Source organism: Pan troglodytes, chromosome 8, assembly GCF_028858775.2.
Source record: "Pan troglodytes isolate AG18354 chromosome 8, NHGRI_mPanTro3-v2.0_pri, whole genome shotgun sequence".
NCBI lineage: Eukaryota > Metazoa > Chordata > Mammalia > Primates > Hominidae > Pan > Pan troglodytes.
In genome coordinates this window covers 112151898-112206952 of record NC_072406.2, presented here as the reverse complement: position 1 = coordinate 112206952, position 55055 = coordinate 112151898, and the positions used below count along the sequence as shown (strand labels likewise).

The 55055-nt window shown below is 43.8% G+C and overlaps 1 protein-coding gene across 2 annotated transcripts; it reads left to right on the top strand.

Moving 5' to 3' along the window:
* The first annotated feature begins 14597 nt into the window (after positions 1-14597).
* Positions 14598-54121, top strand: CPN1 (carboxypeptidase N subunit 1). Of its 2 annotated transcripts, none has more exons than XM_016919112.4 (9): positions 14598-15064; positions 20339-20535; positions 26589-26744; positions 31209-31391; positions 32857-32968; positions 39408-39547; positions 42095-42194; positions 47572-47690; positions 53858-54121. In XM_016919112.4, exons 1-9 carry the CDS (start codon positions 14842-14844, stop codon positions 54002-54004), a joined length of 1377 nt encoding a protein of 458 aa, XP_016774601.1. In that variant the 5' UTR covers positions 14598-14841; the 3' UTR covers positions 54005-54121. The 2 variants fall into 2 exon arrangements, with proteins under 2 accessions (XP_016774601.1, XP_016774600.1); XM_016919111.4 differs by having other exon boundaries at positions 14734-15064; positions 31209-31451.
* Positions 54122-55055: the final 934 nt, after the last annotated feature.

Below are 55055 nucleotides of genomic sequence, written 5' to 3'. Positions count from 1 at the left end.
TCCAACAGGTGTGTGAGGATGGGAATTTTGATTTTAAAGATCCTGGCTCCTTTTCTTTTTAAAATCAAAATTCCCATCCTCACACACCCATTGGAAGGAACGGCACTTTGGGAAGCTGAGGTGGGAGAATCACTTGAGCCCAGGTATTTTAGGCCAGCCTGGGCAATGTAGTGAGACCCCCGTCTCTACAAAAAGTTTTATAAAATTGGCAGGTGCACCTGTAATGTTGGTATGCACCTGTATCTCCAGCTACTTGGGAGGCTGAGGCAGGAGGATCACTTAAGCCTAGGAGTTAAAGGATGCAGTGAGCTATGATTGTGCCTTTGTGCTTCAGCCTGGGTGACAGAGCAAGACCTTGTCTCAAAAATAAAAGGAGAGAAGGTGAGCTCCTTGCTGGTGGCTGAAATGTGAACATGCTGACAAGGCTGGAACCATCTTGGATAGTTGGTGAATATATGTTGAGCCTGGCAGAGCAACAAGCTAAAAGGAGCCTGCACAGCAATGGCCTTGAACTGCCTGCTTCCAAACTTCATTTACGTGTGACTAAAGAAATAAAGCTACAATTATATGGGGCTTTCTCTCACTTAAAGCTGAATTCTAATCTTAACTGATATAGGTTGTTGGGGGATAGGGAACACCCCTGGAGAATTAGAGACCATAGGGAAAGACACTCAAGAAGGCAGAACCAAGAGGGAGGTGGCTAAAGGAAGAGCCAGACTGACAATACCATTTTATATCTTCCCAAACTGTCTGTCTTAGTGAGGGGGGATGAAGGAGGAGGGACCAGAATCATCAGATTACAACACAGAGCACCTGAGTAAAGCGGGTTGTTTTGAGCCACACCAATGTCCTGAACTCTAGTATCTGAGAAAAGACATAATAGCATAGAGCCCAAGAAGCATGGTGACAGGTGTTTGAGAAAACAACCCGAAATGGCATTGGGGATGACTCCTGCTCACATTCCTCACTCTGCTCTACCCTATTTTTCTTTTTCTTCCTTTTTATTTTTTTGAGACGGAGTCTTGCTCTGTCACCCAGGCTGGAGTGCAGTGGCGCAATCTCAGCTCACTGCAACCTCCACCTCCCGGGTTCAAGTGATACTCCTGCCTCAGTCTCCTGAGTAGTGGGGACTACAGACACACACCACCACGCCCAGCTAATTTTTTTTTAGTAGAGATGGGGTTTCACCATGTTGACCAGGATGGTTTCAATCTCCTGACCTTGTGATCCACTCACTTCAGCCTCCCAAAGTGCTGGAATTACAGGTGTGAGCCACCGCGCCTGGCCTCTACCCTATTTTTCAACACATCATGATCCAGACAGAAACTCCCCGTTCAAAGATGAGGGATAACCAGAAAGGGAGACACATGGAGATGCTTAGGAGAAAAGAAGATACATCACAAGAGAAATTATTCCAGACAACAGAAGAAGAGTTCAGACAAAGAATCCTACTAACTCCCAAGCTACAGATATTATGATCAACTTGGGGAAACATTTTAAAAGAGGAGTAAGAGATGAGAGAGGAGATGGTGAGACATCAAAAGGAGGCCAGGCTTAGTTGGATGAGCTCAGGAAGAAAAATAAAAGAGGAAAAACAAAATCATGACAAAGAGCCCAGCATGGCATACATTGCAGAATGATTATATCAAACTAATGAACATATCCATCACTTCACTCACTTATCATTTTTGTGTGGTGAGGACGTTTAAAATAGACTAAGCAATTTTGAAATACACAAAACATTGTTATTAACTATAGTCATCATGCTGTGCAATAGATGGCTAAAATCTATTTCTCCTTTCTAACTGAAACTTTGTGCCCCTTGGCCATCACCCTTTTCCCCTTCCCCCACCCTTAGCCCTGGTAACCACCATTCTATTCTCTACTTCTATGAGTTCAATTTTTTTAGATTTTATATATAAGTGAGATCATGCAGTATTTATGTTTCTGTGCTTGGCTTATTTCACTTAACAGCGTGTCCTCCAGGTTCATCCATGTTGTCACAAATGACAGGATTTTCTTCTCTTTTAAGGCTATATAGTATTCCTTTGTGTATATACACCACATTTTCTTTCTTTTATCTATTGATAGACACTTGGATTGATTCCATATCTTGGCTATTGTGAATAATGCCACAATGAACATGGGAGTGCAGATGACTCTTTGACATACTGATTTCAACGGCTTTTCTCAAGGACCTTAAAGGTTCTGTGAAAACCAATAGGCCTGGCGCAGTGGCTCACATTTGTACTCTTAGCACTCTGGGAGGCCAAGGCAGGGGGACTGCTTGATCCCAGGAGTTTGAGACGAGCGAGACCCTGTCTCTATTAAAAAAAAAAAAAAAAAGACCAGCAGAACAGACAAAGACACTGGCAACCTTAATTTTTATGGCAGGCTTGATCAGTGAAAAAAACTTACTCTGAAGGCCAGACAAATGCAAAGGTCTCACAAGATGAGGATTTTTTCATATTTGAATTATATTCTATGGAGCTCTTTTTCCTTCTCTATAGATTTTCTGTTTCATATTTAATGATGGGAAACAATAAAATTAGCTTCTCCTCTGAAAGAAAACACAGAAGGGAAGGAAGGAAGAAAGGAAGGGAAAAAAGAAGAAAAAAGAAAGCCCAGTTTAAAAAAAATGATGATAATCTGTCATTTCAAAAAATAAAAGCTAAACAACAGTGAGATTTATGGACACAGAAATGTTATAATACTGGAAATGTACAAATGATGTGACTAACATAATCTGGAGACATTAGATTGCAAAGGAGGTTTTAGGAGAAGAGAGAGCCTATTTCACGCCATTGCCCCATTTAAAGCCATCCAATGGCTTCCCATTACTCTAGGGTTAAAATCTGAACTCCTTATCAAGACCATCCTGGCTAACACGGTGAAACCCCGTCTCTACTAAAAAATACAAAAAATTAGCCGGGCGTGGTGGTGGGCTCCTGTCGTCCTAGCTACTCGGGAGGCTGAGGCAGGAGAATGGCGTGAACCTGGGAGGCGGAACTTGCAGTGAGCTGAGATCGCGCCACTGCGCTCCAGCCTGGGAGATAGAGCCAGACTCCGTCTCAAAAAAAAAAAAAAAAAAAAAAAAAAAAAAAAAATCTGAACTCCTTGTCAAGAGAATGAGTTATGCACTCACCTCTTCGTCTTCCTCTCACACACGGCCTCCCTGGTCTCTGAGCTCCCACACTGGCCAGCCCTCCAGTCCTGAGCCAGGCCTGCCCTGCTCTGAGCACGTGTGCTCTCTCTTCCTTCTGCCTGGACGGCTCTGTCCCCAGAATGCTTTGATCATTCAGGTCTCAAGTCAAATATCACTTGCTCAGTTAGGCCCTCTCTGACCTGTAACCTGAACCAGCCACCCAGCTTTCCCTAGCCACACACTGTTTTATTTTCTTCATAAATACAATATGAAAAGATCTTATTCATTATGTATTTACTGGATTGTGTGTGTGTGTGTGTGTTTACTGGGTTTCTTCCTGCCCCTGTCACACACACACACACATACACCCTATGAGAGCAGGGATCTTGCCTGTTTTATTATCTGGCACATACATCAGAGATTGATGTAAACTATTCAGTATATTTTTGTTTTATGAATGAATGAATGAATGAACAAAAAATCTATTACAGCATGGATTGAATAGACACCATCTAAAGATGAAATGTCTGCCTGAGAAAACATAAAAGCATGACACCCACCATCCTTTAATGATTTCTATGCTTTTTCTTTTCTTTTCTTTTCTTTTTTTTTGAGATGGAGTCTTGCTCTCTCGCCCATGCTGGAGTGCAGTGGCACGGTCTTGGCTCACTGCAACCTCCAGCTCCCGGGTTCAAGTGATTCTCCTACCTCAGCCTCCCAAGTAGCTGGGATTACAGGCGCACACCACCATGCCCAGCTAATTTTTTGTATTTTTAGTACAGACAGGGTTTCACCATGATAGCCAAGCTGGTTTCGAACTCCTGACCTCAATCGATCTGCCCGCCTGGGCCTCCCAAAGTGCTAGGATTACAGGTGTGAGCCACCACGCCCGGCCGCCTTTTTTTCTTTCTTTTTTTTTTTTTTTTTGAGACGGAGTCTCGCTCTGTCGCCCAGGCTGGAGTGCAGTGGCGCGATCTCGGCTCACTGCAAGCTCCGCCTCCCGGGTTCACGCCATTCTCCTGCCTCAGCCTCCCGAGTAGCTGGGACTACAGGCGCCCGCTACCACGCCCGGCTAATTTTTTGTATTTTTAGTAGAGACGGGGTTTCACCGTGTTAGCCAGGATGGTCTCGATCTCCTGGCCTCGTGATCCGCCCGCCTCGGCCTCCCAAAGTGCTGGGATTACAGGCGTGAGCCACCGCGCCCGGCCCTTTTTTTCTTTAGAGTCATTAATTGGCAACTATTATTTCACCGTGTGGAGACTTTCTTTTTTTTTTTTTTTTTTTGTAAATCTTTTTTTGGAGATAGGGTCTTGTTTTGTTGCCCAGTCTGGTCTCAAACTCTTGGCCTCGAGTAATCCTGCTACCTCGGCCTCCCAAAGTTCTAGGGATTAAAGATGTGAGCCGCTGCACCTGGACCCAGTATGAAGCCATTTTTCTAAAGATAAGCAACTCTTTCAGCTTTGTTTCAACTTATTTTTCTTGTTAAATATTCAATACCATTTTTATTTTTAAAGGCATAAACACTGTGATCTCATTTTTGTAAAAAGTATTTCTCTACCCTTCTATCTGCAAATTTATTTATTCAACAAATGTTTATTGAGCATCTACTATGGGCCAGGCATTGTTCTAACCATCGGGGCAGAGCAGTGGGAAAAACAGACAGTAATCCTTGCCTTCATGCAACTTACATTTTAGTGGGGGATACAGACAAAAAGTTAAAAAGAAGCGAATAATTACAGAGAATGCTTTCAGGTAATGGTAAGTATTACGAAGAAGAATTGAGTCAAGGGGTAGAGAATGATAAGGGGTAGCAGCTGGGACCGAGTTTAGGTGGAGGGGTCAGAGCCAGCTACTGCAAGATGTATTTGAGCGTGGACTTAAAGGGTGGGAAGAGGAAAGCTGTGAAAAAATTTAGAAGAGCATTCCTGGCAGGGAAAGGAGAACATGTAAAGGCCTTGGGCAGAAATAAGCTTGATATGTTCAAGAGTAGAAAGAAGGACATTGTGACTGTTGTTTACTGGACCTTTATGTAACTGCAAGAATTTTTTATTCTATTTTATTTTTTGAGACAGGGTCTCATTTTATCACCCATGCTGGAATGCAGTGGCATGAACTCAGCTCACTGCAGCCTCAAACTCCTGGGCTGAAGGGAGCCCCCTACCTCAACCTCCTAAGGAGCTGGTACTACAGGTGCAAGCCACCAGACCTGCCTAACTTATTTTTATTTTTACTTTATTATTATTATTATCTTAGAGACAGAATCTTGCTCTGTTGTCCAGGCTGGAGTGCAGTGGTGCAATCATAGCTCACTGCAGCCTCGACCTCCTGGGCTCAAACAATCCTCCCACCTCAGCCTCCTGAGTAGCTGGGACTACACATGGACACCACCACACCTGGCTAACTTTTTTATGTTTTGTAGAGGTGAGATCACACTATGTTGCCCAGGCTGGTCTTAAACTGCTGGGCTCAAGCAATCCTCCCACCTCAGCTTCCCAAAGTACTGGGATTACAGGTGTGAGCCACTGCACCTGGCCAAGAATTTTTAATTCTAAATATGGTGGGAAGTCACTGAAATAGTTTTGATGGGAAAGGAGATTATGTTTTTTAAAACACTCTGGCTACTGTGTAGAGAATACAACTGATGAGGCAAAAATGGAAGTGGAGAGAATATTCAGAAGGCTAATCTAAGCAAGAAATAGATGATAACCTGGACTATAATGACAGTAGTCAAGGTAAGATTCCAATGTATTTCCAAGCAGAGTCAGTATAACTGGCTGATGCAGGGAGTGAGATAAAGAGAAAGATTGTGGATGAGTCCCAGGTTTTGGCCCAAGCAATTGAATCAATTGTGGTAATATTTGCCAATTTGGGAAAGCAGAGGAGAGAAGAAGCAAATTTTAAGAGTAACCTCTGTAAGACTGACGTTCACCGGTTGATAACGATGGTTATGTCTGGATGACAAAGTGTGGGGGTAGCAGGTTTTTTTTTCTTTGTACTTTTCTATGTTTGCATTTTTATAAGAAAGGTATTTCATTTTTACATAAGCTTATTAAGTCATTTAAAAAATGAACTTTTTAAAAGGTAGCCTGAAGAATGGTAACCAGATTAAAGGCAGTTTTCACAATGTATGAAGGCTGAAGTGAGGGCAGCATTACGATACTGTAGAAAGCTTCCCAGACTTTGGGGAAAGCCAATTTAGGCTGGGCGTGGTGGCTCATGCCTGTAATCCCAACACTTTGGGAGGGCAAAGTGGGTGGATCACGAGGTTAGGAGTTTGAGACCAGCCTGGCCATCATAGTGAAACCCTGACTCTACTAAAAATACAAAAACAATTAGCTGGGCTTGGTGGTGGGCACCTATAGTCCCAGCTACTTGGGAGGCTGAGGCAGGAGAATCGCTTGAACCTGGGAGGCAGAGGTTGCAGTGAGCCGAGATCACACCACTGCACTTCACCCTGGGCAACAGAGTGAGACTCTGTCTCAAAAAAAAGAAAAAGAAGAAGAAAAAGAAAGCCAATTCAATCTCCAGTTATGCTAAATATAGGATTTTTTTTTCTTTTTTTTTTTTGGTGCCTTGACTCAGATATAAACAAATATAAGTTATATGATCTGGGTAGATCATTTAAATTTTAGTGGTTCCCACATATGTAAATGGGATGTACTGGTCTCTCAAGAAAAATGGACAGAGTCAGGTGCAGTGGCTCATGCCTGTATCCCAGCAATTTGGGAGGCTGAGGCGGAAGAATCGCTTGAGCCCAGGAGTTTGAGAACAGCCACCAGCCTGGGCATAGTGAGACCCCGTCTCTACAAAAAATTAAAAGTTAGCTGGGCATGGCGGTGGCTGCCTGTAGTCCCATCTACTCAGGAGATTGAGGTGGGAGGATCACTTGAGCTCGGGAGGTGGATGTTGCAGTGAGCTGAGATCACGCTACTGCACTGCAGCCTGGGTGACAGAGTGAGATTCTGTCTCAAAAGAAAAAAGAAAAGAAAAATGGACACAATTTGTATCTGTCAGTCTCCACTCACCCCGGGGACTGGAGGCAGATGGGCAGCATTAGGCATGGATGCCTGTTAGAAATCCCAGTGGTGATGGGAGATAAGCAGTAGAAATGAAATTCTAGAGTTCAGAGAAGCAGAAGCAAGAGAAATACATTTGAAAGTTACCAGCTTATAGTGGGATTTGTAAATGAGATCATCTGGGAGTAGGTGCATGGAAAGAGAAAGAGAAGAAATTCAAGGACAGATCTTGGGTGATTCCAATAGGTCAGGGTGATTAGGAGGGACCACCATGCTCTTCCCTCTCAAAAACTCTCCCCATTCCACCCCAAGCTTCTCTACCCCCTTCATCTGGTTAACATTTCCTCATTAGGATCTCAGATCTCAGTTCAGACATAACTTCATTTGGTTTTTCATTTATTCAGCACATTGTACTGGGATTAAGTGGTGAACAGTAGGATAAAATAGTCTTGGCCTTCATTGAGCTTAGCTTCTACTGGGAGAGGCAGTCCATAAACAAGAAAGCGAATAAACAAGGTAATTACAGATTGGCAGCCCAATACTGACTGAAATAAGCAGGATGATCAGACAGCATGACCAGGGAAAGTTCCAGAAGAGATGATTGGGAAAGTTCTCTCAGTGTTGTTGACCATGGTGCTAAGACCAGAAGTATGAGATGGATGGGAAAGAGAATTGGAAAGGGCTTGGTCTGGCTTGAGGACTGACTTTCCTTGCCTTCCAGACTTTGCTGGGTTCCCTTTGCTCCACCCCCTCTCATAACACTTAAAATCCAAATATCTCTCAAAGAGTGATTGGTGATTTGAACTAAGCTGAACTCTTTTTTTTTTTTTTTTTTTAAGACGGAGTCTCACTCTGTCACCCAGACTGGAGTGCAGTGGTGCAATCTCACTAACTGCATCCTCCATCTCCCAGGGTTAAGCGATTCTCCTGCCTCAGCCTCCCGAGTAGCTGGGATTACAGGCACACGCCACCACACCTGCCTAGTTTTTGTATTTTTAGTAGAGACAGGGTCTCACCATGTTGGCCAGCCTGGTCTTGAACTCCTGACCTCAAATGATCCACCTGCCTTGACCTCCCAAAGTGCTGGGATTACAGGTGTGAGCCACCGCACCCAGCCTGAACTCTTGATTCATTTATAGGTGCAGTCAACTAACATTTATTGAGCAGGGTTAAATTATATCAAGACTTCTCTGCAGAGTTACTGCTGGGGATATAAAGAAAGAAATCTTAAAACTATGATAACTAGAGTTCTGGTTTGAGAAGGTTGGTTCATTTGCCTACACAGGGCTGGCATTCTCTCTCTCTCTCTCTCGCTCGCTCGCTCTCTGTCTCTCTCTCTCTCTCTTGCTTGCTCTTTTGCTCTTGCTCTCACCCTCTCCCTTCCCCTTTCTCCTCTCTCCTTTGTCTAGGGTCTAGGGAAGGAAGACAAAGGAAAGAGGACAATTGCCCCCATGTCCCTACTTAAGGGTAAGTATCCTTCTGTCTCCTTCCAACCCTTTCCAGATTTGAACGTACTCTCTTTGCTAATCCGTCTCTGGTGGCTTCCTACCCTTGTTCCATATCTGAATTCACTGAAATGCATTGAGCAGGATGTTAGGCTTAACTGTGCCAGAGTCCAGGCCCTCCTCCACCACTTACTAGTTATGTGACTCTGGGAAAATTTCTCTTCTAAAATGGAATTACGGTACCCTCCTCCTTGGGAGGAATAAATAAAGAAGTAGTTGGTACTCTGTAAGGCAACATAGAATTGTAAAGTGTTATTAATATTTGCCTAAGGCAGAATGGAGATGCATCTGTCCAGGCGGGGACAACATTGAGGACACTGAGAACCCAGAAAGAAGGAAATGCCTAAAATTAGGGTGAGGAGGAGAAGAAACAGAAAGAACTCTGATGATACCATTTGGTCCAGATCTATACAGCCATTTGCAGGGCTAGCTGCCCAAGATTTGAATCAAGACCTTGGGAGGATGTCAGACAATGAAGCTTTCTGTTCCAGCCTCTCCCCAGGAGCCCCAGTTGTGTGGGTATTTGGGGGTGTATTTTTTTCCTATTGCTGTGGTTAAAAAAATGAGCACAAATTTTGAAACAACACAAATGTATTATCTTACAGGTCTAGAGATCAGAAGTCTGCAATGGGTCTCATTGTACTAATATCAGGGTGCCGGCAGAGCTGTGTTCCTTGCTGGATGTCCCAGGGAGCATGCGTTTCCTTGCCTTTTGCAGTTTTTAGAGGGTGTTCACATTCTGTAGCTCATGGTACTCTTCCACCATCTTTGAGGCCAGTGAGACAGGTCTCACTCTGTCACCAAGGCTGGAGTGCAGTGGCATGACCGTGGCTCACTGCAGCCTTGACCTCCTGGGCTCAAGCGATCCTCCCACCTCAGCCTCCTGAGTAGCTGAGACCACAGGCATGCACCACCATGCCTGGCTAACCTTTGATTTTTTGTAGAGATGGGGTCTTGCCATGTTGCCCAGGCTGGTCTCAAACTCCTGGGCTCAAACAATGCTCATGCCTTGGCCTCCCAAAGTGCTTGGATTACAGGTGTGAGCCACCACGTTGGGCTGCAACCTTCATTTTTTCTGCAAACTTCATTCTCCTTTGCCATGTAACATAACATTTCAGTTTCCAAGGATTAGGGTGTGGACACTTTTGGGAGGGTCACTATTGTGCATACCACAGTGGGAGACAGGACTCTAAAAATAATCTTGTTAGTTTCACTCCCGCAGATCCTCCAGCCAGCCGTCTCTGACCTCCCAAAACTAGGCGAGGTGAACCTGCTTGGTGGTCCTATGTGGTTATATTCATCACTCATCCCTCTGTGTTGTGCTTGTTTCCTTTTCTGTGTCTTTGAGGAGAGAGACTGCTTTTTCACTCTTAATTGTGTCTGTGTCTTCACTGGAATATAAGCACCACATGGGCAGGATCTTTGTTGGTTTTGTTGTAGATTGAAAAAGGACATTATATGTAAAGCCTTTGGCTTTTAGTAGTAAAGACTTTACTATATTTGTTGAATGAATGACTTTTATCCCCATCACCTGGCATGGTCTCTAGCACAAAGTAGATGCTTAATGATGTTGTTGCTGCTATTTCTACTACTACTAATATTTATTGAGCCCTTGCTATGTGCTAGGCACTGTGAAAAAGGCCTTACATACAACATCTTATTTAATCCACACAACAACCCATAGGGAGGAGCTATATTTCCCTATCCTATACAGAAAGAAACTGAGGTTTAGGGAAGTTAAGTCATTTGCCCAAGGTCAAATGGCCTAAGAAAGGGTTGCACTTGGATTTGAAATCATACCCCTCTGACACTGAAGGCCATGAACCTTTTACTTTTTGTTGCTTTGAGAGGCGACGTATGCCCTCTGGCTTGCAGGCATCACTCTGGTACTCTGTGGAATTCCAGGGAAGGCATAGCTACCTCATCCCTGATACTTCTCATTGACAGAGGATATTCCCTGTTTACAAGAATCCACTGTGCAAACAGGTAGAGAGGGTGCATTCCTCTCCCAGAGAATGGGATTCATCTGTTTGGCATGAGTGAGGCCCCATAAAGAACCATAGGCACATTGGGGAGTTACTAAGCCAAGCCCTCAGTAATGACAGTAGATACTGTCCTAGATCAAGAGCTTAATGTGTGACAGCCTTAGTGATGCCTTGATTCCTACCTTTACCACCTGGGGGGACAGGCTCTCCTCAGAAAATTATGGGATTTGAGCTGTGGGTATAGGCAGCAGATGTTTGGTACTGCCAATTTAGTTCTTATCAGGGCCAACCCTCTGTGACTATCTGGGCCACCTCTCTGTGAGCCGGACTGGCCTGGCCACATAGTGTTTACCCAGTATATACAAGATGGAATCGCTGTCTTTACTGACTGGTTATAAAAACATAGGATTTTCTTGGGAAAGTTTGCTAAAGACGGAGCAGCAGGATGCAAGGGGGAAAGTCAATAATGGATTTGTGTGTTCATTCATTCACTCACTCATTCATTCAGCAAATGTTGAGCACCTGTGCCCAGCTCTATGCTAGGGGGCTGCAGATCACCCTGGAGAGCAAGAGCAGTGTGCCAGCAGGGCTGCACTCTACCCTGACACCCAACACCTAACATGGTGAGTAGTGCATAACAGAGAAAGTGATAAGAATTGGAGGTACAAAGACTGATTGTAGCAGCAACTACAAGGGGAGGTAAGGAAGACCCAGAATTTGAGCTGGATTGAGCTACCTAGGGAAATAGCATGAGTGAAAGCAGGAAGGCAGGGGCATGCTCCAAAGATAGTAGGTGGAGCAACAGTGCTGCACTAGAGTGAGGGACAGGATGACAAGTTACAACTGGACTTGGTAGCAAGGACAAAAAGGCTATCTGAGGCATTTGAATTTTACACGACAGTGCATGAAGGTTCATTGAAACTTTGCTTTTTAAAAACAACAATTTTAGGCCAGGCGCAATAGCTCATGCCTGTAATCCCAGCACTTTGGGAGACCGAGGCGGGCAGATGATCTGAGGTCAGGAGTTCGAGACTAGCCTGGCCAAAATGGTGAAACCCCATCTCTACTAAAAATACAAAAATTAGCTGGGCGTGGTGGCGGGTGCCTGTAATCCCAGCTATTCTGGAGGCTGAGGCAGGAGAATCACTTGAACCCAGGAGGCGGAGGTTGCAGTGAGTGGAGATTGCACCGTTGCACTCCAGCCTAGGTGAAAAGAGTGAGACTCTCTCTCAATAAATAAACAAATAAATAAAAAAACAACAATTTTTTAAGGTCTGATTTACATACCACAACTTTCACCCTTTTTAAGTTTACAATTAAATGATTTTTTTTTTTTTTTTGAGATGAAGTCTCTCCCTGTCGCCCAGGCTGGAGTGCAGTGGCATGATCTCAGCTCACGGCAACCTCCGCCTCCCGGGTTCAAGAAATTCTTCTGCCTCAACCTCCTGAGTACCTGGGGTTATAGGCGGGTGCCACCACACCCAGCTAATTTTTATATTTTTAGTAGAGATGGAGTTTCACCATGTTGGCTAGGCTGGTCTAGAACTCCTGATCTCAAGTGAGCCACCTGCCTCAGCCTCCCAAAGTGCTGGGATTACAGGCGTGAGCCACCGCACCTGGTAAGTTTACAATTAAATGATGTTTAGTAAAGTTATCAAGCTGACCAACTATTACCATCACCCAGTTTTAGAACATCTCCATCACTCCAATAAGATCTTCCTTGGATCCAGTTTGAGTGGCTGATTCATCCGTTAGAAAATAAATCCCTCATGCCCATTTACAGTTAATTTCCATTCCCATCCCCAACCTCAGGGGAACATTATTTTACCTTCTGTCTCTATAGGTTTACCTTTGCAGGAGATTTCATATAAATGGAATTATACATTATGTGTTTTTTTCATGTCTGGCTTCTTTCACTTTGCATAGTGTTTTTGAAGTTCATCCACATTGTAGCATGTAGTCGTATTTTATTCTTTTTTTTGCTGAATAGTGTTCAATTGTATGGTTATATCATATTTTATTTATTCACTAGTTGATAGACATTTAGGTAGTTTCTACTTTTTGCCTATTATGAATAATGCTGCTGTGAACATTCTGTGGGCAAGTTTGTTCTATTGGGTACATACCCAGGAATGGAACTGTTGAGTTGTATGGTAAATTTATATTTAATTCTTTCACAGGGCTGTACTTATTTTTTATTCCCTTTTAAAAACAGCTTTATTGAGATACAATTTGCATATCATAGAATTCATCTGTTTTAAGTATGCAATTCAATGAATTTTAGTATATTTATCGAGTTGTATAGACATCACCATCACCACAATCTAATTTTAGAACATTTCTATCACTCTAAAAAGAAATTTTGTGTCCACATATGGTATTTTGGGTCTGGCTTCTTTTACCAGGCATGTGTAAGATTCATTCACATCGTACAATATATTAGCACTCCACTCCTTTTTATTGTCAAATACTATTTCATTGTATGGATATGCCATATTTTGTTTATCCGCTCAGTGGTTAATGGACATTTGGGTTGTTTCCGCTTTTTGTATCTTGTGAACAATACTGCTATGGACATTTATGTACAAGTTTTTGTGTGGATGTGTGTTTTCATTTCTCTTGCATTAGGTACCTAGGAGCGAAACTGTTGTATTATATAGTAAGTACATATTTAACCTTGTAAGAAACTGCTAAACTGTTTTCCAAACTGGCTGTACTATTTATTTGTTTATCTTTATTTTTTATTTTTTTTGAGATGGAGTCTCGCTCTGTCACCAAGCTGGAGTGCAGTGGCGTGATCTCAGCTCACTGCAACCTCCTCCTCTCAGGTTCAAGCAATTCTCCTGCCTCAGACTCCTGAGTAGCTGGGACTACAGGTGTGTGCCACCATGCCCAGCTAATTTTTGTATTTTTAGTAGAGAGGGGGTTTTGCCATGTTTGCGAGGATGATCTCGATCTCTTGACCTCATGATCCACCCGCCTCGGCCTCTCAAAGTCCTGGGCTACAGGCATGAGCCACTGCACCTGGTCTGGCTGCACTATTTATGAGGGTTCCAGTTTCTCCCTATTCTCACCAACATTTGTTATTGTCTGTCTTTTTTATTGTAGCCATTCTAGTGGAGGTAAAGTATATTTCATGTGTGATTTTTGTTTGTTTGTTTTTTGAGATGAGGTCTCACTCTGTTGCCCAGGCTGGAGTGTAGTGGCATGATCATGGCTCACTTCAGGCCCCACCACCCAGGTTCAAGTGATCCTCTGCCTCAGCCTTCCTAGTAGCTGGAACTACAGGCATGCCATCACACCCAGCTAATTTTTAAAATATTTGTAGAGATGGGGTCTTGCTATGTTGCCCAGGCTGATCTCAAACTCCTGGGCTCAAGTGATCCTCCCAATTTGGCCTCCCAAAGTGCTGAGATTACAGGCCTGAGCCACCATGCCTGGATCTCATGTGGTTTTAATTTGTATTTCCTTAATGACTAACGACACTGAACATCTTTAAATGTGCTTATTAGCCATTTGTATATCTATTTTGGTCAAATGTTTTGCCCATGTTTTAATTGGGTTGTTTGTTTTCTTATTGTATTGTAAGGATTCTTTACGTATTATGGGGGTATTATCGGATACATGATTTACAATTGTTTTCTCCCAGTCCGAGGCTAATCTTTTCCTTTTCTTAATGGCATCTGTTGAAAGATTTTTGAGGAAAAAAAGGACAAAATACAGCCATGCTTCAGAAAGATAGGCAGGCAGCAGTACGTGGGATGGATCAAAAGGGACAGAGAACTCTTTTTGAAAGTTGTAATAAAAGGAACAGGCACAGGCCAAGTTTTAAAAAATTATCCGGGAATCAAAGGGTTATAAGCAGCTATTTATTGAAGCCTGTTTACAGTCCAGTTAACCAGTAAACCAGAATCAGTGAAACTACCCATCTGGGGAAGTACAAAAAACCTTTCAAAAGGCTTTCCTGGATTAGAGAAAGAAAGGGAGTGAGGGAGGAGAGATGAGTGGCTATTCCAGAACGACATAAAGAATTTCCAGCCTTGGACGGACAGCTGGGAACGTCTTCCAACTTGGACTGGTGTTTACAAGCGGGAAGCTAGGCGGACCTTGGATTTTGGCGGGTGAAGAGGCTAGGTTGTTTAAGGAGGTGGGGCGCGTTTCAGTGGCTCTCTTTGAAAAAGCCCAGCAAGATGTCAGACCTGCTCTCAGTCTTCCTCCACCTCCTCCTTCTCTTCAAGTTGGTTGCCCCGGTGACCTTCCGCCACCACCGCTATGATGATCTTGTGCGGACGCTGTACAAGGTGCAAAACGAATGCCCCGGCATCACGCGGGTCTACAGCATTGGGCGCAGCGTGGAGGGGAGACACCTCTACGTGCTGGAGTTCAGCGACCACCCTGGAATCCACGAGCCCTGTAAGTCCTGAACAGCTCTTGAGGGTGTGTGGGGCAGGGCCTTTCCCTTGCAAATCCAGTAATTGGGGTGGTTTCTGGGGTGGTCCGTGGACGCCTCCGCCTACAAGGTATTATCTCTTTCTCAGCCTGTGCTATTTCCCTCTTAGCCCTCAAACTGCCACTGCCTCTGGGGAGCTATAACCCTCCTTCAGGCTTCAGACTTTTCCTCCTTTTTGGGTTCTGTTTGCTCAAAACCTTAATGGTAAAAGATGAGTCTTCTTCCCTGCTCCTGTCCCATATCCCTTCATTTCCCCCATTTCCTTTCTTTTCCCCTTGCTATTGTTCTGTCTTTCCCCACCCAATGGCTCAGGAGACATAGGCAAAAACAATGAGCCCTTCTAGTTCTGCCAGGAAACTTAGAAGGGTATAGGGGAATCTCTTCGGGGAGTGACAGTGTGGTATTCTAGAGAGAGTTTGGGGACTGGGGTGTTAGTTTTATTTACTGGATTCTTTTTTCTTTTTTATTTTTTTGAGACGGGGTCTGGCTCTGTTGCCCAGGCTGGAATGCAGTGGCACGATCTCAGCTCACTGCAGCCTCCACCTCCTGGGCTCAGGTGATCCTTTCCCCTCAGCCTCCTAGGTAGCTGGGACCACAGGCATGCACCACCACGCCCGGCTAATTTTTGTATTTTTAGTAGAGACAGGGTTTCATCATGTTAACCAGGCTAATCTCAAACTCCTGGGCTCAGGCGATCCACCCACCTTGGCTTCCCAGTGTTGGGATTACAGGCGTGAGCCACCGCACTTAGCCTGGATTCCTTTTTTTAGTTTGTTTCTACTGTAAAAGCAATCCATGTTTGGATTAAAATTTAGAAATTAGATAAGGAAAAAAATAATAAAACTCACCCCAAATCCCACCACTGTTAATGTATTGATGTATATCCTTCCAGACTTTTTTCTATGCATATTTAAACCCTGACTCAAACACATGTAATTGTTTCTATAAAAATGAAATTGTATTATAACTGCCCTTCTCATTTCACAATCTGTTATGGATAGCATCCATGTCTATAAGTGCAGATCTACATCACTGTGGTTTTGGCTGTGTAATAGCTCATTGCATGACTGTGTTTAACTGTCCATATGTTGATGGACATTTACGTTGTTTCTAATTTCTCACTTCTTTCCTTACCAGTTCCTCCTTCAAACTCAACTTCAAATCTCCCTTTACCTCTTCGCTTCCACATCCCCTGCCCAAGTCCAGACTCCATCACAAGCTGCCTACATGATTGCACTGAACTACCAACTGGTTTCTAACTTCATGTTTTTTTTTTTTTTTGAGATGGAGTCTCACTCTGTTGCCCAGGCTGGAATGCAGTGGCGCAATCTCAGCTCACTGAAACCTCCACCTCCCGGGTTCAAGCAATTCTCCTGCCTCAGCCTCCCAAGTAGCTGGGATTACAGGCGTGCACTACCATGCCTGGCTAATTTTTTTTATTTTTAGTAGAGACGGGGTTTCGCCGTGTTGGCCAGGCTGGTCTCAAACTCCTGACCTCAAGTGATCCACCCGCCTTGGCCTCCCAAAGTGTTGGGATTACAGGCATGAGCCACCGTGCCCAGCCAGGTCTCTAACTTCGAACTGCTGCACTCTGAATCTTCCATTTGGTACACAGATGCCAGACAAATTTTCCTAAATCTTGACATAATCCCACTTTCCTACTTTAAAAGCCTCACACTCAATGGACTGGCCATGGGATTCAGAATATTGCATGGAGGAGGCTCATAGAAGGCCATGGGGTTACCTGGGATAATTGCCTCGCTTTGAAACTGCACTTCCATAGCAAGCAGCCTGCTGTCAATCAGATCATATGTTCACTGTGGAAGCTCGTGAGTGTTCATGGACATCATGGGGTTAGCCCCCCAACACTCCAAGCCCCCTTCTTGGTGCTCCTGTACTTTCTAGCTTTCAAGGCCTTCTTTGAAGCTTTTTCACAGGACTCTAGCCCTCACTGTTCCCTCCTTTCTCTGAAGCACTATAACTGCTATTCACCCATTCATTCCTTTAATTCATTCATTCCACAAATATTTACCAATCACCTACAATATGCAGGCACTTTTGTAGACTCTGGAAGTACAGCAGAGAATAAAACAAAGACCCTGCCCTCATGGGCCCGAATTCTAGTGGGGTAAGACTGACAATAAATGGGTAACTAAGTAAATACATATTACATCAGATGGAAATAAGTGCCGTAGAGAAAACTAAATCAGGAAAAAGAGATAAGGATGGCATGGAGGAAGACAAGGAGGAGCAGGGGAGGCACTCAGGAGAGGCATCTCCACTGAGGTGGCTTTGAACAGAGAGCTGAAGGATGGGTGTGATGGCACATGCCGTGCTGATATTGAGGAGGAAAAGATGACGGGCAGAGGGAAGAGCAAAGGCAATGCTCTGGAGCATGCTTGGCACATGTGAGGAACAGCAAGGGGGCCAGTGCGGCTCCAGCCGAGTGAATGAGGGGAGAGCAAGAGAGGAGGTCACAGCCATGTGATGGGGACACCAGGCAATAGGAGATCACGCAGGGCCTCATAGGCCCTGGTAAAGATCTGGGCTTTTACTGTGAGTCAAGTGAGAAGCCACTGGAGGGTTTTTTTAAGCAGAAGCGGGAGACGATCTGTCTTAAATTTTCTAAAGATCACTCAGAACAGGGGTCAGCAAACTACAGCCCAAGGACCAGCCACCTGTTTTGGTAAATGAAGTTTTATGGGAACATAATCACGCCCATTCACTTTTATCTTGTCCATGGCTGCTTTTGCTGGAAGAGTTGAGTAGCTGTGACAGAGACATCACGGCCCACAAAGCCTAAAGGATTTACTCTCTAGTCCTTTATAAAAAAGTTTTGCCAACCCCTGACTCTGGAGAATAGACTTTAAAGGGGCTAGGCAGCTGCAGGGAGACCAAGTGGGAGATTTATTGCAATAACCTAGTATTGCCAATAGTACCAAGCTTGAAGGTGCAGGGGCTTGAACCAAAATGGTAGCAGTGATTGTTATGAGAAGTGGTTGTGTTCCAGATATATTGAAAGTAGAGGCCAGCTGTGGTGGCTTATGCCTGTAATCCCAGTACTTTGGGAGGACTGCCTGAGGCCAAAAGTTTCAGACCAGTCTGGACAACATAGTGAGACTTGTCTCTGTAACAAATTTTTTTTTAGAAAATTAGCCTGGTGTGGTAGTGTGCACTTGTGGTCCCAGCTACTCAGGAGGCTGAGGCGGGAGGATGGCTTGAACCGAGAAATTCGAGAGGCTATCCTGAGCTATGATTGTGCCACTGCACTCCAGCATGAATGACTGAGCAAGACCCTGTCTCTAAATTAAAAAAAAAGAAAAAGGAGAGCCAAAAGAATCTGCCATTAAGCATCTGCTAAGTGCATGGCACTCTCCAAAGTTCTACAGGGCAGTGGTTCCCAGACTTACAGATTTCATAAAGAAGTTAAAAAAAGGTGTTGTTGTTGTTTTTTTTAAATAAATAGGAGACTGGAGGGAACTAAAACAGATCTTCCAAATTTTATTTTACTGAATAAGGATGTGAAGAAAACTACCTGTCATCTACTATATCCATCCTTTTCTAACAGAAAAGACATTTTAACACCAAGAAAAGTAAGAAAGACATAATCTATGATTTAAAAAAATACACTAAGATTAAAGAATACTCGCTATGGAAAATCCACCACATGATCCTTACGGATTATAAGCATTCCTTTGAGAAAAACTGCTGTAGGTATACTAAGATAAATAATAATGGATGGTGTCACAAGTTAAAAATTATGTACACTGCTAAGGCCAGGTCCGGAAAAGGAAATAGAACATGTATAAAAATAGGTAAAACCCAGCCGGGTGCAATGGCTCACACCTGTAATCCCAGCACTTTGGGAGGCCAAGGCGGGTAGATCACCTGAGGTCAGGAGTTTGAGACCAGCCTGGCCAACATGGTGAAACCCTGTCTCTACTAAAAATATAAAAATCAGCCAAGTGTGGTGGCAGGCACCTGTAGTCCCAGCTATTGGGAGGCCAAGGCAGGAGAATTGCTTGAACCTGGGAGGTGGAGGTTGCAGTGAACTGGGATTTTGCCACTGCACTCCAGACTGGGTGACAGAGTGAGACTCCATCGCAAAAAAAAAAAAAGGTAAAACCGGGGAAGTCAACAGAGAGCTCTCTCTCATCAAGGAGAACCCAAGATGACTTCACAGAGTATCATGTGAACTGGGCCTAGAAGGGTGGTGAGAGGGATTTGGAAATGAGAAGATGAAGAGGTGCAGAACCAGAAAAGTCATGGACGCAGGAAAGTATTGGGTGTAAGAAAAATCATTTGGCAAGAGCTTTTCTCCTTCCTCTTAAAAGAGGGCAAGAATGATTTTCTTTAGGTGACCCCAGAAACTTTCAGATCCTCAATTCTTACCTCAAGTTGAACAGTTAACATGGCCCAAGAGAAGACTGAGGAATGAGACATAGCAGGTGCCTTCCTGTTCTGTGCCTTCAGATTGGCCTGCTTGGATTTGAAGGAGTGATTTTAGTTTTCCTGTACTGCAGTGGGGACAATGGAGAATGAGCTCAGTCCTGCCCCCTGTCCTATTCTTCGTGGTAGGTGGGGTGGGAGGGAGTGGGGAAAACCCCTGCCAGCCCACTGAATCTTAGATCCATCTCTGCAGAGCTGGTCACCTCTGCTCACCTGCTGTGTTCTTGTTCAGATGGAGCAAGAAACTTTTCAAGTGCCAAGAAAATTAAGTTTTCAACTGGGATCATTAGCGGCTGTTACGCTAAAACCTAGAGTACTTCATGAAAGCAGGTTCTGGGGAACATTCTTATCCTGAAAGGTTTGTCTCTGAGAAGCAGCGTGCTACTGTAAATGGCACTGTAAGTGCCACCTGGGCTTGGGCCTCTATAGAGCCATTAGCTAGGCAACCTCAGACAAGTTACTTAACCTCTCCCATCCTTATTACCCTCACCCTGAGGCTATTAATGCCCACTTTACAAGTTTTCTGTGAATTTTAGCAGTATTGAACATAACTGTCTAGTACACTGTGGGGTTTCAATACATGGCACTCATTATCATCCCTGGCATGAATTTTTGTAGGTTTTGTAACTGTAATTGGTTAGGAAGGGGCTCAGGGATTATTGCAAAAGACCCAATGAAAGCATGAGATTTTCTTTCATTCGTTACTGAAAAAGAGAAAAAAGGTCCTTCTGCAAGGTTAGGCATCAATGACACTTCCAAGCTTCCCCCATCTTTTCTCTTCCTTGCAGTGGAACCAGAGGTCAAGTATGTGGGGAACATGCACGGCAACGAAGCGTTGGGCCGCGAGCTGATGCTGCAGCTGTCGGAGTTTCTGTGCGAGGAGTTCCGGAACAGGAACCAGCGCATCGTCCAGCTCATCCAGGACACGCGCATTCACATCCTGCCATCCATGAACCCCGACGGCTACGAGGTGGCTGCTGCCCAGGTACGAGGTCCAAGGGAGATGCCGGGGAGAGATCAAGGCCTTCTTAGGAAATAAAGTCCAGTGGACAAGATTCCCTCTCTGTCCCACTGTAAATGTCACAAATGTTAAAAGTAAAAGATGAAATGGCCAAGAGAAAAAATCCATCAGAAATATAAGAAAGGATGAAGAGGTGGGTTCAGTCCTACAGCACCTCAGGCAATAAACGTGGGCTCTCTCTGAGCCTGCATTCCCTCAACACCTTTCCAGATGACCTCAGGGTTTTATTGTGAGGATTAATGTGGCAATATCTGTGATAACACTTTGTAACCTGGAAAATACTCAACAGATGTGGAGGGATATTGCAAAATAAAGCTCCTTTCCTGAACTTTTAGCATCAAACCCTAAATACCTTTCTTTCTTCCACACTACATTTCCATTTGCATTTGTGGAGAAAATAACAAGGACAACAGGCTTTCCCCAGAATTGGGGGTAGGGAGCTAATTCTACATTCTTCATACTTTATTATATTTCCATAGAGTTGTTTCCTCTACTAGTATAGTACTTAGTCTATTGATTCTATATTTTAGAGTTATATTTGCAGTGGGACCGATAAGAAAAAATGTCTAAGGGCTTTCTTTTTTTGGGATAGAGTCTTACTTTGTTGCCCAGGCTGGAGTGCAGTGGTGCGATCTCGGCTCACTGCAATTTCTGCCTCCCGGGTTCAAGCAATTCTCCTGCCTCAGCCCTCGAGTAGCTGGGTCTACAGGCGTGCGCCACCATGCCCAGCTAATTTTTTGTAGTTTTAGTAGAGACGGGATTTCGCCAGGTTGGCCAGGCTGGTCTCGAACTCCTGGCCTCAGGTGATCCACCCACCTCAGCCTCCCAAAGTGCTGGGATTACAGGCGTGAGCCACCGTGCCTGGCAGGACTTTTTACTTTATTTTCTAACATAAATTCAAAATGTCAGCATGCCTAACATTTGTCTTACTATTATTAGTAACATCTTAAGTGTTTCAGATCGATATGCCTAACTTTAAATCAATGGTTCTCTTTTGTGGCTGTGCATCAGAATCACAGATGAAGATTTTGAAGTACAGATTCCCAGGTCCCACCCCAGACCTACTGAGTAGTATTGTCAAGGGTGAGGCCAGGCATCGATCTGCCTTATGCAATGGAGATGTTCCTTTAAAAGCTGTGTTTAAAAGGCAGGGTTTTCGGCCGGGCGTGGTGGCTCACGCCTGTAATCCCAGCACTTTGGGAGGCCGACGTGGGTGAATCACCTGAGGTCGGGAGTTCAAGATCAGCCTGACCAACATGGAGAAACCCTGTCTCTACTAAATATACAAAAAATTAGCCAGGCATGATGGCATATGCCTGTAATTCCACCTACTCGGGAGGCTGAGGCAGGGGAGTTTTTTGAACCCAGGAGGCGGAGGTTGTGGTGAGCCGAGATCATGCCATTGCACAGTCCTGCCCACATCCTTTGCAGTAGGTGGGGTGGGAGGGAGTGGGGAAAATCCCTGCCAGTCCACTGAATCTTAGAGCCATCTCTGGGAAGCTGGTCACCTCTGCTCACCTGCTGTGTTCTTGTTCAGAGGGAGCAGATCTTGAACCTCAACCCGAGAGGACCCATCAGGTTCTCAGACTCTCAGAGATACCTGCCATGCCCAGAGGAAAGCTGTCTGCGTGGCTACACAGAGAAGAACTTCCTGGCCACCAGACTTTGAAGCCACTTGTAGGTGGCCAGAATAATGCCCCCCCACCAAAGATGTCCATGTCCTAATCCTCAGAACCTATGAATATGTTATGTTACTGGGCAAGGAGGAATTAAGGTTGCAGATGGAACTAAGGTTGCTAATCAGTTGACCTTAAAATAACCTGGAGTATTGTGGGGGGGATGGGGCCCGGTGTAATCAATTACGAGGGTCCTTTAAATGTAGAAGAGGGAGGCCAAAGGTCACAGTCAGAGAGAGATCTGAAGATGTTACACGGCTGGCTTTAAAGATGGAAGAGCCTTGGCTGGGCGCCGTGGCTCAGGCCTGTAATCCCAGCACTTTGGGAGGCTGAAGTAGGAGGATCACCTGAGGTCAGGAGTTCAAGACCAGCCTGACCAACATGGAGAAACCCTGTCTCTACTGAAAATACAAAATTAGCCAGGCGTGGTAACACATGCCTGTAATCCCAGCTACTCGGGAGGCTGAGGCAGGAGAATCACTTGAACCTGGGAGATGAAGGTTGCGGTGAGCTGAGATCACGCCATTGCACTCCAGCCTGGGCAACAAGAGCAAAACTCTGTCTCAAAAAAAAAAAAAAAAAAAAAAAAAGATGGAAGAGCCAAGGAATGTGAATGGTCTCTAGAAACTGGAGAGACACCTTGCTTTTAGGCCTGTGAGACCCGTTTTAGTCTTCTGACCTCCAAAACTATGAGACAATACACTCGTGCTGTTTTAAACCACTAAATTTGGGGTAATTTGTTACAGCAGTAATAGGAAACACAACACTAGCCCTGTTTATGAAACCTTCTGTTAGGGGAAGCCCCTTCCTGCCAACTTAACTATTGACCAGTGTGCAGGGAAATCAGTGGATAATGCCCATAGCTGTTTATGCTGACAGTCAAGAGTTGCCTTGATATAAATAAGCAAGCAGTGACAAGCCCCTGGAAGCATAAAGAAAATCATTATGTCACAGAAGTGTACACCAAAATGAAAGATCCAATAAATGTTTTCCACTGGAACACAACTGATGTAGGAAACTTAAAGGAACTTCAAAACAATTATGTTTTCAATAGGATCTAAAAATGAAATACAAGCAGGGTGCCATGAAAAGAGGAGAAATCTGAGAATAATACTGAATTCTTAGAAAAAAATGTAATCTGCCGCATTTTATTGGTTAGAAAAGGGAAAATATGAGAACGGCGATTCATCTGTGAGATTCTAGCTTCCCGGCATCCATTCATTCACTTCCAGGAACAGCCAACAATTTGGGCTCCACCTTCTCAGTCTACAGGGACCCAGTTGGCACTATTTCCCTTCTCCAATGCCACACAAAACATTAAATGGAATTTCAATTTTGAATGAGCCTTTTAACATATCTCTATTCTATCACTCTATGTATTTAATTATTTATGTGTTTGTCCATCTCCCCATGTGTACTATGAATTCCTAGAAGGCTAGACTACAATGTCTCACTTATCTCTTTCCCCAGTGTCTATCTGAGAGCTCTGAATAGAGAAGGACTTAAGTAAATGTTGGTTGACTAAATAGATGACCTAATGAGTGAGTGAATACTTGAGCAAATAAATGATAAAATCTGAAATATGGACAGAGAAATTAAGGGATCCAGAAAGTTGATATTGCTCAAAAGAAAGATAAGAAAGGATCCTAAATTTTTTGAAAGGGGGAGGAGTGAGTTTCCATAGTGTAACCACTTTGAAAAACAGTTTAACAGTTTCTCAAAAAGTTAAACATAAGGCCGTAGTGGCTCATGTCTGTAATCCCAGCACTTTGGGAGGTGGGTGGATCACTTGAGCCTAGACGTTTGAGACCAGCGTAGGCAACATGGCAAAACCCCATCTTTACAAATAATTTAAAATTAGCCAGGTGTTGTGGCGCAAGCCTGTAAACACCAGCTACCAGGAGGCTGAGGTGGGAGGATCACCTGAGCCCAGGAGGTTGAGGCTGCAGTGAGCCATGATCATGCTGTTATACTCCAGCCTAGGCAACAGAGTGAGACCCTGTCTCAAAACAAAAACAAAAACAAACAAACAAAAACCAGTTAAACATGGACTTAGCTTATGACTCGGCAGTTCTACTTATAGATATCTACCCAGAGGAAATGAAAACATACATCCACACAAAGACTTGTACGTGGATGTTCAAAGCAGCATTACTAACAATAGCCAAGAGGTGAAAACAACCCAAATGTCCATGAATCTCCCCCTACCACCCTTCGCCAAAATTCGCATTCACCTGAAATCTGTGACTATGATCTTATTTGGAAATACATAGTCATCCTTCAGTATCCGTAGGTGATTGATTCCAGGGCCCCCCACCAATACCAAAATCCTTGGATGCTCATGTCCCTTATATAAAATGGCATAGTATTTGCACATAACTTATGCACATCCTCCTGTATACTTTAAATCATCCCTAGGTTACTTATGTTACCCAGTACAATGTAAATGCTATGTAAACAGTTGTTATAATGTACTGTTTAAGGAATAATGACAAGAAAAAAGTATGTACATATTCAGTACAGATGCAACCATCATAGGCCTAACTACATTTTCAATCAGAGGTTGGTTGAATCCACACATGTGGAACCCATGGATATGGAGGGCCTACTGAGGGTCTTTACGGATACAATTAAGTTAAGATGAGGTCACCTAGAATCAGGATGGACTCTAAATCCAGCATAACTGGTGTCCTTGTAAGAAGAAAGAAATTTACGAATAGAGATGCAGACAGACTGGGGAGGAGGCCATATGAAGATGAAAGCAGAAATTAGAGTGATGGGTCTAAGAGCCAAAGAATGCCAAGGACTTCCTCTGGCCACCAGAAGCTGGAAGAAACAAAGAAGGGGACCAGAGAGTGTGCCGCCTATCCAGTTGACTTGATTACAACTTCTAGCCTCCAGAGAATAAATTGGAGAATAAATTGCTGTTGTTATAAACCACCTAGTTTGTGGTGATTGTTATGGCAGCCCTAGGAAACTAATACAGTTTCCTAATACTAATAGTATTAAACTAATACTAATACTGGTGAATGGATAAACAAAATGTGATAAATCCACATAATGGAACTATTCAGCAATAGAAAGAAATGAAGTACTGATACATGCTACAACATACATGAACCTCACAAACATTATGCCCAGTGTGGGGGAAAAACCCACAAAAGAACGGATAATGTATGACCCACTTATGTGATCTGTCTGGAAGAGGCAAGTCTAAGGAGAGAGAAAGTTATTACCTACGCTAGGATGAAAATGAGAAGTGACTGTAAATGGGAATGAGGTGTCTATTTGGTGTGACAGAGATGTTCTAAAATTAGATTGCAATGATGATTATACAACTCCGTAAACATACTAAAATTCATTGAATTGTACATTTAAAATGAGCAAATTTTATAGTATATGAATTTTATCTCAATAAAGCTGTTCATAAAACATTGGGGTTCCCATGATCCCGAAACACCCTACTCTTATTAGAACTTCTCTTGAGATATGTACCTCTTACACGTGATCTACAGGGAACTTGAAGTCCACCACTGTGACTTTGGATAAGTCAAAGTAGAAAATGATTCATCTTCTTGTGACGGGGACTAAAGGAAAAAAAATGCTACATCATTTGATTAAGCTAATATCTAAGAACTATACAATGTGCTTCAAATATAGGATTCATGGCTGCATGTAGTAGCTCTTGCCTGTAATCTCAGCACTTTGTTTGTTTGGTTTGTTTTTTTTTAGACAGAGCCTTGCTCTGTCACCCAGGCTGTAGTGCAATGGCACGTTCTTGGCCCATTGCAACCTCACTTCCTGAGTTTAAGTGATTCTCGTGCCTCAGCCTCCCAAGTAGCTGGGACTACAGGCACACGCCACCACACCCAGCTAATTTCTGTATTTTTTAGTAGAGATGGTGTTTCACCATTTTGGCCAGGCTGATCTTGAACTTCTGACCTCAAGTGATCCACCTGCCTCCGCCTCCCAAAGTGCTGAGATTACAGGTGTGAGCCACTGCACCTGGCCTCTCAGCACTTCGGAAGGGCGAGGTGGGTGGATCACTGGAGCCCAGGAGTTTGATACCAGCCTGGGCAACCAGCCTCATCTCTACCAAAAAAAGAAAAGAATAAAGAACAATTAGCGGGTGTGGTGGTGTGTGCTTGTAGTCCCAGCTACTCAGGAGACTGAGGTGGGAGGATTGCTTGAGCCCAGTAGGTAGAGGTTGCAGTAAGCCAAGATTGTACCACTGCACTTCAGCCTGGGCAACAGTGTGAGAACCTGTCTCCAAAAAAAAAAGTTAGAAAATATAGGATTCAATCTGAAACCTTCATTTTTCATCTTTTCATTTTCCCTTAGGGCCCAAACAAGCCTGGGTATCTAGTTGGCAGGAACAATGCAAATGGAGTGGACCTGAACCGCAACTTCCCTGATCTCAATACCTATATCTACTATAACGAGAAGAACGGAGGCCCCAACCACCACCTGCCCCTTCCAGACAACTGGAAAAGTCAGGTAGGAGATGAAATTTGCAAACAAAGCAGGTAAATCAGCATCTGGAATTTCTTGCAGAAAGACTGCTAAGCCATCTTTACATCAACTAAACAAGCAAGAATTAAGCATCAACTCAACTCAGTATTAACCCATCTAGAGCAATAATATGTATTTCTTCTGTGTCTTTGTATTTATTTTCTCCTCAGCATAGAGCCCTCCATGGAGCACACACTAAGTGATTTTTTTTTTTTTTAAGACGGAGTCTCGCTCTGTCGCCCAGGCTGGAGTGTAATGGTGCGATCTCAGCTCACTGCAGCCTTCGCCTCCCAGGTCCAAGTGATTCTCCTGCCTCAGCCTCCTGAGTAGCTGGGATTAAAGATGCACACCACCATGCCCAGCTAATTTTTGTATTTTTAGTAGAGATGGGGTTTCACCGTTTGACCAGGCTGGTCTCAAACTCCTGACTTCGTGATCTGCCTGCCTCGGCCTCCCAAAGTGCTGGGATTACAGGCGTGAGCCACCGTGCCTGGTTAAATGTTTGATATTAGTGGTGATTGTGGTGAAGGATATGAAAGCAGTATCATTTGGTTGCATGGTTCTTAACAATTTTCCAGAATTATTTCACAGCCAGTTTCAGTTGATCATGACATCATGTGAAATGCACCAAGCAGTGTTATCCATCTCTGTTTTATAGCTATTACACTTAGAGAGAAAATAATTTACATTCTCACAGGTAGTGATTGATGGAATCAGGATGAAGATGTAGGCCTTCTGATTCTTATTCCAACATTCTTTCTACTATACTAGACTGTGGACAGAAGCATTCTATAGAGACGTCTGTCTTACGTGTGATAAGCTGTGTGCTTACCAACAATTAGCTATAGAAAGAGGCTCAGGCTGGGTGTGGTGTCTCACACCTGTAATCCCAGCACTTTGGGAAGCTGAGACGGGAGGATTGCTTGGGGTCAGGAGTTTGAGACTAGCCTGGGCAACACAGTGAGGCCCCATCTCTACAAAATAAAAATACAAAATTTAGCTGGGTGTAGTGGCACATGTCATAGACTTAGCTATTTGGGAGGATCCCTTGAAGGAGTTCAAGAGTTCAAGGTTACAGTGAACTATTGTCCTGCCTGCTCCAGCCTGGGCGACAGAGCAAGAGACCCTGTCTCCAAAACAAAAACAAAAACAAAAACAAAAAGTTCAAGGAATCTAACCCTTAGTTTTCGGGACCGGGCGCGGTGGCTCACGCCTGTAATCCCAGCACTTTGGGAGGCCGAGGCGGGCGGATCACGAGGTCAGGAGATCGAGACCATCCTGGCTAACACAGTGAAACCCCATCTCTACTAAAAATACAAAAAATTAGCCAGGCGTGGTGGCAGGCGCCTGCAGTCCCAGCTACTTGGGAGGCTGAGGCAGGAGAATGGCATGAGCCTGGGAGGCAGAGGTTGCAGTGAGCTGAGATAGTGCCACTGCACTCCAGCTTGGGTGACAGAGCGAGACTCCGTCTCAAAAAAAAAAAAAAAAAAAAGTTCAGGGAATCTAACCCTTAGTTTTTTCTTTTCCCTTTCTTTTTTCTTTCTTTTTTTTTTTTTTTGAGACAGAGTCTTGCTCTTTTACCCTCCAGGCTGTTGTGCAGTGGCACAATCTTGGCTCATTGCAACCTCTTCCTCCTGGGTTCAAGCGATTCTCCTGCCTCAGTCTCCTGAGTAGCTGGGATTACAGGCACGTGCCACCACCCCTGGCCAATTTTTGTATTTTTAGTAGAGACAGGGTTTTACCATGTTGGTCAGGCTGGTCTCGAACTCCTGGCCTTGTGATCCGCCCACCTCAGCCTCCCAAAGTGCTGGGATTACAGGTGTGAGCCACCACACCTGGCCCCTTTTCCCTTTCTATATGACCTTTGACTACTTTATCATTACTATACCCTCCCTGATTTCCCTTACTCTTCCAATCAGAGGATCCCATTCCATATTCCTAGGCCTCACTCTCCAAGAGGCCTGTAATGGAAGTCCTTGGTAATGTGAGTGGTTTCACCCTGCTGGTGGGCCTGCTCCTGAAAATAACTAGGCATTCTCTAAGCATCACTGCCACCCCTGGTGATCACGCTGTGTGGGATAGTTTGAAATGTTCTATTTGTGAATGTCTAAATTTAGAGACTGGGGAAAGAAAAGCAAAGCAGGTGTAAGCCTTTTAATTGGGAGTTTCCCAAATGGAGTATTCTGGGGTTTTTTTCTCCCTTGAAAATGAAGCAAAAGCCATGCTGACATGTTAGATTTCAAACAGCAACTATCCTCTTGGTTCAAGTAAATAGTAAATAAAAAATAACTTTGTAAGGCTGGGCGCAGTGGCTCACACCTGTAATCCCAGCACTTTGGGAGGCAGAAGCGGGCAGATCAGCTGAGGTCAGGAGTTCGAGACCAGCCTGGCTAACATGGTGAAACCCCATCCTACTAAAAATACAAAAATTAGCCGGCTGTGGTGGTGGGCGCCTATAATCCCAGCTACTTGGGAGGCTGAAGCAGGAGAATTGCTTGAACCCAGATGGCGGAGGTTGCAGATGGCATCACTGCACTCTAGTCTGGGCGACAGATCAAGACTCCATCTCACAAAAAAAACCAAAACCAAAAAGCAAAGAACTTCGTGTTAGTCAGCATATCCAACCAGAAGAATGTTCTGATGTATTAAACTTGTTTCTCTAAGTAAAATAAGGTAATTGAATCAATGATAACTAGGCTCCCACTCAATCCTCTGTCTAAATTTTAGGGGGAAAAGCAAAGAGGTTTCCCTCACTCCTGATGGAATATCCTTGAGGAAGAGGAACAGTGAAAAGCTGGCCTTGTTCTGATAGAGGCTTAGGACACAAAGACAGAACTGCCCCAGAGGGTCTGAGCCCTGGTCACAGACCAAGACTGGTGCCCTCGCAATTATATTCATTCTGATTAAGACTCAACCCTATTTATCCAGTCCCCCTGGGATGGAAAAGATGGAGCCTGTAGAGCTGACCTTGGTCCAGAGGGAGCCATTAACACAGTAACACTACATAATCTCTAAACTTGTTCATCCTGAGAGGAGGAAAAATGCTGTAGACTGTAAATTATTTACTTACACTGCAAGTCCCAGTAGATTCAAGGCTTTCTTTGGAATATTGTCACTCACTAGCAATATAATATGCAATAGAAAGGTGGAATTTCACTGCTTAGCCAAGACTGGCCCATCTGACAGTATGTCTAACCCATGAAATTTGGATTTGACCACAGGAGTGTGTTCTACATGTCAATATTACAGCAGGGAGGAAGGAGGTTGAAAACCATCACTGTAAACTAGCATTTTTCAGATTGATTTATTGGAGTCCTAAATTTCTGCTAAGATGACTTAGAAGTCACTGGAGCAGTGGGTAAAATGGGAAACCCTTTTCTAGGGTCCAGAGAGAGGCCAAGTTGGGGCTCTGAGCTCTCCAATCATGATATCTCTTCATACAGAACTTCTCTTTTTTGGCTGGGAATGGTGGCTCACGCCTGTAATCCCAACACTTTGGGAGGTGGAGATGGGCACATTGCTTGAGGAGCTCAAGACCAGCCTCAGTAACATGGCAAAACCCCATCTCTACAAAAAATACAAAAATTAGCCAGGTGTGGTGTTGCATGCCTGTAGTCCCAGCTATTAGGGAGGCTGAGGTAGGAGGATCGCTTGAGTCCGGGAGGTGGAGGCTGCAATGAACTGAGGTTGCACCACTGCACTCCAGTCTGGGTGACAGAGTGAGATCCTGTCTCAAAAAACAAAACAAAAAAAAACTTCTCTCTCTCTCTCCCTTTCTCTCTCAACAGACTTTATTTTTTAGGGTAGTTTTAGGTTCACAGCAAAATTGAGCAAAAAGTACAGAGTTCTCATATACTCCCCACCCCACTCCACCCACCCCACCATCAACATCCCACCCCAGAGGGGTGTGTTTATCACAGTCAGTCATGAACCTACCTTGACTCACCATGAGCGCTCCCAGTCCATACTTACCTTACTGCTCTCTTGGTATTGTGCATTCTATGGGTCTCAACAATGGTATGATGATATATAGCCACCATGATGGTATCATACAGAATAGTTTCCTTGCCCTAAATGCTCTCTCTTTACCTCTTTTGTATATTGGGATTCCACATAAGATTTCATTTTGAGAAAAGTTCTATACACGCCATTGTTGAAACCATCATTCCAAAGGTCAACATTTCCCCATCTCCACTTTTCTTTTTTTTTTTTTTTTTTTTTTGAGACGGAGTCTCGCTCTGTCGCCCAGGCTGGAGTGCAGTGGCGCGATCTCGGCTCACTGCAAGCTCCGCCTCCCGGGTATCTCCACTTTTCATATCCGCCAGGACGCTCACTGTTTCATTCAGACATTTTATCTCCTCAGGCCACTTCCTGACAGACTTACTCTAAGCGCCGTTTGTTTGGTAGCCCCAGTTGCCCCTTCACCGCCAACCTCTCGCCTCCTCCCAGGTGGAACCCGAGACCCGGGCGGTGATCCGGTGGATGCACTCCTTCAACTTTGTTCTTTCAGCCAATCTCCACGGAGGGGCGGTGGTGGCCAATTACCCGTATGACAAGTCCTTTGAGCACCGGGTCCGAGGGGTCCGCCGCACCGCCAACACCCCCACGCCTGACGACAAGCTTTTCCAGAAGGTATGTGGAGAAGCAGCTTGTCTCGCCAGGGGAACTTGGGGCTCAGGAGGTGAGCTTAAGGTCAGTAACACAGAACCCTTTTCAGTGCGAGGCCACAGAAAATAATTGAAAATACCGCTTGTTTGTGAGGAGCTTACAGTCTAGTAAATGACATTTGGTTTTGAATGATAAGCCATAGATTCATAACAAAGTAAATACAAAGAAAGCTTTATAGTAATTACCATGATGCAGAAAATACTTAGGCTAATGATGAGCAAGAAATATGCCCGAACACTAATAGCACGAGTGTCATTAAATGTGAATTTTTGGGGGGGTCTAAAGTAGAATTTTATGATAATAAATCCATATTAATGAAAAATAGACTGTGATAGTATTAGGTGGGGCCTTAAGAAAAAAAAAAAGAAAAATAGACTACATGAAAAAGGTTTAAATAACAGTTCAAAACGATATGTTAACATTAATTTTATATTAATATATAAAATGGCATAATATAATAAATTTGTAATTATTGGCCTGGTGTGGTGGCTCACGCCTGTAATCCCAGCACTTTGGGAGGCCGAGGCAGACGAATTGCCTGAGGTCAGGAGTTTGAGACCAGCCTGCCCAACATGGTGAAACACTGTCTGTACTAAAAATACAAAAATTAGCCAGGCACGGTGGTGGGTGCCTGTAATCCCAGCTACTTGGGAAGCTGAGACAGGAGAATCACTTGAAGCTGGGAGGTGGAGGTTGCAGTGAGCCAAGATTGTGCCACTGCACTCCAGCCTGGGTGACAAGAGTGAAACTCCGTCTCAAAAAAAAAATTATATACTAATATATTAATATATAATATATCTATATAATTTAAATAAACATTAATGATATTAAGTATTAATCATTAATGAACTACATGGTGAATAGCACATTGTTTTTTTCCCCATTGATCTCACTTTGTCCACTGTATAGTAAATAGTAATGAAGGAGAATTATAGAGTTCAAATATATTCCTCTCCCTGCAACGCACGCCTCTCACCCCCTAAATATGCATTACTTTTACTGGAGAAGTCTTGCCTTACTTACTCCTTGATTTCTTTGACAAAATTCGGCTAGAAAATGGCACAAAAACAAGGGACCTTCAATATCATCTAGTGCAACTCCTCACTTTGCACAAGAGAAAACTCAGCCCCAAGATAGTGACAAAATCAGAATACAGATCTCCTAACTCTAGTCTACCACACATACACTCTCTTAGACACACAGTCACATTCACACACATGCATTCACACATACCCACCTACATGTTCACACATACACACACACATACACACGCTGTTTCTATCCCTGATCCTATTTTCTTTCACTAAAGCAAATAATCCACTGTTTATATACCCAGCAGGGCTTCTTGACTTCAACCTAATTGTGAGTAGGAGCATTGCCATTTGAGTTGGGAATCATCAAGGTCGTTTTCCTCCTGCTTTTCCTCTAGCTGGCCAAGGTCTACTCCTATGCACATGGATGGATGTTCCAAGGTTGGAACTGCGGAGATTACTTCCCAGATGGCATCACCAATGGGGCTTCCTGGTATTCTCTCAGCAAGGGTAAGGGGAGTCCTGGGAACTGCTCAAGCTGAAGTGGAATAGTGCTCATTTCTCCTTCTAAATTCCCAGTTTTCTCAGGGAAACAATGGGAATAGCATAGAATTTTGCACTCAAGTTGAGATCTGGAAAATGAGGAAGTCTCAGGTTGGCATTTAGTGATCATATTGTGATTCTTTAAAACTAAGGTGGGGATGGCTGGGCACAGTGGCTCACGCCTGTTATCCCAGCACTTTGGGAGGCCGAGGAGGGTGGATCACGAGGTCAGGAGATCGAGACCATCCTGGCTAACACAGTGAAACCCCATCTCTACTAAAAATACGAAAAAATTAGCCGGGTGTGGTGGCAGGCGCCTGTAGTCCCAGCTACTCGGGAGGCTGAGTCAGGAGAATGGCTTGAACCCGGGAGGCAGAGTTTGCAGTGAGCCACGATCGCATCACTGCACTCCAGCCTGGGTGACAGAGTGAGACTCCGTCTCGAAAAAACAAAAACAAAAACAAAAAACAACTAAAGTAGGGACACCTTTTGGTCCTGTAAAACTGGTGGTTTACACAATAGATTAGGGCATAGGAGGAAAATAATGTAGTCATTTGTGGGATCTGAGAGTAGATTGGGTTGAAACTCTCATGCCCATTTACTAGTCATGTGGCTCTGGGATGGATAATTACTTATTCTCTCTGTGCTTTGGTTTCCTCATCTGTAATTAAGAATAATAAGGCCAGGCATGGTGACTGATGCCTAGAAGGGAGAATCTCTTGAGGCCAGTAGTTTGAGACCAGCCTGGGCATCATAGCAAGACCTCATCCCTACCAAAAAAAAAAAAAAGAAAAATTAACTGGGCATGGTGGTGCACACCTGTAGTCCCAGCTAATGGGGAGGCTGAGGTGGGAGGATCACCTGAGCCCAGGAAGTCAAGGCTGTAGTGCAGTGAGCCAAGATTGCACCACTGCACTCCAGCGTGGACAACGGAGTGAGACTCCAAAAAAAAAAAAAAAAAAGAAAGAACACTTGCCTCGTAATTTTAATATGAGTATTAAATAAAATAATATACATAAGGCGTTTGGAAATGCCTGGCTTATAAATGGTGTAACTGTATTTTAAAAAGTAGCACAGAGGTATGCCTCACACAACAATAGATGAGCAGAGGAGCTGGCCTGGGCACAACCAGTTCCCCTGAGTTACATTCCCTGGACCCTAACTGCCAGGCCCCCACAAGCAGGGGTTTGCCATGGACATTGGCCATTGATAATGTAACCTTCAAGAGCAGAAACCTCCACAAGAGACTTCTGTCTCTATCCCCTGGGCCTTCCCCATGACCAGGGGTCAAGATAGAACCTCTGTTTATGAGCCTTCACTGGATTGAAGAATAGAGAAGAGTCTGGAGCAAGAAGCTGAGTTCTTTTAGGAATCATTCTCTAGCACCTGTCTTTCCCCATCCTTCAAATCTGACCTGGCCATGGCCCAGGCAGCAGATTGGTGAGAACTGAGTTGGTGGCTGGTCCTGTGGAGAGTAGAGAGGTGCAAAACTGAGGAGCTGCCATGTACTGGGAGGGTAGACTGGGGATGAAAACTCGCTTGAATACAAGGCACGGCTGGGCGCAGTGGCTCATACCTGTAATCCCAGCGCTTTGAGAGGCCGAGGTGGGAGGATGGCTTAAGGTGGGAGTTCGAGGCTACAGTGAGCTATGATCATGACACTGCACTCCAGCCTGGGCAGCAGAGCGAGACCCTGTCTCTGAAAAACAAATAAATAAATACATCCGTAATTTTAAATGTTTTTTTAAAGTTACTTTCTTTAGTTTGCATTAGGAAAGCAAAATATTTTTTGCCCTCCAAATTGAAAATAACCAATATACTTTTTCAAATTATGCTTGTTCTTTTTTTCTCTCTCTCCTCCCTCTCCCTCTCCATCCTCTGAGAGAGCAAGGCCCATGCCTCCACTGAGAATCATTGCCCTAAATTAAGCTGGTACAATTCCAAAGTCATTAAATTTATCAAAATGATTCTTCCAACAGTGTGGTCTCTTGATTAGCATATCAGCATGAGCTGGGAACTTACTAGAAATGTACATTTCTAATAAGTTGTACCCCACCTCGTACCTACTGAATCAGAAACTCTGGGGGTGAAGCCCAGCAAGCTGTATTTAGCCAGAAGTTTCAGCCTTCTAGGTGATTCTAATGCATGGAGAGAACCAATTTACTTATTTATTTTATTCAAGCATTTTTTAATTTTTATGGATACATACGAAGTGTATATATTTATGGGGTATATGTGATATTTTAATACAGGTATGCAATGTGTAATAATTACATCAGGGTAAATGACATGTCCATCCCCTCAAGCATTCATTTCTTTGTGTTACCAACATTCCAATTGTACTCCCTCAGTTATTCTAAAAGGTACAGCAAATTATTGCTGATGGTAGTCACCCTTTTGTGCTATCATTCATTCTTTCTAACTATTTTTTGTATCTATTAACCATCCCCATTCTCCCCACCCCCACCATCCTTCCCAGCCTCTGGTAACCATCCTTCCTCTTTATTTTCATGAGTTCAATTATTTAAATTTTTAGCTCCCACAAATGAGAAAGAACATGCAAAGTCTGTTTTTCTGTGCCTGGCTTCATCCCTGTTTTTGCAAATGACAGGATCTTATTTTTTTTAATGACTGAATAGTACTCCATTCTGTATATGTGCCACATTTTCTTTATCCATTCGTCTGTTGATGCACACTTAGGTTGCTTCCAAATCTTGGCTATTGTGAATAGTGCTGCAGCAAACATGGGAGTGCAGATAACTCTTCAACATACTGATTTCCTTTGTTTTGGGTATATACCCAGCAGTGGGATTGCTGAATCAACTAGTAGTTCTATTTCTAGTTTTTTGAGGAACCTCCATACTATTTGGAGAGAGCCAATTTAATAGGCTGTAGTTATTATTCTTCAACTTTCCCCATTCTTTCTGTAACAGCTGCTTGCACTCATCAGCTTAAAAAGTAAGTGATAATTTTTTTCATCTTCATTTATTTATTTATTTTGAGTTGGAGTCTCTTTCTGTCACCCAGGCTGGAGTGCAGTGGCTCCATCTTGGCTCATTGCAACTCTGCCTCCCGGCTCAAGCGATTCTCCTGCCTCGGCCTCCCAAGTAGCTGGGACTACAGGGACCTGCCACCACACCTGGCTAATTTTTGTATTTTTAGTAGGGACGGGGTTTCACCATGTTGGTCAGGCTGTTCTCAAACTCCTGATCTCAAGTGATCCGCCCGCCTCAGCCTCCCAAAGTGCTGGGATTACAGGCATGAGCCACCATGCCCAGCTTCATTTTTATTGTGGTAAAATATACATAACATAAAATTTACCATTGTAATAATTTTTAAGCATATGATTCCATATTATTAAGTACATTTGTGATGTTGTACAGTCATCACCAGCACTCATCTCCAGAACTCTTTTCAGCTTGTAAAACTGAAACCCTATACCCATTAAACAATAACTCTCCATTTCCCCTTACCCCAGCCCCTGGCAACCACCATTCTACTTTTTGTCTTTATGATTTTGACTGCTCTAAGTACCTCATATAAGTGGGATCATGCAATATTTGTCTTTTTGTGAATGCCTTATTTCACTTACCATAATGTCCTCAAAGTTCATCCATGTTATGGCGTTTGTCAGAATTTCCTTACTTTTTAAGGCTGAACAATATTCCATTGTACGTTTATACCACATTTTGTTTCTCATTTATCCACCAATGGACACTTGGGTTGCTTTCACATTTTAGCTATTGTGAATAATGGTGCTACAAACCTGATGTGCAAGTATCTCTTTGAGACCCTGATTTCTGTTCTTTTGGATATATAAACCCAGAAGTGGAATTGTTGGACATAAGGTAGTTCTATTTTTAATTTTTTTGAGGAACTGCCATACTGTTTTCCATAGAAAACACCACCTGTGCACAGGAGTTTCAATTTTTCCACATCCTCACCAACTCTTTTTTTTTTTTTTTTTTGATAGTAGCCATCCTAATAAGTTCAAGGTAATATCTCACGGTAGTTTGATTTGCATTTCTCTAATGATTAGTGATATTGAGCATCTTTTCATGTGCTTATTGGTATTTATATACCTTCTTTGGAGAAATGTCTATTCAAGTCCTTTGCCCATTTAAAAAATCAAGTTGTTTGGGTTTTGTTGTTGTTGTTGTTGTTATTGTTATGTTTTAGGAGTTCTCTGTGTATGCTGAATATTAATATCTTATCAGATATATGAATCACAAATATTTTTCCCATTCCATGGTTGCCTTTTTACTCTGTTGACATTGTATTTGTTTGTTTGTTGGTCTGTTTGATTCTGTCGTCACCTACTCTGTCCTAGAGATACTGTCTTTTGATGAACAAAATTTTTCCATTTTCATGAAGTCTAATCTGTGATTTTTTTTCTTTTGTTGCCTGTGTCTTTGATTTTATATCCAGGAAATCATTGCCAAATCCAATGTCATGAAGCTTTTGCCCTATATATTCTTCTAAGAATTTTATAGTTTTGGGTCTTACGTTTAGGTTGCCAATCCATCTTGAGTTAATTTTTGTATATGGTGTTAGGTAAGGCTCCAGCTTCATTCTTTTGCATTTGGATATCCAGTTTCTCCAGCACCATTTGTTGACATGACTGTCCTTTCCCCATTGAATGGTCTTGGCATTCTTGTCAAAATTGCTTTGACCATATATGCAAGGGTTTCTGGGCTGTCTTCCTTTCCATTGATCTATATACCTGTCTTTACACCAGTACCACATTGTTTTGATTAGTGTAGCTTTGTAGTAAGCTTCAAAATCAGAAATTGTGAGTCTCTAGCTTTGTTTTTCTAGCTTTGTTCTTCTTTTTCAAGATTATTTTTGCTCTTCTGGGTTGCTTAAAATTCCATATGAATTTTAGGATGGGCTTTCTATTTTTGCAACAAACATCATTGGGATTTTGATAGGGATTGCATTGAATCTATAGATCACTTTGGGTAGTACAGACATTTTTAAGTGGATAATTTTTAACCCAAATGAAATTATAATGTAAATAACCATCCTAATAATGAGAAACATATTAAAAAGTAATTGATTCAATTGAATAATGTGGAAGATCAGAATAAGCAAGTATTTTATAGAAAAAGAAGAAAATATAGCTGTCTTCTGCTTCTTCAGGAGTCTGTTTTTCTGGGATGGGTATTTTCAGATTAATATTGTGTTCTTAGATAGGAGAAGGGATGTGAAAGCAAAATATTAATCTCATTCCTAACCTCCCAGGTCTGAAGAACATTGTAGTTTAACGAGAAAAATCTGTTCTTTTAAAAACAGGTCATGTGCATAGTCTATAGTAAGGCACAGCTAATATGCAGACTTTGGAAATGTTAAAAGGGACAAGAAGTGAAATTCAGTCATGAAATGGAAAAAAAACATAAAGGATGAAGATGACAAAAGGGGCATTTATGAAGAGAGGAAACTGCAGAGAGAGAGGCATGTGAACTGGGAACTTGGGAAAAATTTTATGGAGGAAAGAAAGAAATAGAGGTCAAGAGGTAGAATAGAAGTTGATGAAGAAAAGAAAAAAAGAAGGTAATGAAGGGGGTCCTGGATGTTTCCAACACAAAGAAATGATAAATGTTTGGGAGGATGGATATTCTAATTAGCCTGATTAGCCTGATTAGCCCTCGCCAGAGTTCACTGTAAAGCTAACCCAGCATTAACCTTTTAAGTTAAAGACTAAGAGAATCATTATCTCTTTACAGTGAAATGCCACAGCTAAATACCACTGTATGACCTACTATCATCACCCCAATACTCCTCACATTATTTCTCATCACCCAACTAAAAATACTAAACACACACTGCCATCTGCCCACCTCACCAAAATTTATTAAAATAAAAAACTACAGTAAGCCCTGAGAACCAAAATGAATGAAAATTTATTCGCTTCATTCATTACCCCTACAGTACTAGGCCTACCCGCCACAGTACCAATCATCCTATTTCCCCCCTTACTGGTCCCAACCTCCAAATACCTCATCAACAACCGGCTAATCACCACTCAACAATGACTAATTCAACTCACCTTAAAACAAATAATAACGATACATAACATTAAGGGACGAACCTGGTCCCTTATACTAATTTCCCTGATTATTTTTATTGCCACAACTAATCTCCTCAGACTCTTGCCCCACTCATTTACACCAATCACTATACATGTGTCTATTGAAATGTCACTATGCGTGCCCCATGAATATGTACATATTATTATGTGATGTACATGAATATGTACACATTATGTGCCAATGAAATAAATAAAATTAAAAGGTAATTCCCAAATAAATAAAAACAGAAAATTTTAAAAAGAGAGAGAGAGATGAGATGGGGCATTGGGTGGGAACCTGGTTATGGAAATCTGCTGCTGCCCTCTTTCCCTTAGGAATGCAAGACTTTAATTATCTCCATACCAACTGCTTTGAGATCACGCTGGAACTGAGTTGCGACAAGTTTCCCCCCGAAGAGGAGTTACAGCGGGAGTGGCTGGGTAATCGGGAAGCCCTAATCCAGTTCCTGGAACAGGTAAAATCTCATTTGTTAACTCTCATGTTTGCAAAAAGAGAAGTGCTTCTCAATGGCAGGCAAGGTGTTTCACTGGTTCAGGTCTGACTTTTGCTCTGACTCAGTCCAATAGATCTGGGCGTCTTCTTCCATTGAGATTTATTCATTCAACATTATTGAGCAGCTGAACACAGTGGTTCTCACCTGTAATCCCGGCAGTGTGGGAAGCTGAGATGGGAGGATCACTTGGGCTCAGGAGTTTGAGACCAGCCTGGGCAACATAGCTAGACCCCATGTCTACTAAAAAAAAAAAAAAATAGCCAAGCATGGTGGCATGCTCCTGTAGACCCAGCTACACAGGAGGATGAGGTGGGAGGATCGCTTGTCTTGTGCTGGGAGGTCAAGGCTACAGTGCGCTGTGATCGTGCCATTGCACTCCAGCCTGGGCAGCAGAGCAAGACCCTTCTCAAAAAAAATTATCAAGCACAACTATTTGTCAGAAACTGTACTATATGCTGTGAATTATGAATAAATAAGCAAATATCCCCGCCCATATGGAACTTACCTGCCAGTGAGGAAAGACAGGCAGTAAACAATAAATTGTATAACATGTTAAAAGAGAAATGCTATGAAGAAAGTCTTACAGAGGAGGTGACATTTAAACAAAAATTTCAAGGAGGTGAGGGACAGAAACATGCAGATATCTAGGGGACAAAAGGGTTCCTTGAAATGGACACAACTGCAAATACAAAACCAACAAAAAGAATATGAAAAATGCTCAGCACCACTAATCATTAGGGAAATGCAAATTAAAACTACAGTGAGATTCCACCTCAAATTGATTAGGATGGCTGCTATCAAAAAAACAGAACTTCACAAATGTTTGCAAGGATGTGGAGAAATTGGAACCCTTGTGCACTATTAATGGGAATGTAAAGTGGTACAATCATTATGAAAAACAGTTACTGGCAATTCCTCAAATAATTAGAATTCCTATGTGCTCCAGCAATGCCACTTTTGGGTATATATTCAAAAGAACGGAAATAAGGGCCTCAAAGAGATATTTGCACATCCATATTTGTAACAGCATTATTTACAATAGCCAAAAAGTGGGAGCAACCCAGTGTTCATTGGTGGATGACTGTATAAACAAATGTGGTATATCCATACAGTGGAATATTATACAGCCTTAAAAAGGAAAGAAATTGTCTCTAGGTGTGGTGGCTCATGCCTGTAATCCCAGCACTTTGGGAGGCCAAGGCGGGCGGATCACCTGAGTTTGGGAGTTTGAGACCAGCCTGACCAACATGGAGAAACCCTGTCTTTACTAAAAATACAAAATTAGCTGGGCGTGGTGGCGCATGCCTGTAATCCCAGCTACTTGAGAGGCTGAGGCAGGAGAATCGCTTGAACCCGGGAAGTGGAGGTTATGGTGAGCTGAGATTGCGCCATTGCACTCCAGCCTGGGCAACGAAAGCGAAACTCCATCTCAAAAAAAGGAAGGAAATTCTGACACATGCTACAACATGGATGAATCTTGAGGACATTATGCCAAGTGAAATTAGCCATCCACAAAAAGACAAATACTGTATTATTCCACTTATATTAGGTACTTAGAGTAGTCAAAATTATAGAGATGAAAAGTGTTGATAAAATGGTGGTTGCCAGGGGCTGGGGGAGGGGATAATGGAGAATCATTGTTTAATAGATATAGGGTTTCAGTTTTTTAAGATAAAAAGAGTTATGCAGATGGGTGGTGATGATGGTCGCACAACATTACAAATGTTTTTTTTTTTAGATGGAGTCTCACTCTGTTGCCCAGGCTGGAGTGCAGTGGCGTGATCTAAGCCCACTGCAACCTCCGCCTCCTCAGTTTAAGCGATTCTCCTGTCTCGGCCTCCTGAGTAGCTAGGATTACAGGCGCCCACCACCACACCTGGCTAATTTTTGTATTTTTAATAGAGACGGGGTTTCACCATGTTGGCCAGGCTGGTCTCAAACTCCTGACCTCAGGTGATCCGCCCACCTCGGCCTCCCAAAGTGCTGGAATTACAGGCATGAGCCACTGCACCTAGCTAAATGTATTTAATAACACTGAACTGTACACTTAAAATGGTACATTTTATTTTATGTGTATTTTACTATAGTCTGTCACAGCAAATAAAAAAAATTAAAAAAAAAAGAAACAAAGAAAAGAAAACCAGGACACCAGTGTGGCTGGACTGATCTCAGAAGTAAGGGAGAGAAAAGGTGGTTGGAGATGGGATCAGAGAGCTAACAGGTAGCTTTACAGACAGACCATCACAAGAACTTTAGCTTTTGCTCAAAGTGAGTTAGGTTTTGAGTAGGATAGTGACATGATTTGAGTCAGGCTTTAACAGGAACGCTCTGACCACTCTAATTGCGAAGAGATTAATTGGGGCAGGGAGAGAGGCAAAGAGACCAGTTAAGGGACTATTACCATCATCTTTGTGAAGACAAAATACAAAAACATAAGAGAAAGGGCTTTGAGACTCTAAAACACTGTACAAATGTTTTATGATCATAACTATATACTTGTTCCTGCAGGTTCACCAGGGCATCAAGGGAATGGTGCTTGATGAGAATTACAATAATCTCGCCAATGCTGTCATTTCTGTCAGTGGGATTAACCACGATGTCACTTCAGGTAGGTGGTCACTGCTTAGGGGTAAGAAGGAAGCGTTCACTCCTGCATCTTCTTCAGCATAATCAAGGGGCCAGTTTGTAGGCTAGTGAAACCAGCAGGGGTGTCAAGGATGCTGGGAGTGGGGGGATGGAGGAAAGAAGGGCAATGAAAATGGAGACAGTAAATTAAGAGGCTGAATCAAACAACCAAGATGTTTTAATGGAAAATCTTTTGCTTCTGATGCAAGCAATCCCTGAGAGGTCAGGACCAGGAAAGACTGATGTAAATGTAACTTCTCATCAGCATTCAGGAGTTGCTACCACATACAATTTTGTTAGGGGTATTTTCTGGGCTTAAGCCTGTTAATAGCTCACATACTGGTGTGAAATCGGGTAGAAAGAGGACTGTGAAACAGATAGTTAGCCTTGTCGCTGACTTGGCATTTCCCTACACCTCCATTGGGAAAGTTAGCAAGATTCTTTCCATCATAGGCTTACTGTGGGGGCAAGATTGATGGTGGAGGCAGATCTTAGAGCTACCTGGAACCTCCTAGAAGGGTACAGAATTATCTCACAGCAGAATGGTGTTGTAAGCTGACTCAGCCCAGCTTGATCATGCACAACTCGTAGGATTTTTTTTTGTTTTATTTTGCTTTTAATGCATAACAGTGGCTACAAATGGTTATGGTTACAGGTAGGTGAGATTTGCCTAAATCCCCACCTTTTTTTCTTTTTCTTTTTTTTTTGAAAAGGAGTCTCATTCCACCATCCAGGCTGGAGGGCAATGGTGTGATCTCACTGCAACCTCTGCCTCCTGAGCTCAAGCCATCCTCCTAACTCAGCCTCCAATGTAGCTAGGACTACAAGCATGCAACACCACATCTGACTAATTTTTTGTGTTTTTTGTAGAGATGGGGTTTCACCATGTTGCCCAGGCTGGTTTCAAGCTCCTGGGCTCAAAAGCCTCCCAAAGTACTAGGGTTACAGGTGTGAGCCACCACACCCAGCCCTCCACACAACCTTAATACTAGCAAGTCTCACCTGAATTTTACTACACTAACATTTATTACCAAGCAGCCATTTCACAATTCCTACAATCTGTTTAAGCTGGATGAACTCTCAGCTTTCTGTCCTTTAAAGTGATCTCAGTGCGTCTTACATGAAAGGTTCATTCAAGGCAAAGGTAATGTCTAAAGGCAGAATCCTGTAGCCTCACAGTGAAGTATCAGACAACCAGAGCCTGTTAGCCAAACGTCTGGACACAGGACTGTTTAGAAATCCAAACTCAGGAACCATCCTTTTTATTTGTTTCTTCTTTTTCCGTTTTTTACAGAAATGTTTCTGAGTCGTAGGAATCATTCTTATGAGCACAGCCTTCTTCAGGGCTTGCTAGATTCTTTCTAGCAAGGTGATGGGGTCTCACTATGTTGCCCAAGCTGGTCTCAAACTCAAGCAATTCTTCTGCCTCAGCCTCCCAAATAGCTGGATTACAGGGTCTCACTCTATTGCCTGGGCTGCAGTGCAGTGGTGCAGTCAGGGCTCACTGCAGCCTTGACCTTCCAGGCTCAGGTGAGCCTCCCTCCTCAGCCTCCCAAGTAGCTGGAACTACAAGTGCATACCACCATGCTCAGCTAATTTTTTTATTTTTTATTTTTATTTTTTTACAGAAACAGAGTTTTGCCCTGTTGTCCAGGCTGGTCTCGAACTCCTGAGCTCAAGTCATCTGCCTGCCTCAGCCTCCCAAAGTGCTGGGATTCCAGGAATGCACACCTGGCTTTTGCTAGATTTTATGCTCTATCCAAGCAAGTGTGGGAATGTCTCTAAAACATTCCAGCCAATCAACATATATTGCTGGGCACAGTGGCTCATGCTTGTAATCTCAACAGTTTGGGAGGCTCAGGCGAGAGGAACACTTGAGGTCAGGAGCTCAAGACCGGCCTGGCCAACATGGTGAAACCCCTGTCTCTACTAAAACTACAAAAATTAGCTGGGTGTGGCCAGGAGCGGTGGCTCACACCTGTAATCCCAGCACTTTGGGAGGCCGAGGTGGGGGGATTGCCTGAGCTCAGGAATTCGCAACCAGCCTAGGCAACATGGTGAAACCCCATCTCTACTAAAATACAAAAAATTAGCCAGGTATAGTGGCGTGTGCCTGTGATCCCAGCTACTCAGGAGGCTGAGGCAGGAGAATCGCTTGAACCCAGGAGGTGGAGGTTGCAGTTAGGCAAGATCATGCCACTGCACTCCAGCCTGGGCGACAGAGTGAGACTCTGTCTCAAAAAAAAAAAAAAAAATTAGCTGGGTGTGGTGGTGTGGTCTGTAGTCCCAGCTACTCGGGAAGCTGAGGCACAGAGGCATGAGAATCATTTGAACCCGGGAGGTGGAGGTTGCAGTGAGCCGAAATCACGTCACTGCACTCCAGCCTGGGCAGAGTGAGACTCTGTTTCAAAACAACAATAAAAACAAAACATATTAAACCCCACTAATTTTTCCAATAAGTGCCACTTTCACCAGCCATTGTGTTAATTAACAAATTATTAGGCTGGGCACAGTAGCTCATGCCTGTAATCCCAGTGCCTTGGGAGGCCAAGGCGGGTGGATCACCTAAGGTCAGGAGTTCAAGACCAGCCTGGCCTATGTGGTAAAACCCCGTCTCTACTAAAAATACAAAAAATTAGCCAGGCATGGTGGCAGGCACCTGTAGTCCCAGATACTCAGGAGGCTGAGGCAGGAGAATTGCTTGAACCCAGGAGGTGGAGGTTGCGGTGAGCCAAGATTGAGCCACTGTACTCCAGCCTGGGCGACAGAGCAAGACTCCATCTCAAAAAAAAAAAATTTTTTTTTCATTTCATCAGGGAAAAAACCCATTGTAAACATTCATTATATTACTTAGCAAAGCATCTAGTGTTGATGAGAGAGAAAGCTAGCTGAAGCCCTCATAGTAGCTGCATCTGGAATGGGGCCTTTCTGATACAACACTGGCTAACCACTTCAGGATTCAAGTCCCCAGTTAAGAAAATGACAACCCCTGGGGTGTCATTTCAACTATCCAACACATGTACTTTGCTGAAGTATTTTAAAGTAAATTACAGGCATTTAATAGGGGGCAGAAAAAGACTTCTTCATTATTGTTTGTCTCAATGTTTATTGTATTTATTATTTCAAATATTCATTGCTATATACTTAAAATGAATTTTAAAATCACTGTCACAATTGAGTCTAAAGGGATGGAAAGTCATTAGCCAAAATGCACTTTCCTTGTTATAGAAAAACAGGCTTCTTTTGAATTTTATTTTTCCCTTGCCATACTTTTGAAGATGATAAAAGAAATTTTTTTGTTTTTTGAGGCAGAGTCTTGCTCTGTCGCCCAGGCTGGAGTGCAGTGGTATGAGCCACTGCAACCAGCCCAATAGAAGAAATATTAAAAATAAGATTCTCACTGGGCACAATGGCATATGCCTGTAATCCCAGCACTTTGGGAGGCTGAGCTGGGAGAATTGCTTGAGGTCAAGAGTTCAAGACCATGCTGGTCAACATAGCAAGACCCCATCTCTACAAAAAATAAAAATAATAAAATTTACCAGTCACAGTGATGTGTGTCTATAGTCCCAGCTATTCAAAAGGCTGAGGCAGGAAAATTGCTTGAGTCTGGGAGTTCAAGGTTGCAGTGAGCTATGATAGCACCACTGCACTCTAGCCTGGGCAACAGAGTGAGACCCTATCTCAAAAAAAGAGATAGGACTCTCAAAATCGTATCTTTACTGGTCATGTAGTCCAGCCTTCCCATTGAATATAAGATTACACCCATATAACACCACCGACAGCTTTTTGTCCAACCCAGGGCCTCCATGTTCAGTGGTGCAGGTTTTGCACTGTACATCTGCGTGGCCTTTCCAGGCTTCTGATCTAGTCTGTGCTTGAGTGCTCACAATTTCATAAAGCAGTCCATTCCTTTTTTTGTAGCTCTGTTTCTCTCAACAGATTTGTTTGTTTGTTTGTTTGTTCTATTTGAGACAGAATCTTGCTCTGTCGCCAAGGCTGGAGTGCAGTGGCGCGATCTCGGCTCACTGCAGCCTCCACCTCTCACGGTCCAGCAATTATCCTGCCTCAGCCTCCCAAGTAGCTGAGACTACAAGCATGTGCCACCACGCCTGGCTAATTTTTGTATTTTTAGTAGAGATGGGGGTTTCACCATGTTGGCCAGGCTGGTCTCAAACTCCTGACCTCAGGTGATCCACCCACCTGGGCCTCCCAAAGTGCTGGGATTACAGGCATGAGCCACCGCACCTGGCCTCAATAGGTTTTATTTCTGTCTAGCAAAATCTGCCTCCCTGCAACTTAAACCCATACTTCTCATTCTTATTTCTTTAGATAGACATCATTTCTTCACAGTGGCCTTTCAAATATCAAAACTGTGGTCTCATGTAGTTTCTTTATTAGGCAAAACATTCACAGACCTTTCAACCTTTCCTCTCTCCTAGTGATCCTTTACTGGAGGGGAGTTTGTATTAAACTACAGGGTCTAGAATTACATTTACATGTTCAGTGTAGAGCACAGTAAAACTCCTGCTTCGTAGGAGCTGAGGCCGTACTCCTATTAAGATAGTCCACAAATGATTTAAATCTTTACTAGTTTCATGCTATTAAGAAAAGCCAGGCTGGGGGCTGTGGCTCATGCCTGTAATCGCAGCACTTTGGGAGGCTGAGGCGGAAGGATCACTTGAGCCCAGGAGTTTGAGACCAGCCTGGGCAACATAGTGAGAACCGGACTCTGTTTATTTATTTTGAAAAAGAAAAGACGGCCGGGCTCGGTGGCTCATGCCTGTAATCCCAGCACTTTGGGAGGCCAAGGCTGGCAAATCACCTGAGGCCAGGAGTTTGAGACCAGCCTGGCCAACATGGTGAAACCCCGTCTCTACTAAAAATATAAAAATTAGCTGGGTGTGGTGGTGCATGCCTCTAATCCCAGCTACTTGGGAGGCTGAGGCAGGAGAATTGCTTGAACCCAGGAGGTAGGGGTTGCAGTGAGCTGAGATCATGCCACTGCATTCCAGCCTGGGCAACAGAGTGACAGAGTGAGACTCCATCTCAAAAAAAAAAAAAAAGGCCAACAGGCTCAGCGGCTCACGCCTGTACTAAAAATACAAAAATTAGCTGAGTATGGTGGCACGCACCTGTAATCCCAGCTACTTGGGAGACTGAGGCAGGAGAATTGCTTGAACCTGAGAGGCAGAGGTTGCAGTGAGCTGAGATCACACCACTTCACTCCAGCCTGGGTGACAGAGCAAGACCCCATCTCAAAAAAAAAGAAAAGCCAACCTTGTAGTCAGATAAAAACCCTAGCTTATTTGGGACAGATTTTTAATCAGTAGACTGAGTTATATCTTTGTGACTTTCAGGTGACCATGGTGATTACTTCCGGCTGCTGCTTCCAGGTATCTACACTGTTAGTGCCACAGCACCTGGGTATGACCCAGAGACAGTAACTGTGACCGTGGGTCCTGCGGAACCAACATTGGTGAGTTAGGCTGAGCTTGACGGTGCACTGTAGAGATCACTTATACAGTCTTTTTTTGGAGGACAGTGTCCTGCTCTGTCACCCAGGCTGGAGTGCAGTGGCACCACTGTGGCTCACTGCAGCCTCGATCTCCTGGGCCGAAGCAATCCTGCCGCCTCAGCCTCCCGAGTAGCTGGGAGTGAGTATAAGCGCACACCACCATGCCCGCCTAATTTTTCTTTTTTTAGAAAAAGGATTTCGTCATGTTACCCAGGCTGGTCTTGAACTCCTGGGCTCAAGTGATCTGCCTGCCTCAGCCTCCCAAAGTGCTGCGATTACAGGCATGAGCCACCACCCTTGGCCCTTGGAAAATCTTAAGTGATTGCACAGCTCTAATCTTTGCCCAGCTTCTTTCTTTTACTGTTTTTTAAAGAATTAATTGCTTGCACATCCTAATTTTTGTTCTGTCACTCTCCTGTTATATCCTTCCTCACTTCCTTTCGGCTTTTCCTCTTCTGTCTAACATAGCATAGTGATTTAAAGCACTGTCTAGTTCTAAATTCAGCTCATTTGCCCACAGACCTTGGACAAATTACCTAATCTCTCTTATTCTCAGTAAATTGGTAATAATAGTGCCTCCTTCACCAGAGGCTGAAACGAGAACATGCACATAAAGCCTTTAGTATGCAGGGGCCAAATCAACTCTCAAAAGGCAGATTAATTGGAGAAAAGCCATACCAATTTATTTTTATTTTATTTTATTATTATAATTATTATTGTTATTTTGAGAGGTGGTTTCGCTCTTGTTGCCCAGGCTGGAGTGCAATGGCATGATCTCAGCTCACTGCAACACCTGCCTCCCAGTTTTAAGTGATTCTCCTGCCTCAGCCTCTTCAGTAGCTGGGATTACAGGCATGTGCCGCCATACCTGGCTAATTTTTGGGTTTTTTTTTTTTAGTAGAAATGGGGTTTCTCCATGTTGGTCAGGCTGGTCTCGAACTTCTGACCTCAGGTGATCTGCCCACCTCGGCCTCCCAAAGTGCTGGGATTACAGGCGTGAGCCACCATGCCCGGCCTGTTTTTTATTTGTTTGTTTGTTTTGTGTGAGCATACCAGGAGCCTTCAGAATGAAGGCCCAAAGATACAGGAGAAATTGTCCACTTTTATGTGTAGGTTCAACAAAGTAGGTACAGCTAGGTAATAAATGCAATTGGACAAAAAAAGTATCAGCTAATGCTATGCACTGAGTGAAGAAATCTAGCAAGGCCTATCTTTCCAGATTCTTCTGGGCTCTCTGACCATGAATTTCTTCCTTCTGGGTGTGGGTCAGTACCCTCTCTGGAAAGAGGGACTCATGACCTATAGTCAAACAAGGTAGGGTCTTATGACCTACAGTCAAACAAGGGAGGTCAGATATGTCCTCCTCCTCCTCTCTTCCTCCTCCTCCTCCTTCTCCTTGACCTACAGTCAAACAAGGTAGGTCAGATATCTCCTCCTCTTCCTTGTCCTCCTCCTCTTCCTCTTCTTCTTCTTTCATAGAGACAGGGAGTGTCTCTGTCCCTCAGGCTGTGCACTGGCGTGATTATGGCTCACTGCAGCCTCAGACTCAAGAGATCTTCTGCTTCATCTTTCCAAGTAGCTGGGACTACAGGCACATGCCGCCATGTCCAGCTAATTTTTTTTTTTTTTTTTTTTTTTCAGACAGAGTCTCACTCTGCCACCCAGGCTGGAGTGCAGTGGCTCAATCTCGGCTCACTCCAACCACTGTCTTCTGGGTTCAAGCAATTCTCCTGCCTCAGCCTCCCAAGTAGCTGGGATTACAGGCATGTGCCACCATCTCCAGCTATTTTTTGTATTTTTAGTAGAGACAGGGGTTTGCCATGTTGGCCAGGCTGATCTTGAACTCCTGACCTCAGGTGATCTGCCCACCTCGGCCTCCCTAAGTGCTAGGATTACAGACTTGAGCCACCGCGCCCGGCCATTTTTATTTTTATTTTTTGAGACTAGAGTCTTGCTCTGTTGCCCTGGCTGGAGTGAATGGCACATTCTCATCTCACTGCAACCTCCGCCTCCCGGGTTCAAGTGATTCTCCTGCCTCACCCTCCCAAGTAGCTGGGACTACAGGCATGTGCCACCACACCCAGCTAATTTTTGCATTTTTAGTAGAGACGGGTTTTCACCATGTTGGCCAGGCTGGTCTTGAACTGCTGACCTCAGGTGATCCCCCCTCCTCGGCCTCCCAAAGTGCTGAGATTACAGGCGTGAGCCACTGCACCCGGCCTAATTTTTGTTATTTTTTGTAGAGACGGGTTCTCTGTGTAGCCCAGGCTGGAGTGCAGTGGTACAGTCATGGCTCACTGCAGCCTTGAACTCCTGGGTTCAAGAGATCCTCACACCTTGGCCTGCCAAAGCACCGGGATTACAGGCGTGAGCCACTGTGCTCCCTCCGCCTAGACTGTGATCGGCCTAAATCTGATGGTTTCTTTAAAAGGCAGCGGGCTTGCATTCTTCTGTGCCACTGGCAAGGATGGCCACCAGAGGGCGCTCTACCATCCCTTCTGGTGCTCCCTGGGCCCTGATCTTGCTTTCCACTCATGCCGCAAAAAGCCAGCTACTCTTCAAGATTAAACTCTCCAGGGCTTTCTTTTATAGATAGGATGAGAAGCAAAGAACTTCTTTGATTTTACAGCCTGGATCTTTTCAGTTTTGGCTGTATTAAGATCTCAGAGCTAACAGAGCTCAGAGATCGTAGACACTAATCCTCAGATTTCTCAAATGAGGACAAAATAATGAGGCAGTCCTATTTAACGGACATCTACAGATCTCATTTCCTAAAAGTCAGCCTTTCCTAGGGCCGCCTCACTCCTTCTGTACACAACCCTTAGTAGACCCTCCCACCACCTTTCCCTATTAACACAATGCAGTCCAGTCAAGCTTGTCTTTTACTATTTATTGAATAAGTACTATGTATGACATGATATGAGAGCTTTCCAGCATTATCTCATTTAACCTTCACAACAACCCTGTGAGGTAGATGCAAGTATCCCCATTTGTGGCTTAGAGAAGATAAAAGAAACTTGTGTCATATCACATAGCAAGTGGTGGGAGTCAGGATTCGAACCTATATCAGGCTCTCTGGCTCCCTTCTTAGCCGATGTGTTACTGGAACTCATACTAAGTGTACAACCTGTGTTTGTAGCTCCTTATTGTAACACAAGGATCAGGAGAAAGAACTATGCTTTAAGTCCTTTGAGAATTTCCAGATAGTTTCTTCCTCCATCCCCTCCCCTAGTCCCATCTCCTAAATAATGTAAATTACTTCTGCTTACAGTTGCAGGAAACAGAGAGTAAATCTTTCATTGCAGCCTATTAGCTGATCTGGGGTCCTCTTTCCCTTTTTTCTTGTTATATCCTAAAATTGAATGACTGTTAAGCAGCTACATATATAAGTTTTGCATTACCAGCAAGTCTGTTCAACGCCAAATTCAAACAACTGCACGTCCTCTTGAGTAACACACTCAATTTCAAAGGATTTTGCCCCCCTTTTCACATATTCTTTAAATAAATTAACATAACCCATCATTATGTCAAATATACTCAGAGGAGAAAAGATGTCTGTCATTTGGATACAATTTCCAGACACAGTAACAACTAAAAACCCATTTATTGATCACAAAGGAGTCTATCTCCCTTCCCAGTCTAAAGCAGATATCCATCTGTCTGGGAAAGAAAAAAGGAAAAAAATATTGCCCAGGTGTGGTGGTTCACACCTGTAATCCCAGCACTTCAGGAGGCTGAGGCAGGCGGATCACTTGAGGTCAGGAATTCGAGACCAGCCTGGCCAACATGGCGAAGCCCTGTCTCTACTCAAAATACAAAAATGAGCCAAGTGTGGTAGCGCATGCCTGTAATCCCAGCTACTTGGGAGGCTGAGGCAAGAGAATTGCTTGAACCCAGGGGGCGGAGGTTGCAGTGAGCCGAGATTGTGCCGCTGCACTCCAGCCTGGGTGACAGAGCAAGACTCCATCTCAAAAAAAAAAAAAAAAAAAGATTGTTTACTACAGAGTTTCCAGCTTTAAAATGTCTCGGCTGGGTGCGGTGACTCATACCTGTAATCTCAGCACTTTGGAAGGCTGAGGCTGGCAGATCACTTGAGCCCAGGGGTTTGAGACCAGCCTGGGCAACATGGCGAAATCATATCTCTACAAAACAGTTCAAAAATTAGCCGGGCATGGTGTCATGCACATGTAGTGCCAGCTACTTGGGAGGCTGAGGTGGGAGGATCACTTGAACCCAGGAGATGGAGGCTGCAGTGAGCCGTGATTGCACCACTGCACTCCAGCCTGGATGACAGAGTAAGACCTTATCTCAAAATAAAAATAAAATGAAATAAAATATCTTCCGGGGCCCAGTGTTCTCTTTGCTTTTCCCCAAGGCCTTCCACATGTCACCACTCCTTTCCTTTTCCTCTGTCCTTGCCTCATTTTCTTGTCTCTCTTCTCTCTCATTTTTTTCTGTCTAGATTCCTATGTTACTAAATAGGAATTGGTAAATAATGCAGCACAGTTGGCTCTGATTCTCTCCTTCCCTCCTGGAGGAACTAGCAGAAAAACTGGCTATCAATTTTTGCAGAAGGGGCAGGAAATAACCCTACAGAGAGGCCTCTTAGTCAGTGACATGTTTTTTAACTCCCAGCTGGCTTCAGGGGCTCAAGCTGTTCCAAGGGTGGGAAAGCCCAGGCCTGCCCCAGAGGAGTGTGGTTAGGACACTGTGCCACTCCCTCTCCTTCCTCTTCAGCCTGGGTTAGTTCTACGGCTCTTCCACACCCAGAATGTCCCACATTTGTCAGTGAAAAGTATCTTTCCATCTGCGTGCTGTGGCCAGAAGAGAGGTTGCAATGTAGTGCTTGAAAGGATGCATTAACACACATGGAAATTTCCAGTTTAAGAATCCAAGCAGGGTGTGGTGGCATGTGCCTGTAATCCCAGCTACTCAGGAGGCTGAGAGGCTGAGGCAGGGGGATCTTGAACCCAGGAGTTTGAGTCCAGCCTGGACAACATAACAAGACCCCATCTCTAAAATTAAAAAAAAAAAAAGTAAAATAAATCCCCAAGTCCATACCAACACTCTTTATCATCTCTACTATCTTTGAAGTCAAACAAGTAGGCAGAAGGTTTAGTTCTGAAGCATGGTGACACTTACTGGCATGCCTGAGCATGGCACCTGTGAGTCACCCAGGCAGCATAAAGAAGATTGTTACAGCACCGTCAATCATGGCTCTTGTCCTAAGTGGCAGTATTGGTGAAATCATATTTGATGTGTAGATATATTTTTCTTTCTTTTCTTTACTTTTTTTTTTTCTTTTTGAGATGGAATCTCACTCTGTCACCCAGGCTGGAGTGCAGTGGCATGATCTTGGCTCTCTGCAACCTCTGCCTGCTGAGTTCAAGCAATTCTCCTGCCTCAGCCTCCCGAGTAGCTGGAACTACAGGCATGTGCCACCAGCCCAGCTAATTTTTGTATTTTCAGTAGAGACGGGGTTTCACCATGTTGGCCAGGCTGGTCTCTAACTCCTGATCTCAAGTGATCTGCCCTCCTCAGCCTCCTAAAGTGCAAGGATTACAGCCACCATGCCCAACCTAATTTTTTTCTTTTTCTTTTTTTTTTTTGAGATGGAGTCTCGCTGTCACCCAGGCTGGAGTGCAGTGGCAAGATCTCAGCTCACTGCAGCCTCCACCTCCTGGGTTCAAGCAATTCTACCGCCTCAGCCTCCTGAGTAGCTGGGACTATAGGTGTGCACCACCACACCTGGCTAATTTCTTTGTATTTTTAGTAGAGACAGGGTTTCACCATATTGGCCGGTGTGGTCTTGAACTCCTGACCTCAGGTGATCCACCACCTCAGCCTCCAAAAGTGCTGGGATTACAGCCATGAGCCACCACACCCAGCCCATCTTTTTCTAATACATGTAAAATCAATGTATATTAAGTTCATCCAGTCACACTCTATCTATCACCAATGATTGCATACCAATTTTGGGGGAACATTAGCCAAGTCTATACGACACCACCAGTGCTTCTCTGGGTCACTGCTATAATAATTTTCCCTAGTACCCAGCCCTCAGAAACTGGAACTATGGCAAAAGATGGTCCAAATGGATCTCGTAGCTCCTGCTTTTTTTCTTCCAGGTTAACTTCCACCTCAAAAGAAGCATCCCTCAAGTAAGCCCTATGAGGAGAGCTCCCAGCAGAAGGCACGGAGTCAGAGCCAAAGTGCAGCCCCAAGCCAGAAAGAAAGAAATGGAGATGAGGCAGCTGCAGAGAGGCCCTGCCTGAAACCCACAGTGCCAGGCAACCCTTCAGAAAGGCTTTGCTCCTGCTCTCAGATCAGATGAAGCATTCTTTCTATTTTATTATCTGGGACATATTTAAATACAAACATATTCAGAACAATTCAGAATGGTCTCCATCTGTTCCAGGGGTAAGCCATCTCTAGGTCATCATGAAAGAAATTAGGATCTATTGAAAGGTGATGTGGTGGCCGGGTGTGGTGGCTCACATCTGTAATCCTAGCACTTTGGGAGGCCGAGGCAGGTGGATCACCTAAGTTCAAGAGTTCGGAACCAGCCTGGCCAACATGGTGAAACCCTGTCTCTACTAAAAATACAAAAAATTAGCTGGTCATGGTGGCATGCACCTGTAATCCCAACTACTCAGGAGGCTAAGGCAGGAGAATCACTTGAACCTGGGGGGTGGAGGTTGCAGTGAGCTGAGATCGTACCACTTCACTCCAGCCTGGGCAAAAAATTGAAACTCTGTCTCAAAAAAAGAAAGAAAGAAAGAAAAGAAAGCTGATGTGGTAGTACATACATCTAGTGGTGTTTGGTAAGGTTTTTCCATTCTGAGAGTCTGGTTTAGGCTCCATGCCAGTCCACACTGCATCCAGAGACTGGTTCTGGCTGGTTGGCAGCTGCATCTCCAGAATCTAGCACAGAGTTTGCGAAAGAGTTAGTGCTCAGTGAAGATTTCTGAACCATGTCTGAAATGCTGAAGTAAGTGATCCATCATTGATGTTGTTCCCATAGCAAAATTAGGTGACCAGTTCTTCTGAAATCCCAGAGGATCATTTCAGCAATAGCCAATAGCATCTTAATAAGCAAAGAATTTGACATGCAAATACCTAGTGCCATGGCTACCCTTCTTTGTACATGGACATTTAATAAATATGCATCTTTCAAAACATTTGCTGGATATGGAAATATGTGCAGCTGCCCCTAAGGCATGGCTGCATCCTGGCTCTGTCCCCAGCACAACATAGCACTCTCCACCTCTTTGAGTTCCCCAGGAAGAACCCATTTGCACTGAAAACATTATTGAGCAAAGTAGA

Excerpts from the sequence above, each read along its gene's own strand:
- CPN1 (XM_016919111.4), top strand. The coding sequence starts at position 14,842 with ATGTCAGACCTGCTCTCAGTCTTCCTCCACCTCCTCCTTCTCTTCAAG. Across the intron at positions 39,548-42,094 it reads TAATCCAGTTCCTGGAACAG|GTTCACCAGGGCATCAAGGG; the intron begins GTAAAATCTCAT and ends TTGTTCCTGCAG. Across the intron at positions 42,195-47,571 it reads TAACCACGATGTCACTTCAG|GTGACCATGGTGATTACTTC; the intron begins GTAGGTGGTCAC and ends TGTGACTTTCAG.